Below are 60,948 nucleotides of genomic sequence, written 5' to 3'. Positions count from 1 at the left end.
AGATCACTGTAGCCTGATTGTCCTAAGTGTTTATTCAGGTAAACTGAAGACCAGTTTGTCTTAAGTGTTTTTTTCGAGATAATAGAATACCAGTTTTGTCCTAGGTATTCCTTTGAGTTCATCGAAAACCATAGATGTTTCTACGGGATCATTAGATTGTGTTTGTTCGGAAATGTGCCAGTTTAGAGGTACTTGTTTATAGGACTCTAATGAGAAGTTAACAGACACCTAGCGAGACTAGTAGTCCCTTATTGAGTATATGTTTATACTTACTCTTTCTATGTTTAATATTTGGTAAAGGTAGAGAAAAGCAGGCGAGCGATATAAAAGGATCCGTGACATGTCATATGAGGACTTAGTTTTGCTTCCGCATCTATGTATCAATGTTTTAATATTTTGTTTTTAATGAAAATTTAGTCTTTTTTTTTTTTTTTAAGAAAGTGTCTGTATTGTTTCTTTTTAATAACGACCTCAACTTAATATAAAGAGTTGAGTCGTTACATTATATCAAACCATATGAACTAAATTCTAAATTTTAAATCAATATAAACTAACGTTCAACTTTATACAACCTATATGGAATTTGGAATTTAATCTAACTCATAATAATTATATAATACATATTTGATTTTTTTAATAAATTGAGTTAGAGTTTATAATGTGACATTTTATCTTTCTAAATGTTTTTTATCTTTATTTAATATAATTATGCATCTAAAAATTTGAGATTCAAATATTTGATACAATCAAAAATATAAAAAAAAGCTGTTTAAAAAACATTTTTTATAAATGAAATTGAAATTGTTTATCAATCACATAATCTCTTAATTCAATGAATTTGAAAACATAAAACAAAATTTGGATTGAGAACCAAACCTGCGCTTAGTATTTAATTAGTTTATCTTACTACTTATGCACTAGATTTAAAGACTACTTCTTACCAACTTTAAAATATAAAGATAAGATCATAATAAAGCCGAGAGAAATTCTTACAAATGACAAAATTGTTGAATATTTTCAAAATATAACAAATAGAATTTGAAATTTTACATTATTTTATAAACATTTTTGATTCATTTATGCCCCTAAAATTTAAAAGACTAAATTACTTAGCAATAAAAATATATGTTATAAAGTAAAAATTAGACAAAACTATTACTCTAAAATCAAAGTAACAAAAAAGAGATATAAACTTTTTATTTATTAGTTAATTATTTTATTAAAACCTTTTATTTATTTATTAATTGTTTCTTTTTTAAAAAAGAACCTCCCCCGCCTTTTCGTTCTCTTTTCCTTTCTTCCTCGTTCGTCCCGTCTCTGCACAGTCTAACAATGGCAAAAAGCCCCTCGCAAGAGAAAGCAAAGTTCTAAATCAATCCCACAAAAAACCAACTCTCTCCTAAAGCAAAAGCAATAAAAGTTCATACCCATCTTTTTTTGAATCCTCACAGACAACCCAATAAAGCACCATCTTCAAAAAGCAATCCAACACCTTCCAAACTTCACCTCATTAAGCAACATGGTAAGCAAAAACAATCTTTTCTATATATACTCTGTACCCAATTCCTTTTTCACTCTTCCATTGCTGACCCCTCTCGCTTCACAACCATGCCAGGAGAAATTGTGCTCTCCGACCCCATTGTTGAAGCTGATTCAGAACATGCAGCACCCAGCACCAGTTCAGCTGCTAGTGGAAGCCGTACTCATGGGGTTGATTATAATCCAGAACCATTTGAGAGTGAGAGATTACCTGTCTCTTTGTCTTCTGAAATCCAGAGGTTTCTTCGAGTGGCGAATTCGATTGAAAGAGAGGAGCCTCGTATTGCTTATCTCTGTAAGTCATTGGTTTCTCTTCTTTTTTTGGTCTGTCAGCTGATTTTCCTTCGAAGTAACATAATGGATATTTTCTAGCTATGAAAGTTATATCTCGTTTGTTCTTTCATGAACACTTGAGAATATTCCTCACCTTTCCGTTTTCAATTCTGTATTTCCTTTTCGAGATTCTGGGTTCTCGTTGGGATTCTTTGTCGCAATAGATTTGGAATAAAGGAATATACTGACACTTTTTTTTCCTCTCAACATTTGAATTACTGGAATTAGAAACGTTTATTGAACCTGAATCATATATTACATTTCACGTGTGAGTGTGAATGATAAGTTTCAATTAGGAAGTTGAAGTTATTTTGAAGGCAGGCATCGTGAAGTGTAGAGTATAGTATGGTATCTTCTCTCATTACTTTTAAAATATTGTTCCACGAGCAATCTTCACACCTGGGTTGTATTACTGCTGAGTTGTACTTAACTTGTTTAAGTGCTCCATTTCTTGCTTAGGTCGTTTTCATGCATTTGTGATTGCTCATAACCTCGATCGAAATTCAAATGGGCGGGGAGTCCGGCAACTTAAAACTGCTCTTCTACAGCGACTTGAACAGGTAGTCAATGAAACCGAATTCACATGTTCATACATTCGAGCTCTGCAGGTTGCAACTTGTATAATGTTTGCTTATAAACCCATTACCTTTTCATCTCCCAAGATGTCTTACTTTTGTTACACTCCCAGTCTCCCAACGTGTGATTTCTTTTTTGTATTTAGCTATTTCCAATTTTACCTTGAAATGATTGAACACGAAGTAATTTTGCTCCTTTTTATGGAGGTTACACTTAATATTTTAGTATGAACGTCCATTCAATGTGAATTACCGACAATATCAAACTAGGTGGACAGGATTTTCTATGGAGCTGGAGTTGGGGTCATATATTGGGGTTGTTAGTTATAGATTGTAAAAAAAGAGCTGTCGAGGAACAGAGCTGTTGCTCGCTGGACTCCCTGTACTCAACATTGTTGAGTTTTCTCATGACAGAAACTGGCTTAGATTAGTGAAGAGAAGTTCATTTCTTTTTATCTGTTTCTTGCATTCTGTGTTTCAGTAGATGTATTGTACATGGTTAATTATCAGTCAATTTATTTTAAATGGCAGTAACATGGTATGGGGATTGGTGACAGAAGTCCATTTCTTGTTTCTGTTCAAATACCTCTAAATCTGAACCTACTTATCTTGTTTATGATTTGCGCTTGTAGGATGAAGAAGTTACAATTCAGAAACGAAAGGAAAAAAGTGATGCTCGTGAACTTAGGCGAGTTTATCGTATATACAAGGATTCTATAGTAAAATATGGTGGGGCATTTGATTTGGATAACAGGTAAAGAAGATTTTATCTTGGGATATATATGTCTACCAGGTCAAGCTAAAATGGCTAATTTTTGAACAAATCTGTCTGGACCAGTCATAGAGAGAAGTTGATAAATGCACGCAGAACTGCCTCCGTATTGTATGAAGTCTTGAAGACCCTCAACAGTGCAACTGCTCCTCAGGTGCTTCATCTTTTTCGTACTTGTAATCTGTACCATGTACTTTCCTCCTTTTTTCTTGATCCATTCTTAGTCTTCTGGTAAAAGCTAAGGCCCTCCTTGGTAATCATTTCGTTTTTTGTTTTTGGTTTTTTAAAATTAAGCCCATTTCCTCTCTCTCTCTCTTTTTTTCACAATAAGTCGCATCTTTCTTTAAGTACAATGGATGAATTCTTAATCAAATTCTCAAAACAAAAACAATGTTTTAAAAGGCTACTTTTTTAATTTTCTAAATTTGGCTTCGTTTTTTAAATCATTGGTAGATTGTAGGACGAAAGTTGGAGATGGAAGTAGTGTCTATAAGCTTTAACTTGAAAAACAAAAACAAAAACAAAAAAAAAAAAAAACAAAAAACAAAATGGTTATCAAACAAGGCTTAAGTGATTCAAATATTAATTTTTGATCATTACAATTCTATTGTGTTTTTCACACTGTAGGCACTTTCTGAAAGAGATGATAACCATTTGAAGACATTCTATGTACCATATAACATTCTACCACTTGATCATAGAAGCGTTCAGCAACCCATCATGCAATTACCCGAGGTGAGGTAGTTTTCATTAGTTCAGTTAGCAACAGAAGATCTTGCTATTGCATGCATTGATGCTGCTGACACTCTTTCTGAATAATAAAGTATGGAAAGTCAGACAACTAATGAATAATTTTTATAGATTAAAGCGGCTGTTGCAGTAATTTCCAATGTCCGTGGTTTACCTTCAGCCACAGATTTTCAGAAAAATGGGCCCTTTACAGATTTGTTTGATTTTCTTCAATGGAGCTTTGGTTTTCAGGTTCAACTCCTATTCCTTTCTCTTTGCATCTATTTGTTCTCATCCGGGCTTTGTAGTTTTCTTCCCTGTCTTGCATTGTGATAAAATCTTTAACTTAACTTTTGACTAACGGAGAAGCAGAAAATTGAAAGATCAAGTTGCATTACATGCTTTGTTTCATCTGTTCATAAATTTCTCGACAATTTATCTATGCTTGTTTTTCCATCAGAGAGATAATGTGGCCAATCAGAGGGAGCATTTGGTTCTACTCCTTGCTAACATGCAAGCTCGACTAACAAATAAGCAGAAGTCTGGCTCAAAGGTACTTTCCTCTTTAGTTTAAAAATATTAGGAAGTACTTTGTTCAATCTAATTTTATCTTTTTACTTTTCACGATAAAGTTAGGAGATAACCCAATGGATGAGTTAATGAGGAAGTTTTTCAAGAACTATACACATTGGTGCAAGTTTTTGGGGAGGAAAAGCAATATAAGGTAATAAAGCATGCTTCTTCCTCTATCCAGAGAAGCCGTAACTCTAGAATTTTTCTTGTTTGAAAGTAAAATTATCATTAAGTAACAAAAATAGATCTTGACATGTCACCAAGTTTAACCCTTTTCATGGTGTATATCTTCATCTTATTTATTTATTATTTTTTATTGAAGTGAGGTGATATTAATCCGTAAACCACTTCTATTTTAACGTTGTTTTGTTGCTTAGATTGCTTGAAATCATCCATGCACTAAAAGTTCTTATTTGTCCTTGAAGGTTGCCTTACGTGAAACAAGAAGGTCAGCAGTATAAACTTTTGTACATTGGGCTTTACTTGCTTATATGGGGAGAGGCAGCAAACTTGAGATTCATGCCGGAATGTCTCTGTTATATTTTTCACCATGTGAGATCAATAACTGCTTCCTTCCCATTAGTAGCACTTACTAACCCCTACCTACTTCAACAGTATGAATGCAGTAACAGAAAGACTGAAAGAGTAAATAGTAAAAAATCGATAGGCTCTTGGAGCTTGGATGAGTCAATAAGTCACAGCTTTTGAAATATATATTAGCTTTTAAAATATCAACTCGTGAGACAACTTTTCTAATTTTCGTTTGAGAATTTCCTCTGGGTCATTCTGAAAATCCTTTTAGGCTTCTTGATTATAGGCCACATGCAGATTTCACATTCACAAAAGTACGGAAAGATTACGCGATTTCTAGACTGTTTTTAGCATTGGACGTTTGTTTGTTGCCTAAACCATGAAATTCCCAATCATGGGATCAAATAAATTAAAACTGGAAAACAAAATTATTTTTATTGCTGCTCAAAGCTCAATTCTCTTGATGAGCGTAGCAGTTTCCAATTTTTGTAACTAATGTTTGCCTAACTACTGCTAATGTCTCAATTGTCATTGCCATTCCATTGAGTTTAGATATTGTTTACTCATTTTTTCATTACATCCTAGTCAACTAATCTTATTGAGAGTACTCTGGTTGATAATTTCTTGTGCATGTTTTGGTCTTGTAATGTGGGTGAGCATAGTGATTTCTAGTCCTGAAATTAGAACATTCTTTTTCAAAATTTAAAAATACCATATTTTTATCAAGCAATAATGCCAATAAGTTTTCTAATTTTCTACCCTGTTTTCCATAAGATGGCATATGAGTTGCACGGTATGTTGACCAGCGCTGTTAGCTTGACAACCTGGGAGAAGGTCATGCCAGCATATGGTGGGGGAGCCGAGTCTTTTCTTGAGAATGTAGTTACCCCTATTTACATAGTCATAGAAAAGGTACTTTTTTTTTGTTGTTGCGCTCTACATATGGAGTGGTTATAACTCATAGTAAGAGTCATAAATTAATACTGTTGAAAAATTTGAAGGAAACCAAGAAAAGCAAGAACGGGTCAGCCAACTACTCTACGTGGAGAAACTACGATGATTTGAATGAGTATTTCTGGTTAGTAATAAGTACAATTTTTCTTCTGTTTACTAGCGTCTCTTGCTTTCAAACCTATCCTCCAAGGAGCTGCAAACTTGAAACAAGTTTTACTGTTGTATTTTTCAGGTCACCTGATTGCTTTGAGTTAGGCTGGCCCCTGCGTTTGGACCACGATTTTTTTCATGTAGATGATCCAAATGAAAAAAATGAAGATGATTTAAATAAAAAAAATACTAGGTTTCGCTTCCGAAATGGTAAAAAGGCAGAAGAAAGACAGACAGAAGGAAATGAAGATACTGAACCAGTGGTGTGAATATTTTCTTGGACTTTCTCATAAGCCATTGCAAATATTTTTTTCTTTCAGAATTTATGGGATTCAATTGCTAGCGTAACCTTTAATGAGAGGATTAAACTTGCTTTCGAATTATCTGTATATGTAAAGGATACTATTATGGTTTTGCTATCAACTGTTTCTCTTGACATTTTGAGATCTAGCATCTGAATTAGTTGTCAATAACAAACTTTCCCAGTTTCCCTGCCAATAGCTTTTGACTCGGAAGATGGCTAACTAGTTACAAGCATATAGATTAGCTACGGGTTCCTAGAATCAGGGCTGAAGAGTTTTACCAGGTGTTTAGTGTTTGTTTGAAGATTTGACATTTCTATTCATGTCTATATCGTTTCTTTTGCAGCTATCTACGGATGAAGTTCGTGAGCAGAACTTGCGGAAGAAGGGGTTAGGAAAAACTAATTTTGTAGAGGTTCGTTCATTCTTGCAGATCTTTAGAAGTTTCAAGAGAATGTGGAGCTTCTATATTCTGTCCTTGCAGGTTGGTCGAAAACATTGTACGAGTAATTGGCTAACTTTCTATATTTTATTGTGGTTTTTCTATGTTTATGTTTACCTTTTTTGCATTGCAGGCGATGATAATTATGGCATTTAATGAATTGGATACTCCACTTCAATTGTTTGATGCTGTCATATTTGAGGATGTGTCTAGTGTTTTTGTTACATCTTCAGTACTTAAATTGTTGCAAGGTATTTATCGTTTCTCGTTTTTGCTTCTGGTTTTGATTCAAAGTCACTACGTTCTTCATTATTTCAGTTTCCACTGGCAAAGAAATAAAGAAGTTGAGAAATGAATTGGTTTCTAAAGGTGGAAGGGTAACTATAAATGAGGAAATGAATCGGTTTCTAAAGGTGGAAGTGTAACTATAAATGAAAAGAAGATTGTTAATCATGTGACTTCTTTCTTTTACTCACTATGTAATAATGATAAGAGGAAGAATTTCTAAATTTTAATTAGATGAGAATCCATTTTAGTGAACCATTTTCTCAAATCTCGAGAAGGAAGACCTTTAAAGACAACGAGAGATATTTTTAATTGTGTTGGTAAATAACTTGGTCTAGATGTGTACTCCATCTCTGCTTTTCAAGAATTTTGTTGGTTTTAATTTTTTAAAGAAATTATTTAAGGACCTCTTGTGCCTCAAATTCCTTCAACACTTTCTTCCATATCAATGTAAATTTCTCTATATTTATATGAAAATAAGTAAGAGGTCTAAGGAAAACGAAGCACTTGATTGTTTTTGTAAATTTTCACGTCTAGAAACTTGGTAAATTCATTTGTTTGGTAATAAATCTAAATGAGATCTGCTTTGCAGCAATTCTTGAGATTACATTTACATGGAAGGCGAGGCGAACTATGGGGTCTTCTCAGAAAAAGAAATATCTGATAAAGCTTGGTGTAGCAGTAATATGGACCATTGTTCTTCCAGTTTGTTATGCATATTACAGGAGCAAATACACATGTTACACAACAAAGAAAGGGAGTTGGATTGGAGAATGGTGTTTCTCTTCCTACATGATTGCTGTTGCAATTTACCTAATCAGCAATGCAGTTGATCTGGTTTTATTTCTTGTTCCGGCAGTAGGCAAGTACATTGAGACTTCAAATGGCCGTATGTGCACTCTTTTGTCCTATTGGACAGAGGTAGGCTCTAAATGCTTGAAATAGCTCACCTAATGAGTTGCTTGCTATAAAATATCCTTTCTACAGTTATATATAATATCATCCTGTTTGTGCGCTTTGTGTTGTTTTGCGGAGATGAATTGGACCATACATACATATATACATACATACATACATACATACATACATAGATACATACATACATACGTACATACATACATACATACATACATATAGACATACATACATACATACATATATATATACACATACATACATACATACATACATATATATACATATATATATATATATATATATATATATATATATATATATATATATATATATGTACGTATACGTATGTATACATACATACATACATACATACGTATGTATATAAATATATCATAATGCAATTACAAAAAGTGATGAACGATCTTAAAAGATCTTATACTACTTCATCCAAACATGGAAGCTTTTAATTGTGTGGTAAATTGAAAATGCGAGCAGTTCAGTGGCTACACAATCAAAATAGTGATATCATGTTATCCCATGGTTAATATCAACTTGACATCCTTTGAAATTGATCTCTTTTCTCCAGATCTGAAAAATATTTATTTCCCTTCTTATAGTGCATCTAGAAAAGTCTGGACACCTGTAATTGGTCTTTTCCTTGCTGGACATTTCTGGTGAAGAAAGATGAATTTTTTTCTTTTTCCATATATATTTAAATTAAAAAATTAACTGTACTTTTTATTGAAGAAATAAAAAGAAACAAATGTTCAAAGATACAAGAAAACACTAAAATTAATCAATCACTCAAAACAAATTACTAAGGAAGTGAAGGAAGATAGAATTTATAAATCCTGTCCAGGTGTTACACATTTCATGGGAAGAAAGAATTTCATGACCTTGTTCAAAACCATTTCAAAGAATTTCATGACCTTGTCCCAAACCATTTCCTTTCAAATCTAGTTTACTATTCTGTTTCCGTTTCTTTTTTCCTTTTTTCTTTTAATTTACTAGAGGAAAGGTTCTTGATTTGGCATCTTATGCCAGACTTGTTATCAATCATGTTTAGAAATATTTTGTTCTAACATCTTCAGTCATGGTTTCTTGTAATGTTCATGTTATGCTGTTTATTATTTGTGTTTGTTTAATGGAAAATCTGTGTAGGTCTTGTTTTTCTCTTTCTCCTTCAAATGTTTGTTTTTAATTTTCAGCCTAGATTATATGTTGGGCGTGGAATGCAGGAAAGCCAAGTTTCAATGCTTAAGTATATTCTAAATCTTTTACTTTCTTTTTTTAAATTGCAGCAGTTTTCCTTGTTGAGCTTTTCTAAGGTGTTTCTGTTTCTTTCATGTAGGTATACACTATTTTGGGTGCTTGTACTATTAAGCAAATTTTCCTTCAGTTACTATTTTGAGGTAAAAACTGAGACGTGCCATGCTTGTAGTGTGCTTTACAGCTCAGCGAAACATTTATTTTCATTTGATAACTAAACATTGAATAGATAATTCTTATTTCTACTCCTGGGAAGTCTCTCTCTACATTAAGCAGGCTCTTAAGTAAGCTCATGCAACGAATGAGAATAATGTGAAATTATGACATAAGTTTGATGGAGCCATTAGAAGATGACAGTAATATTCTGAAAAATGGTTATAACATACATTCCTATTCAGACAAATATATCTTTTGTGTCAAATAAACAATACTTTTTAGTAGTGCTCAAGGTATTGACAGTAGTTTTGATTTATGTTCAAGTAAACATTTTTATTAAACTGCCGATTCACCTAAAAGCTTAAGCTGGTGGTTGAAGGCAAATTTAATTATATATCACCAACACTTCCCCTTACTTGTGGGCGAAATATTTGAAAGGTCCAACAAATGGAAATCAATTTTACCTCACTTGTGGGCAGAAATGTTTGAAAGGCCCAACAAGTGGAAATTAATTTTTAATTGGGGAGGAAACAACAATGCAGGGGCTTGAACACATGACCTTCCTGGACCACCTGCTCTGATACCATATTAAATTGCCAATTCACCCAAAAGCTTAAGTTGGTGGTTGAAGGCAAATTTAATTATATATCACCAACAATTTTAACTGCTGTGTTACATGCTTGAAGTAAATAATGGTTTTTATTTGTTCACTGTGGGTACGCAGATTAAACCACTCGTAGACCCAACCAAGAGGATAATGAAAATTGGGGTGAAGAAGTATGACTGGCATGAGCTTTTCCCAAAAGGTATTTACTATTTTTTTTTTTGGTGTAAGAGTTGAATTGAAGTGCTGTTCTTTTCTTGATGTCCACAGGGAAACATGTTCCATTTGAGGTAGACTTTGGACGTCTAGCAAAAGTTTCCCCCATCCAATAATGGACTATCTTCTGCGTTTATTGTATTTGATTATAGGCTAACTATTTCACAAGTACTATTTTCTAGTTTTAACTTCAAGAAATTCAAAACTTGCTTCTTGAGAAGATATGTCTACTTTAATACTCAAATTTTTATTGACTTGGCAAACTAAGTACTAGATTAATTAATCAACTACATTCTGCCAATGCTGATTTCTTCTAGAATACTGTTTTTTTATAAGAAAAGAATACTGTCAATTTTTATTAAATATCATTAATTTTGAAATTTGCAACATTAATATGGTCTCTTAGAGATGCTCATATCCATGTCTGGACAAGCAAAAAAATTGGAATGACTATTATGACTTATCATCGTTTTCTCTTTAGGGTAACATGTTCATTGTTTGACTATCTGCTAAATTATTGTCTTGCAGTTAGGAGTAATGCTGGTGCAATTGTGGCTATCTGGGCTCCTATAGTAGTTGTGAGTTTTTCTTAAATATATAAGCGCCTATCCTTTGCTTTTCTTTAATGAAAATACTGAACCTCCGTTGAGAAATAATGTAAGAAAATACAGTCATACTAGATAGGAGAAACCCCCAAAAAGCTCCCAACTACTGGAAGGGGTCCAATCAAGTAAAATGAGACCTAGCGAATAATTACAAAAAGGCCTGGACACCAGTGCCCAAGATATCTCACTTGTCTATGCAAATCTATTATCCTTTAGTAGTTATTTTAATTTTCTTATAGAAGAAAATACTTTCTAATGATAATCATTCATTTATCCTAACGCCCTACTTTAAGCTGGATTTACTAGTGATTTAACACATTGAGCCTAGGAGTTCTGACAACATAATATGTATTTACTGTAATGGTAATTCAAGAAAATGAAAGAGGAAGTAGCGTTCCCTATTTTAGCTCTGCCCTCTGCTGACCAAAAAGCATCACAGAAATATTTGTGATATCTTTTTAAATAAGTTAACCTTGCCAATGCCCTCATGCTATTTTGTTACAAGCTTGCAGTGAGAATGATTTAATTTGTTGATAGTTATATTGATTACTAATATCCTTACTCTTTCATTCTCTGCTTAGGTATATTTTATGGATTCTCAAATATGGTATTCTGTGTTCTGTACGATCTTTGGTGGTCTATATGGCATTTTGCATCACCTTGGTGAGGTAAGCTGTTTCTTGATCCATTATGAAGAAAAATTACGGTGGTCTCATACGATGATTTGCAGATTCGAACATTAGGAATGCTGAGAAGTAGATTTCATACCTTGCCTTATGCATTTAATGCTTGCCTGTGCCCACCTTTGTTGAGAGGTGATAAAAAGAAGGGGAAAGGTTTCTTTTTGAAGAGGTTTCAGGTCTGGATTCTGGAGCTATGCTATTCCCTTATTAGGCACAATGTTTTATGACCCATTTGACCCGAAATTTACCTTCCAATTGTTTATCTCAGGCTTCTGAAAGCAAAGATAATGGTCTTTCCAAGTTCGTTGTTGTATGGAACGAAATCATCAAGAGTTTTCGACATGAAGACCTAATAAACAATAGGTGATTCTACTTTATATATTTTTTAATCTTTTAGAACCGGTGATTCCATCTTGTGAGATACTCGTTCTCTCTCTTGAATTAAAATCAGTTGGAGGAATTCTTTGTAACCCATTGCCTTTGCTTCAGATTTTTTTAATACCTTTTGATCTTGCATGATCCAATTAAAGCTTCCTTTCTTCCCTACCTATAAAAAGAGAGGATTGTTAGGAAAGGCATTTCAAAAGAGCTTCCTGATTTCGTTCCTTGGTCTGTTGTATGGTGGGGGATGGGAGAAAGGTATTTTTGGGAGGATCGTTGGGTGGGGGAGCGCCCTTTGGGCTTTTCTTTGGTTGTATAATTTGTTCTCACTTAAAATTCACTTTGTTTTTTTACTTTCTTGTGTGGATTGGGAGTTCTTGTTTGTTTTCCATTGTGCTCTTACCGATAGGGAAACAATGGACGTGATGTCTATTCTTTCGCTTCTCGGCACCCCTTTCAAGGAAGAAGTTGTTGGTTAGACCTTTTTGCTGGATTCTGTGTTGGAAGGTTGAGGAAGACTTGGACCATATTCTTTGCATCGTGACTTGGCTAGCCGTGTTTGGGACTCTTTTCTCTAGACCTTTGGCTTGAGTTCTGTTCGTCACAGAGTTGATAGAGATATGACCAAGGAGTTTCTCCTCAATTCACCGTATGGGGATGGGGATGGGGAGAGAGTCTGTTTCCTCTAGTGTGCTAGCGTTTGTGCTATTCTGTGGGTGCTTTGGGATGAGAGGAATAGTAGGGTGTTTAGGCTCTTGAGAAGGAGAGTGAAGACATGGTTTTTTGTTCTCCTTCGTGTTTTTCATTGGGCTTCGATTTCTAAGACCTTTTGTAATTATCCTATGAACATGATTTTGTATAGTTGGAGTCCCTTCTCGTAGGGGATTCCTCTTTTTTGTGGGCCTGGTTGTTTTGTTTGCCCTTGTATTCTTTTATTCTTCCTCAATGAAAGTCATGATTTCTCATGAAAAAAAGAGGAGAGGTATATCGACTTTGGCCCAAAAATTCCGCAGAGAAACTTCAAGAAGCTCAATACTAACGATTGAGACCATGGTTATCTCTGAAACCTCATGTGATGCACCAGCTTATAGGATGAAAAACACCATCCACAACACCGAACTAAAAAAATCATCATTAACGATAACTGCTATATCTTTTTCAGAGAAATGAAATGGAAGTAAAAATCTTCTTATCGTTCACAAACCAATACAAGGAAATTGGTGCATAGGATAGCCCTCCTCATGAATCTAACACTATTTAGTTCGAATTAGCTCCCCCATTATTTGTGATAACAAAAAGGTATATTCAGAAAAGCCATGAGAAACAAGTATAAAAGAAGCTTGGTGACCTTTGTGGTTTCTGAATATTCACTGAGTTTTCATCTTCAGGGAATTGGATTTGATGATGATGCCAGTGTCTTCGGAATTGTTTTCTGGTATAGTTCGCTGGCCTGTTTTTCTCCTAGCAAATAAGGTAATTGATTGATGTTCAATATAATGTCTTTATTTATCTGTTGCTTTCTCCATTCCAACCATGTTATTTTGTTCATGTAGTTCACAACAGCTTTGAACATTGCAAAAGAATTCATTGGCAAGGATGCAAATCTGATTAAAAAGATTAGAAAAGATGAGTACATGAATTCTGCTGTAAAAGAATGCTACGAGTCCTTGAAGTACATCCTTGAAATCCTTCTTGTGGGAGATTTGGAGAAGAGGTGGTGGAGAAAGTTTTCTTGTTTCCTTTTTTATTCTTTGTATTAGAAAAAAGGGTTTCATTTTTATATTTCTGTCATTTTTATAGCTCTGTCATTAGTATGTCTTATGGTGTCGACTCATTGATATTCTAGGGTCATATCTGCTCTGATAAATGAAATTGAAGAAAGCATCAACAGATCTAGTCTTCTTGAAGACTTCAAGATGAGCTACCTTCCGGTTCTACATGATAAATGTATCGAGTTGCTAGAACTTTTGGTAATTCTACAATGAAAGATGAATTAAAGTTATATAAAACCTTTTGAATTAAAAATCCCAATTGATTTGCATTTAATTGTTTTCAAGATTCAAGGGAATGAGTCAGATCGGAAAAGAGTTATAAAAGTTCTGCAAGATATATTTGAGCTTGTAACCAGTGATATGATGACTGATGGCTCACGGTTTGTTTCCTCGTCAACATTTCTTTTCAGATGCTTTCAAATGCTCAATTGTCTGATCTTTCATTTTTGTGGAATGCAGAGTACTAGATTTGGTCTATGCTTCTGAACAAATAGAACAGGACTTCATTGATTTTTCTAGACATATTGAACCACAATTATTTGAATCCTTATCTAGCAAAGAATCTATTCATTTCCCTTTGCCAGTTGATGACTCTCTCAAAGAACAGGTGAAGTTTATAAGTTTTCTTCTGCCAGTTAAACATTCTACTATCGATTGGTCTGTAACATTAAAGAGTGGTTTTTCTATGCTTCAATGGGTCAACTTTCATGCAAATGCTAATTGATATGAAATTACCTTGTTCCAGATCAAGCGTTTCCATTTGCTGCTTACTGTCAAAGATAGTGCAATGGACATACCTGTAAACTTGGAGGCTCGAAGGCGCATTTCATTCTTTGCAACATCAATGTTTATGAATGTGCCCAAAGCCCCTAAAGTAAGCAATATGATGTCGTTCAGGTTAGTTACTTTTCCTATTTCTCAAGGGTTGGTAGTTTCCACGAAGCACAAACAATATTGTTTGAAAAATTTAGGTTGTTTTTTTTCAATAAAAAAATCTATTTACTCCGCCAATATATTAGTTAATAGTTTTTAGACATGTGTGTTGCACATCAATACCTGCTGTGATATTATTCATTTGAGCTTATATTAAAATGAAATTTAATTTAATTAATTTTGAAGAAATACTCTATTCAAGATATTTATCTTAATTGGAACGCTTTCGTTTTTTCTCAGTAATCATGTATTCTCTAGTTATATCAAGTGGATCTTGTTTGTATAGGGATGTGATGAGAGTGCTATGGATGTGTCAACGTAGTTGAGATGTCCGGGTGTACTTCCTGATCCTCAAACTATATATTTCGCTATTTATTTGCCATTTTGTTTTCTATGTACTTTGAGCATTAGCCTCTCTTCATTCATCAATGAAAAGTAAGTTATGTTTCTATTTTAAAAAAGGGAGTAGAGTACTATTTGAGGTCAAGTAGAGGATTGATGGCAAATTCTTAAAATGATTTTTTTTCACTTTAACTGGAGTTTTGTTCCTAGACAATAGATCTGATGTAAAAACGAGACCTACGTAGCAGAGGAATGGATCGAAAAATTACTCTAGATGCATATAAACTAATTTAGAAGTTAACACGCTTAATAACTACCCTAATTATATTAGTTAGGGTTAAGAAAAATACTTACCTCGTAGTTTCCCAATCCTCGAAATCTCCTCACGGTCATGAACTCGGGACCACCACTAGTGTTGATCTGCTCTTCTCTGGATTTAGAACCGGGTGGTGGGACCCGTTAAGCGAAGGAAAATATGAGAGAGGGATGGAAAATAGGAGGAAGGAAGCAAAAACTTGGTTAAGTGAGAGAGATGAGAAAATTTGAATAATTTCTAAAAATATTATAAAAAAGTCTCAAAAGAATTTTTAAAACATATTTTTATATAAAATTTAGATGCAAAATGCATGAAAATCTTTCACAAAAAATCAATACCTCATTTTCCGTTTCATTTTAATGGGTTATATGTTTACATTTTATGTAAACACTTGTCCCATTAAGTGTTAGTGGAATTATCTAACAAAATATTGGATTTTCCCACTAACTTTAGTCCAAGGGCAATATAGTTATTTGACTAACTAAGTCAAAGTCTAGTCAACATTTTGACTTTTTGCCATTTTGTTGGTCTTGACTAATTTCGACCTCCCGAGCATGAATCCGTATTCATTTTTTCGAAATTCAAAATCATATTTGAATATAAAGTCCAAGGTTTAACTTTTCAAAGTCAAAAGTCAATACTTTGACTTTTTACAACTTTTGACTATTTCCATCAATTCCGAGCTTCTGAATATGAATCTATATTCATATTTTTAATATTTGAATCACATTTAAAAATAAAACTCTATAACCGACAACTATATCACATATATTCGTCGGTTTTTTTCTACCTAATTTGAACAATTTGAATTATTTCAACATATTGTTTTAAGTTAATTCCATATGAGCTAGCAGGGGAACCTAATGGACTTATAGATCATGGGCTTCAACGATCCGAGATTAACTAGCTAAACCCTTTTAGACCGAGCTAATCAACATTCGTAAACTAACGGGTTATTTCACTAAAGTCTCGTAGTTGCACTCTCCTCACTATAGATATATTTGTGTCCATTTTATACAACCATGATCAGTAAGTTCGTAACCTCGGCTAGGTCAAAATATCGTTTTACTCTCGAGACTACATCTTGTTCCTTAAGTTCTAGTTATCTACTATTGAACAATTGGTTTAAGGTTCAACCTATAAACCGAAATCCTCTCGGGCCAATAAGAGGGTGTGATCCCTTGTTCAAGACTTGGTTTTAGTCCTTAAGGGAATCTATCTACTAACCCTAGAAGCGAATTTCATCTTGCACCCTGTGTCTCTAGCCGTCCACCCGGTCTTACCCTTGAAATGGGAGGCCTTATTTTGCTAGCGCCGTTGAGCTGCCCTCATCTATGCTGATCTAAGGATAATAACATTTGAATATAAGTTCATAGTTAGTTCAAGATTAAGATTAAGTTATCTAGGTCATCATAATCAGTTTATATAGTCAACAGTGTTTATAACCTAAAAGTGACTATTTCATGTTTCCAGTCTTATGTAAACTCTTTACCTAGGATGCTCCCACTCCCATGTCTCCACATGAACGACTTAGGATCACATCGTTTGTACTAACTACTGAGCAGGTCGCATCCATAGTGTTCCTAGAATAAGGCGCCCAACCTTATTCATACACTATAGACCGTGGGCTATAAACTCAAACTTGATCCACGTTTATGTTTTTACATAAAATTCAAGTCTACACTAGATAGCCTCGGGATCTTAGTTTATTGGATTTAAGATTATGTTATTCTATTTTCATAATAACCACTTTATTGAATAAAATATAATTTTAACTACAAACTACGAGTTTTAGGACATAAATTCCAACATGATCCTCACTTGTGACATAATTTCTAAGAATATAAATGCTGTGAAATTATAAATTGTTACATTGGCCTCATTGCCGGTTAAGTCATTTTGACATCGTTGCTAATGTTTCTACTACTAAGAGTGATGGATTGTTAACGATTCAAAAGACAGAATAATTTTTATAAGAGTATTCTTGATTCAGTTTTGAAAGGTAAATTAGGTAGTTTATAGAAAGAGTTCTTTTCTGCGAGGTAGACTTACTCTGAAAGATCTAGTTTTATGAAGTTTATCACTGTATTGTCTTCTGCTTTTCAAATACCTTCTAGTATTGCTTATAGCATTATATGATGACTGACTTTCTTGAGGGGTGGGGGATAAGGATGGTGAGATCCCTATTCAATTGAGAAAAAGTTTCCAAACCTAAACTAGAAGGTGAGGAATATTTGATCCTGCACACTGAAGCATGTTTGGGCAAAAAGTTGGGAAATTCACATTTTGGGTGTGCATTATTGGTGAATTGTCTTTTAAGATGTGTCCAGTTTATCAAAAGCCATCTTTTATATGAGAGAGTTGATATCTTATTTGTTTCTCAGAAAATAAACTTTGGTACAGTATTTTAACTCCATACTACACGGAGGATATAAATTTTTCATTGGAAGAGCTTCACTCAAGCCATCAAGAAGTTTCCATCATATTTTACATGCAAAAGATGTTTCCAGGTCACTATCCGACATATGCTTTATCTCTTTCTAATTTTTTATGTTGTCAGCTTCTAATCATTAAATTATTTGCAAACGTCTTTCCATTCTTTTAGATGAGTGGAAAAACTTTTTGGAGCGACTTGGCTATGAAGATATGGAAAAACTAAAAGATGAAGGGAAAGAGGAAGAACTTAGAAACTGGGCTTCGTTTCGGGGACAAACCTTGAGTAGAACAGGTAATCAGATACTTACAACTGGATATTGGTGAAGAACGTTTAGTTCACATTTTTATGCTATATCTTATTTGGTTACAGTAAGAGGAATGATGTACTATAGGGAGGCATTAAAACTTCAAGCTTTTCTTGATATGGCTGAAGATGAAGGTGAAGAACATTTATTTTAATTATAGTGTAAACCGTTATTATTTGTAGCACTAGCTTTTGAATAGAAGATGTTGTGAATTCTGACATCTCATGTTTCCATGTGCTTTAAAGTCCTTATCGTGTGACTTATTCCTGCATCCAGATATTCTAGAAGGTTATGATACAATTGAGAGAGGAAATCGTGCATTATCTGCTCAAATAGACGCTTTAACTGATATGAAATTTACGTATGTGTTGTCCTGCCAATCTTTTGGAGCACAAAAAGCTTGTGGTGATCCCCGTGCAAAGGACATTCTTGATTTGATGATAAGGTAACTGTCTTCTTGGAAGCGAAAGCTATTACAAACTTTGAAGTACTAGGAATTAACATGACACTCATTCTGCCTAAATCTTCCTTGAAGGTATCCATCTCTTCGTGTTGCATATGTTGAGGAGAAAGAAATGCCGGACAACCAGAAAGTTTATTCATCTAAGTTAATTAAAGCTGTAAATGGTTATGATCAGGTAAATATCATTCAAATATTGTAAAATTGACATGTTATTGAATAATCTATATGTTATTCGATGTGACAATGTTTTCTGTTCCCTCTTCTGTTGGAGATAATAAAAAGATATTTGAACCCAGCTATGGTGATGCTTAAGGCGTAATTATGTTAAAAAAGATCCTAAAAACAAGATTAATGTAGGTTCCAGAAGTCACTTTTCGCTAGCATTTTGAGAATTCAACACTTGTACTGGATATTGAAACTTTTGAGGTCAAATATACTTTATGTGGTCTCGTTTAAAGATATGACCACTTATTTTTGTATTATGTAATTTTACAAATCTAGCTCTAATAAGTATTGGGTTCTTGCAAAACAATATTTTACACTGTTTTTATATTCTTTTGCCCTCTCCATGTTGTTGGGCCACGACTCCTAATATGGTAAGCAATCCAAATTCACACTACGAATAGAAAGAACTATTGGTAACACAAATGCACACGGTTCTGCTTTCTTTCTTGTAAGAGGACATTATGCTTGGAAGAATTCAGATGAAAAGAAGGCTGACAAATCTTGAGTGATTGCAATCTTGTGAAAATAACATGTGTCGAAAAAAACTATAACTGAACTATAATCATATAAATCATAAGCATTCATCAAGAACAAATATCAGAACATCCTTATTACTAAATGATTGGGACCATGGATTTTGGCCTACTTTATGGCAGTAGATTCACAATCCATTATTGAACACCTCCATAATATGTTTTCTAGCAAATTAGTGGTAGCTTACTTACTTACCTACATATGTTGAAAGCCACTGAATATTTGCAAATGAGTTTCATTTCACTTGTACAGTTGTACTTCATGTGTTAACTTTTCTTTTATAGGTAGTATACAGCATAAAGCTTCCTGGTCAGCCGCACCTTGGAGAAGGGAAGCCTGAAAACCAAAATCATGCAATTATTTTCACACGTGGCGAAGCTCTTCAAACAGTTGATATGAACCAGGTAGGTCTTCCTCTTCTAACCTGACTAATGGTTCCGTGCTTATTCTTATGGTGTGTGCTTGGCCAGGATAATTATTTGGAAGAGGCCCTGAAGATGAGAAATCTTCTTCAAGAATTTTTTAAACACAAAGTACGGAAACCACCTGCTATTCTGGGTTTGAGGGAGCATATATTCACTGGAAGGTTAGATTAACTGCTATGATCACTTAATTGTGAATTAATCATGTCATATCAACACTCAGTCAAACTGCATTGAATTAATAACGTTGGGCCACTATGACGGCATTACTAATACTTATGTTCAGTTTGTCATAATTTCAGTGCTGGTCTCATCCAACTTAAAAATTTTCAATTAATTGACCGTTTGCACATTGTTATTTATTTTATTATCAGTATATGAGTATTAGGAAAAGCTTAAAGATTTTCTCTTCTTACTATCTGTTTATCTGATATATAATTATTAGAGTGATGGGTTTCATCAAAAAATATGAGTTATGGTTTACCAGGCAGATATAATTTTGCACCATAACTTGATTCAACATATAAGAGATGAAAAATTTTTCTATGAAGGAAATGTGTACCATGTTTGCTACAATTATAGATCATTTATTAAGCTGGATTTTTTTATACTTGAACTGCAGTGTTTCTTCCTTAGCATGGTTCATGTCATATCAGGAGACGAGCTTTGTCACAATTGGTCAAAGGATTCTTGCCAATCCTCTCAGGTAATGTATTTGCTGGTTCTACGCTCCCAATATCCAAGTTAGGGCAATAATTAGGGGTAAAACTTCTAGTAGCGGCCTTTCCCTCCTCCCTCCTGGCCAGGAAAATCCAGTTTTGGAATTTCTTTATATGCTTCACATAGAAGCAAATACAATAGTGACACCAGTTAGTCAGATTGATGGTTTGACAATTAAGGCAAAAACAGCCAATTGGAATGGAGTAATCATGTTTATATCTTTCCATGCAGTAACCAAGTATGGCTCTTTTTTTGATTACCTCGTTTTTCTGTCGTGTCCTTCGACACTATTGCATGACTAGTCATGCCTTTTCCTCTTCCTGATCAAAACTACTTTGGAATGCTTCCCACAGGGTACGATTTCACTATGGACACCCGGATGTCTTTGACAGGGTGTTTCACATCACGAGAGGTGGCATCAGCAAGGCATCAAAAACTATTAACTTGAGCGAAGATGTTTATGCAGGTATGATCTAGTGGCTTTGATTCTGCCCCATAGTGTTGAACATGACTGACATGCGGATGGTTCTTGTGGATAGGATTTAACTCTACTCTACGTCGGGGCTACATTACATACCATGAGTACATGCAAATAGGCAAAGGCCGTGATGTAGGACTGAATCAGATTTCCAAGTTTGAAGCTAAGACAGCAAATGGGAACAGTGAACAAACTCTAAGCCGGGATATATATCGTCTTGGGCAACGATTTGATTTCTTCAGGATGCTATCTTGTTACTATACTACAATTGGATACTATTTCAGTAGCCTGGTAATGTCTCTTTATTTATTTGTCGCTCTTTATAAGTTTCATCTCACTGATTGGTTTTGCAAACTATCTGCCAATTCACTGCACAGATATCAGTACTTGGAATTTATGTTTTCCTTTACGGACAATTATATCTTGTTCTAAGTGGGTTGGAAAAAGCCCTTCTCCTTGGAGCTAGACTGCAGAATGTCAGATCTTTGGAAACAGCTCTTGCTTCGCAGTCATTTATACAGCTGGGTCTCCTTACAGGCTTACCAATGGTCATGGAAATTGCACTTGAAAGAGGATTCCTTACTGCCCTCCAAGATTTCATACTCATGCAGTTGCAATTGTCAGTTGTTTTTTTCACATTTTCACTAGGAACAAAAACTCATTACTTTGGGCGCACAATACTTCATGGGGGTGCAAAGTACAGACCTACGGGGCGTAAGGTAGTGGTATTTTATGCCACTTTTACTGAAAACTACAGATTGTATTCAAGAAGTCACTTCGTCAAAGGGTTCGAGCTACTGCTTCTGTTGGTAGTCTATGATTTGTTCAGACGTTCGTATCAGAGCAGCATGGCTTATCTCTTGATCACTTACTCCATCTGGTTTATGTCAATCACTTGGTTATTTGCACCATTTTTGTTCAATCCCTCTGGGTTCAGTTGGGCCAAGATAGTAGATGACTGGAAAGAGTGGAATAAGTGGATTAAACAGCAAGGTGGTATAGGAGTTCAGCAGGACAAAAGCTGGCAGTCTTGGTGGGACGACGAACAAGCCCACCTTCGTCATTCAGGACTTGTTTCCAGGTTGATTGAAGCATTCCTTTCATTAAGATTTTTCATGTATCAGTATGGACTCGTGTATCACCTTGACATCTCCCAGCATAGCAGAAATTTTCTAGTTTATGTGCTTTCTTGGGCTGTGATTGCTGCAATTTTCTTACTTGTCAAGGTTAGTTCTCCAAAACTCCAACTTTCTTATATTTTAAAGTGGAAAGTACAGCTGATACTTCATTTTGTGGCCTTCAGGACTAGGTAGGTATTTTAGTTTTACTTATAACTTCACAATCTTTATCTCTAAGTGACTTCTCGTCTAACACTGCTGATTTATGCAAAAATATGGACAAGGGTTGTGTGATTCCTATGAGATATGGCATTATTCAAAATTAGTTCTTTTTTTAATTAAAAAAACCTTAATTCCTATGAGATATGACACTAGTCAAAATTAGTTCTTTTTTTTAATAAAAAAAACCTTAATTCGTATGAGATATGACTTGATACACTTGGTGCAAACATAGGCAGTAAACCTGGGGAAGCAGCAATTCAGTGCCAACTATCACTTCGCATTCAGACTATTCAAAGCATTTCTCTTCCTCGGCGTTCTAGCCGTAATTATTTCTCTATCCGTTGTCTGTCAATTATCTCTTAAGGACATGGTCATCTGCTCTCTCGCCTTCCTTCCAACTGGATGGGGATTGATTTTGGTAAGGTTGAATATTCTTGTTCCCCTACCCTCTCATTCTCTCCCTGATTTCTTACTGAGTTTTGATTGTAATCTTGGTTTAGTTTGCTCAAACTGTGAGGCCAAAAATAGAGCACACTTGGCTGTGGGACTTCACCAGGGTTCTAGCCAAATCATACGATTACGGTATGGGCGTTGTTATTTTTGCTCCCGTAGCTATTCTAGCATGGCTTCCAAATATATCAGACTTCCAAACCCGTTTCCTCTTCAACGAGGCGTTCAACAGGCACTTGCATATCCAAACAATTATTGCTGGGACACAGAAGCACAAGTAGATAATTTGAGTAAATGTTTGTGTTCAGTCCATTTTGTAGTCATACAGTGGTGACAAATCCTCTTACACAGAAATTTAAACACTTAGAAATTCATGTAGTTATTTATGAATCAGGATGGGATATAGGAATACAAAGTTTAGATGTGAATGTTTTGAATTGAGGATTAGTATATTTTTTTGTATCATAGCCATATTTTCTGATGTACCATCTTTCATATAATTCAATAATAATGTTCTTTAATTGACTTCAACCAATTTTTTGTTGTGCTGAGTCATATCAAGGATTTGATCTCAAATTTTTAGGTTCCCTTTGGGTGATCTTTCATTATTGGTCCTCCTAAAATGTTCATGATGTTATGAACAAAAGGAATAAGCTTCTCATAATATTCAAGGGAAGCAAACTTTTAATTTGTATGAAAACAATTCGATCAATTTTAACCATCCATGTAACTCGTATATAACGCAAAGAAAGTAATATTTCACTCAAAATTCAATCAACAAAATATTAAAACCCTGACTATCAAAAGTACAAATTGTATGAAAAATAAAAGGGAATTTTGAAATGTACAATAATAGACTAATATTTACAAAATACAATAAAAACTTAGATTTGATCAATGATAACAATGATGGTAAATATTAATAAATTTCTATCCGTGTATTGATAAACATTGATATAAATTTATTGTCTATTAGTAATTATTTTCGATAGTCCTGTAATTTACATCAATTTTTCAAAAATACACGAGATTTTTTTTCTTAAAAAGATTATACAAAAATTTGAAGCACTATCATTGGGAATCTCTGATTGAAAAAAAAAAAGAAAAGAAGAAAACTCACACTTCTTATAACATGGATAAATTACCCATCCAATTGTTAATTAATTTTGAGATGGAAAATAAACAGACAGGTAAACTATCAAATATATCTATCAAATATGATATTAGAGCCCATAAAGTCCAAATAGATGTTCATAAAGCCCAAACGGGTGTTTGATTTAATAAAATGAAATTGAAATCTAATCAAGAATGGGAAACATGACACCATCATGATATGACAAATAGAAACCTAACAATTATGATAAGATTAGTAGATTGTGTATCATGTATATACGTTTTCAAATTCATAACTATTTAATAAAAAAGAATGTTGATTAGATCAAAATTGAAAGTCACCAATAATTTTCGTTTATCATGGGTAAGGACACTATTGCTAACATAATAACCTCTATTCGTAATGCTGACATGAATAGAAAAGGAATGGTTCAAATACCATCTACTAACATCACCGAAAACATTGTGAAAAACTTTTACGAGAAGGTTTTATTGAAAACTTAAGGAAACATTGGGAAAACAACAAGGATTTTTAGGTTTGAACCCTACAACATAGAAGAAATAAGAAAGGATCATATCAAACGATTTTCAATTGAAAACGGATCAGTCGACCTGGTCTTCGAATATATTCTAACTATAAAAAAAAATCCTAGAATTTGAGGCAACATGGGCATTGTAATTCTTTCTACTTCTCGGGGTATAATGACAGATCGAGAAGCTCGACTACAGGGAATCGACGGCGAAATTTTTTGTTATATATGGTAATCTTTATGATATTCGAATTATACACCGAACTTCCCTATTTGTAAAAAAAAGAAAAGAAAAGAGGTGGTTTTATAGTTTATAATACCACTCCCCCTTCATTAATTGAGACTTTGAAAGATGTTTCGTCTGGAATGAAAAAGCAAAAAAGGATTTCTGAAGGTTTCATTACTGAATCACCTACCAATGATATGTTTTGGATTTGTTTATATAATGAGGATCCAATTCTAGGTTACGTTTCAGGAAGGATTCAACATAGTTTGATCCATATACTAGGTTATAGGGAGTCAAAATTTCAGTAAGTTGTTATGATTCAACCAAGACTAGAAGACGTATAATTTATAGACTACGCAACAAAGATTCGAATGATTAGGTGAAGTATTATTTTCACTTGCAATATTCTTTTTTTGTAGGGAGATAAAATTTTAAATAGAAAATTTCAAGAAACTGATTTTCTTTCAATAAGTAGATTTAGAACTTAGTTAAGGAATAAAAAAAAAAAAAGAAAATAAGGGACTCCATTCGGAAAATTTGTGAAAATGTCATGTGATTCGTAGGCGGAGACGAATTATGGTAATTTGTTCCAATTCGAGACATATACAAAGACAAGGATAATTTTTTTTTTAAAAAAATGACCCCTAAGGCCACCCACAATACACACACACCTACAATATACACATAAAAAAAAAAAATGAAAGGATCCGTTTTGACATGAAATGGATATATCCATATATCTCCGACTTAGATTTATGAGATGAGAAAATATCAAAACCCATACCAAGAATCAGTTCACGTAGAAATGGACGTATTAGCTCACGTAAAAGTACGCGTAGAATACCTAAGGGCGTTATTCATGTTAAAGCAAGTTTCAACAATACTATTGTGACTGTTACAGATGTATGGGTCGGGTAATTTCTTGGTCCTTTGCCGGTACGTGTGGAATCAAAAGTACAAGAAAAGGGACACCATTTGCGGCTCAAATCGCAACAGGATATGCTATTCGAGCAGTAGTGGATCAAGGGATGCAACGAGCTGAAGTTATGATAAAGGGCCTTGGTCTCAGAAGAGATGCAACATTAAGAGCTATTCCAAGAAGTTGAATTATAGGGTGGTTAGGGTCTTTATAGACTGTATCGCAAATTCTTTGTTCCATCTTTCCTTAAAATTGAATCTACTTTTCCAGAGCGTAGTGACTGAATCTGCTTTAAAATAGATAGCTACCTCGAAGCGAGGGGAGCCGTAACGTAACGGACAATAGTTTCATAATGAATGCAGACCGAATTAACAAGCCAATGTACCGAATCGCTGGATCCGTTGATTTTCTTTCTTTATGCAAGATCGGATGATTTGTCACTTTCTAAATCTTATTCTTTCTCAACAATATCTCTGTCTTATGGAGCTTTATAATGAAACCAAAGATACTGATATCTTGGTAGCATTCCAAGTAACTCCTCAATCAGAAGTTCCACCGCTTCGTGGGGAAGCAGGGATCGCTGTAGCTGCTGAATCTTCTACTGGTACATGGACAACTGTGTGGACCGATGAGATTACCAGTCTTGATCGTTGATGCTATGGAATCGAGCTTGTTGCTGGAGAAGAAAATCAATATATTGCTTATGTAGCTTATCCCCTAGACCTTTTTGAAGAAGGTTATGTTACTAACATGTTTACTTCCATTGTGGGTAATGTATTTGGATTCAAGGCTCTATGTGCTCTAGATCTGGAGGATTTGTGAATCCCTACTGCTTATATTCAGACTTTCTAAGGCCCGCCTTATGGTATCCAAGTTGAAAGAGATAAATTGAACAAGTATGGTCGCCCTTTAATGGGTTGTACTATTAAACCAAAATTAGGATTATTCGCTAAGAATTATGGTAGAGCAGTTTATGAATGTCTACTCGGTGGACTTGATTTTACCAAAGATGATAAAAACGTGAATTCCCAACCATTTATGCGTTGGAGAGACCATTTCCTATTTTGTGCAGAAGCTATTTTGAAATCACAAGCTAAAACAGGTGAAGTCAAAGGACATTACTTTAATGCTACTGTAGGTACATGCGAAGAAATGATGAAAAGGGATATATTTTCCTGAGAATTGGGAGTTCCTATTGTCATGCATGATTACTTAACAGGTGGATTCACTGCAAATACTAGCTTGGCTCATTATTGCCGAGATAATGGTCTACTTCTGAACATTCACTCCAATGCATGCTGTTATTGATAGACAGAAGAATCATGGTATGCACTTTCGTGTATTAGTTAAAGCGTTACGTATGTCCGGTGGAGACCATATTCACGCTGGTATCGTAGTAGGTAAACTTGAAGGGAAAAGAGAAATCACTTTAGGATTTGTAGATTTACTACGTGATGATTTTCTTGAAAAAGACCGAAGTCGTGATATTTATTTCACTCAAGGTTGGGTCTCTTTACCCGGTGTTTTGCCAATGGCTTTTAGTGGTATTCACGTTTGGCATATGACTGCTCTAACCAAGATTTTTGGAGATGATTCTGTACTACAATTCGGTGAAGGAACTTTGGGGCACCCTTGGGGTCATGCACCTGGTGCCATAGCTAATCGGGTAGCTCTAGAAGCATGTGTACAAGCTCGTAATGAGGGACGTGATCTTGCTCGTGAGGGTAATGAAATTATCCATGAGGCTTGTAAATAAAGTCCTGAACTAGCTGCTGCTTGTGAAGTATGGAAGGAGATCAAATTTAAATTTGAGGCAATGGATACTTTGTAATCTAGTAATTAATATTCGTTCTTTTAATTGACTTTCAATTAAACTAAACTCGACCCAATCTTTTACTAAAAGGATTGAGCCGAATACAATACAAAGATATTATTGTATATATTTTTACTATATATACAAAATAGAAAATTGAAATCAAAATATAAGACGAAACAATTTAAACATTTTGATTGTTGTGCTGGATCCGCAATTAAGCCTATGGATCCTTAAGATTGGTGTAGTCATTTAATATATTATATCCCATAGTGTCGTTTCAGATCCGGGATCGAGCTAAGTATCACAACTTCTTCTACCAATCCTGTATATTGTCCTTTTTGTTCTGTCTTGGAATACAAATTTTTTAGTAGACGAGATTTGACGAAAAAATTTCTTCATATTCATAAGGATAACAACATTTTTTTTAATGAGAATTTGAAAATTTGACATAACTGGTGAGATCATTTCATTGAAAAAAAAAAGAATTCTTTTTTGGGAGAACGTTAAGTATCACTTCACTATATATAACAGAACCTTCTTTTTAAGATCAATTCGTTAATACTTCATAATCCTAATGATTGAATTTAGATCTTATCCTGATAGGAAATGAGATATGAAAATGATTTCTTTTTTTATCGAATGACTATTCAGCTAGCTATTGTATCTTCATGTAAATAGGGGCAAGAAAGCTCTATGGAAAAAAGATGGTGAAATTCGACGTTGTCTAAAGGGGAGTTAGAATACAGGTGTAGGCTAAGTAAATCAATCAATAGTCTTAGTCTTATTTCAAGTGAAGGATCAATTATCAATATATGAATCAAAACAATCATAGTCATAGTGATAATGACAATTCTAGTTACAGTACTGTCGATGATTTAGTAGGCATTCATAATTGAATATCTGATGGCACTTTTTTAGTTAGGGATAGTAATAGCAGCAGTTATTCCATCTATTTGGATATTTCAAATCCAATCTTGGAGATTGAAAATGATCCTTCTTTAGTAAGTGAGCTTGTAAGTCTTTTTATAGCTTTCGGAACTTTACTTATCAAAATAATGTATCTAAAAGTGATGATTCCCACTATGACCATTACATGTATGATACTCAATATATAGTTGGAATAATCACATTAATAGTTGCATTGATAGTTATCTTCGGACTCAAATTTGTATTGATAGTGAGATTTTCATTGGTAGAGATAGTTACAGTGTTAGTGACATTAATAGTGAGATTTGTGGCCTATATAAAAGGGAAAGACTAGTTCAAGTGAGAGTTTCAGTATAAGAACTAGCAAGCATAAAAAGAATTGACTACAACAAAATGTTCTAATGATCTAGATCTAACTAAAAAATATAGGTATTTGTGATTCAATGCGAAAATTGTTATGGATGAAATTCACAGAAATTTTGGAAATAAAAAATGAATATTTGTCAACAATGTGGATACCATTTTCAAATGAGTAGTTCAGATAGAATCAAGCTTTTGATTGATTTAGGTACTTGGGACCCTATGGATAAAGACATGGTCTCTTTGGATCGGGGAAACGAATGTTGCACAAATTAGCAGATCAAATGGATCCAGCAAACGCTACAATCCGTTTCATTTGTCTATATTCTTTTGTTTTTTGTTTAGGAGTGTAATGGTTTTCCCTAGAACCTTTGTTCATTGAGGCTAGACTTTCTCTTTCTGACTTGGTTGATAGGCTTTCCCCAGTTCACGAGTGGAAGGATTTATCACAGAGCATGATCACTTTATCTACGATCGACGGGAGGCAAGCTGAGCTCATAAGCCATAAAGAAAGAGACCCGACCCGAACTCATCCCTTTTAGGAGGGGAGGAGGAAGAAGAATGATCCGGATCCTTTCACTCTACTTTTTTTCTCTTTCTGAATCTTTTCATCGCTTTCCTTTTCTTATTTCTCTAAAAGTTGGAGGGTAGGCTTTCAATTATTTTCAGTTCTGTCCTTGCTGTAGGTTCATCTTAGCCTTCAGTCTAGTTTTTTAGAAGGAGCCAAAACTACTATTCTTATAATCTACTCTAAGTGGTGTTAGGGCTATTTTAGACCTAACATTATTAGACTAATTTTTCCCAACCTTTATCCATTTACTCACTAAAATGTCATTTTTATGCAGAATATGAAACTTCACCCTGATACGAGTCCAACGGCACTGAAATCACTTAAATCGAAGTTATAACGAAGAAGAATGGTAAAAAACAAGTTCAAAGGCAAAACCGAGAAATTGGACAAACCAGATCGCACCACGTGGCATCACCAGATCACGCCACGCCTCCACCTCGAAGTCGCGTGCTCGAACCCCAGGTACGCCCCTATTTTTCCTTTCATTTTTCGCGCGACTTGAAATCCGACTTGGCAACCCGATCCGCAAACCGGGTCGCGACCCACGCGTTCGCCACGTGTCGAGCCCTCGTCCGCGCGCGCCTCTCCTCCGTCGTGAGTTCGAATCTCAGCAGCTGCATTTCTCTCTTTTTTTTTTTCTCTTCAATTGGGCCAATCCAAAACCCGACCCAAGCCCATTTGTGACCTAGTTCATCATTTTCTCCAAAATTAACTGCAAAATGACAGTTTTTAAAACTAATTCCACTTTTTTCTCCCATTTTCCTTTCTATAAAATCCCTCATATTTTTTTGGGAGAAAGATAAGAAATTCCAATATAAAAAAAATCCTCTTTCTCATTCTTGTAGCAAATTCTTGAAATTTTATCAATAAAAGATTTTTTTGTCAAACAAATGGATTCTTTCCTCAACATGTCTTCAAGAATTTCATCAATCTTCATGGGCTAAGGTAATCTTTTGAGAATTTTTCTTGGGTTAAATTACCATGTTTTCTTTGAGAATTAAATTCCTTTTTTATATTTTTCAATTTTTTATTTGATTGCTTGTTTCACTTTGCAATTTCTTTTGAAATTTCAATAAAACAAATAAGTTTTCCCCATCAATTTTTCATTGAAATTTCTTTACAAACTCTTAAAGTGCTGAACTTAAATTTTGATTTGCAATGGTTTGTGATGATGAATTAATTGTTGAGATTGTCTTTAATTTTCTACTAATTGATTCTTGCATAACAAGATTGAAATGGGTATTAATTTTGCTAAGGGTAGTGGCTATCCCTTCCTTAGCAAATCTTGAATAGGATAAATTTTGCCTCGATTTGAACATGCTTTGGTCGTTGAGATTGATATGTTTTAATAGAGATTTGGTTATTTTCTTTTTGTAAAAATTCCATTCTTGCATATTCAAGAAAAGATTAATTGATCTTCTTTCTTTTTCAATGATAAGAAACATAGTAATTGCCCAAGAAAAAGTCCCTCTACTAAACTTGAAAGAAAAACTTTACTTGAATTACTTGTTGTCACTAATCATCCCTTAATGCTTGTTCTTTACTATAGTTCAAAAATTACTTCCACAAACTTCCCCTTTTTGTGTTTCTAATTTTCTTTAAGATCCTGAAGCTACTAATCGACCTTGTTTGTGAATCTTGAAGTTTTGAATCCTAAGTGCTCTCTAGGGTTCGACACCCTTCTTCTCCATACTAATCTCATTTTCCACAAAGGTAAGAAGGATTAAAAAGATAACTTTGAAAGGTAATTGAGGTAATCCCTAACCCTCGTATTTCATCTAGTCTTTCTCTATTCTTGTATTCTTTTATTTTAGACTAGGAATAAATTCTTGTTTTGCATACTTACATCCATAACAACCTATCATTTTGATAACGACTTACCTCAAATAACATCCTTTCAAGTAGCTTATTTAGTTCAAATTGTAATTTAATGGTTTCTGTGAATCAATATTTCATTCTATCTTTTCTTGTGGTTTGCATTTGCAAGACACATGAAATTAAGAGAAATACCATAACTAAAACAACCCAACAAAGGAGCGAGCACAAAGGCCATTACGTACTTTGAGGAAGCATAAGGCGGGAGGATAATAGAATATGATCTTTGAAGTTTCTCCGTGGGACCAAACCAAAGGCTTGACTAAAAAAAAAGGCTGTTTGCCCAGAGGTAATTCGACCTGTGGATGTGGTGTGAAGTAAGGAGACAGAGTTGGAGAAGTTGAGATCAAAAGCTCAACTGAGTGATAGAGGGAGAGGCTTCAATCTTAGAGGTGGCTTGTCTTCTTCCCTTTAGTAGGTTCTTGTCTTTCTTTATTCTTGCTGTAGTAGAAAGAGTGTAGGAAAGAGTTTTGATTAATTGAAAAGGAGAATATAAAGATTTTTCATGAACAAGAAGAATGGAAGGGACTGGATTCCATAGTTGGATTCGGGATTCACTCCTCAAGAAAGAGGGAGAAGCTCTCCAAACGACCAGGGATCAGATCTCGCACACCTTTGGTGATGTAGAAGAGAGGGCATGGTCAGGCCAGACAGAGGTTCAAATCCTTCCATCCAGTAAGTCAGACTGTTGCAGCGAGTTCGTATCTCTATCACTATTTTCTAAACTATTTAAAGAAGAGGAAGCAATCCAGCTAGGGATCCTTTAAGTTTTTATAAGGCAGGCTGAAGATTGCGAGGTTAGCATGCGAGTTGGGGATGGGTCAGTAAATGACTGATTACTTCTTTCCAAGAAGACGAAAAAACTCCTCCAATCGGGATCTCCAGCAAGCTGCTCTCCCCTTTGATGACCAATGTAGAATATGTAGGGAAGGGAAAAAGGGAATAAATCCCAGGCACATGAACAAAAAAAGGAATTAGTCCTAGGGTGAGCTGCTTTATTGTTGTTGCTATAGATGCTTGAATTCTGAGATCTTTTCTTAGGATTAGGCAAAGTTCTTCCAGAAAGATTTTGCTTAATAGTCCATTTCTATACTTGCGCTTCCTTCAAATTCTTTGAACCTCGCAAATTCTTTTCATCTCTTCTTCTTAGTTGAGCTACTTTGCACCTTTCAGTCGAGCTATTTGAGTGGAATTTCATGACTCCTTCAAAGTGCTCCATAAGAGTTGAGAAGAACGATCAAAGTGATCAAATTTTTTAGTTGACTTTACTGAATGAACTTTGAGCCTTTGTTTCCTAAGTCAATGAATTTAAGAAAAAATTCTTTTTAGCAATTTATAACCTTTCACCAAAAGGATGTGAGAAGGGAAATGTTTTTTATGACTTAAAGGCTACAATAAATAGAATGAATAAGTCCTCCAGACAGGTCCAACTTATAATTGAATTGAAGAAGAGGCCTCGTCAAATTGAGAGAGAGACCATGAAGCATTTCCAATTCTTGGGATATCGAAAAGGTTATCTATCAAGCAAATGTATAGGAGATCTTGATTATGTCCTGGTTCATATGGATGAGGCCTCGTACTTGGGATTTCTTCTTGGAAGATTAATCCCCATGCCATTAGCTCAGCCTCTGGTAGTAAGGAGGAGTAATCTGAATGTGGTTCAAGCTAAGATCAAGAAATGGGGTGAGAATGAGAATAGCCCTGTAAGGCTAAGCCCACTGGTTGTCCCCTTCTTGGATGAGCAAATTGAAGCTGGGTCTGTTCAAGTAGAGATCCAAAAAGTTCTGAATGAGTATGTTGATATAATGCAGCGAAGATCTTGCCCATGTGGGATTGATCATGAGATTGAACTTGTCCCAGGAGCCAAACCCCCAGCTCAAAATGCCTACCAAATGGCTTAGCTTCAGAATGAGTTGGTATAGTTCTTGATTACTGGATGAATTCGACCAACGAAAGGGGCCAAAAAGAAAGAGGGATGACAAAGATTGTGTATTGCTATAGGGTAGTTCAAAAATGCAAATCAATTTCTTTGACCACTCGAGACTTTATGAAGCTCGAGTCTACTACTTCGAATAGCACAGGGGGACGAAGCGAAGATTACTTGCAATTGCAAGATATAGGGCAATTTCTCATAATCTTGCTTGAGCCCACACATCATCTTTCACGAGTATAAAGATTTGTGGTGGTTTATCTTGATGAGATTCTAGTTTTCAGTTATAGTGAAGTAGTGGTATGGTCTCATCTCCGTTAGGGAAAACCTATGAAAGAAAAAGAGAAGAAAGAGAATCAAGAGAGGAAGCAAAAAGTTTCAGTCAACCTAGGAATTAGAGGATAGAGAAGTCCAAAGTCTGCAATAATCGGCCTCTCGTAGGGACACAACTGTCTTGGAGGTGCGATAGCGAATGCCAGGAAGTCAAAAGCCCAGGAAACTGGTGAACCTGTGAGGAATCCTTTGCTTATTTGTCGAAAAAGTTAAAAAAAGATGAAAAGAGGATTCTTTGATGAAAGAAAGCCAAAACCATGGGCACCGAAGCACCCGTTGAAGAAAGTAGATTTTCTTATGGAAGAAAGTCCTTTCAGTTGCAAATCTCGATTTTCTAAAAAGCTTTTATTCCATATTCAGAAGGAGAAGAAATGGAAGAAAGCTAGAAGGAAGGAAATGATAGAAGAGAGGAGATCAAGAGGAAGAAAGGGAAGTTCAGATTTCATTCTCTTTGATATGCGGCTAGTTTGTGGTCTTGTTTAAGATCATCCATGGTATGCTCAATCACTGCTCCATCGGCTCGCTTGAACTTCTTCTTAGGATTGAGATAAATAGTCTTATCTCGACATAAGAAGAACTGGAATGAGTATGATCAAGGAGGGGGAACCTCTCTCCTGCCTTAGTCTAGCGTAATCGAACAAAAGCCTTACTCTTTCTTTGAACATTTTTTGTCAACTCCTTCTCTCTTTTCAGTCGAGACCTCTTTCTCTTAATTATTTTGTAGTCTCCTTTTGACTTATATCTCATTAAAGAAAATTCAATTATAAGGCGCAAAGAATTTGCATAGAAGGAGTCAAAAATCCATATGAACTTGTCCGTAGTCCTTTCAACGAATTTGGAGCTTTATTTTTGTTGAGGACCTTTATTTTTGCTTTAGAGTATTCAGACCATAGGACCTCTCCGAAGGAGCAAAGAATTTGTGAAAAAAGAATTTGCCATCAATAAGGAAGGAGTGAATGTGTTAAGCAAATGACAAAGGATCCTTTTTGCCTTTCAAACTTCTTCACTTGCGCTCCTTTGAATTTGAGGATAAGGACTTCGCTTTCATTCAAATTCTTTGAACCTCTCCTTATCATTTTGAGTTGAGTTATTTCTAATCTTAAGAGCTCTTAATCAAGGGATAAGGACTTCGCTTTCAACTTCTAACAGAGTCTCTCCTTCCTAACCTCAGTCGAGTTCAATGAGCCTTGAACCTCTCCTTTTAGTCAAGTTATTTCATAACCTACGGACCTTCCATCCAAAGATTTCATTCCAACATCAGTCCTCTAGACGGGCGAAGCATGAAAAGAAGATCAATGGAATCAAGACAACGAACAAAGGATTCGTAGGAGTTGAGAGGAGTGCATGCCAATTTAGCTTGTTTTCATGTGCAAAATACAGTTAAAATAAAGATTTGAGTCCAAGCATTCGGGTGGGGTAGTAGGGAAGGACCAAGGAAGATTGAACCTGTAGTTGGGTCGGCTGAAGCTCAAGTATAGACTACACGTCTTAGGGCTTGGGGCGTGGCACTAGTCATTATGCCTCTTCGCGCTTCATCTTCCTCTTTTAACGACACAACTTATCATACTGATCCTAATCTCTGATTTATGGGATTATGGATCTCGCTTTGGTCTAGCCTATTCTCTTCCTATTCTCGTCTATCAACCTTATTCCACTCCTTTTTGGGGGGTAAACACTTCAAGCTCTTCCACTCTAACCAAAGCGCTGGGAGAGCATATCTATGCCGATCTCCTTGCTTTTTTTGTTGAGTTCTATTGGTTGACCCTTTCACGATCCGATTGAGGAGTTTTTCCCTCGTCTAAAAATTCTACCTTGTATAGCTATTTCATCCTCCTCTCCTCATTCATAGTATATATACATTATGAGAAATCAGAGCCATTTCATGACTGGTTCAGAAACTACAACGATTGGCACAAGAAGGTGAACTACTTCCCTTAAAAGAGGGATAACTGCTACTGTCTTTGAATGCGCTCTGACCCTTCCTTTCTACCTATCTGGCTGGTTAGTCTGGGTTCCTCCTTATCACCTTCAGTCCCTTTTCGATATGGTCTTGCGCTTTCTTGTTGGAATTATTGTCCTAAAACTCGTAGTTTGTAATCATATTTTTCAATAAAGTCGTTATTGAGAAATTGAATACTATATTCTTAAAAACCAATAAACATAGATCGCAAGGCTATTTTTTAAGTAAACTGAACTTTATGTAGAGACATAAACATGAATTAAGTTCGACGTAAATAGTCTAAATAGTTTATAATTAAAGGTTGGGCACTTTATTCAGAGATACTATGGATGCGACACACTTTGTAGATAATACAAATGATGTAATCCTGAATCGTTCATGTAGAGACATGAAAGATGGGGCATCCGATGTAAAAGGTTTACATAAGACAGAACCATGAAATAGTCATTTTTACATAATAACGCTGTTTACTGTTTAAAACTTACTATCCCGATTATTGATGACCTAGGTAACTTAATCTTAATTCTGAGCTAACTGTGAACTCCTGTTCACACGAGATTATCCTTAGATCTGCATAGGTGAATGCAACTCATTAGCGTTGGCCCATAAGCCTCCCATTTTAGGGATAAGATCGGGTGAATAGTTGGGAACATAGGGTGCAAGATGGAATTCACTCCTACCCACTTTAGGGTTAGTAGATAGGCTGTTCCATTAAGAACTGAATCCAAGTCTTGAAGATAGGGGCCCCAACCTCTCAATGACCTGAGAGGGATTCGATTTATAGGTTGGACATTAAACCAAATGTTCAATAGTGGATCAGTGGGACTTAAGGAACAAGATGTAGTCTAAGGGGTAAAAACGGTATTTTGACCCAGTCGAGGTTACGAATAACCTGTGAAGGATTAACTTACTGATCATGGTTATATCAAATGGATGGAAATATATCTATGGTGAGGGGAGTGAAGCTACGAACTTTAGTAGAATGACTCGTTAGTTAACGAATGTTGATTAGCTTGATCTAAAAGGGTTTAGCTAGTTAATCTCAAATCGTTGGAGCCCATGATCTATAGGTCTATTAGTTTCCCCTGCTAACTCATATGGAATTAACTTAGAACAACATGTTGGATAATTCAAATTGTTTGAATTATGTAAAGAGAGAGAGACCGACAACTACATGAAATGTAATAGTTGAAATGTTTAAACGTGATTTAAATATTAAAAATATGAATAGAGATTCATATACGAAAACTCAAAATAATGGAGATGGTTAGTGTTGTAAAAAGTCAAAATGTTGTTTTTTTTTGGTTTTTGGTTTTTAAAATCAAATCAAACTTTGACCGGCTTTAATATTCAAATGTGATTTGAATTTAGAAAAAATGAATGCAGATTCATGCTCAGAAGATTAGAATTAGTCAAGACGGACAAAATGGTAAAAAGTCAAAAGGTTGACTTTTAACTTGAAAAGTCAAAGTTTGATTTTGACTAAAATGGTCAAATGACCATTTTGCCCCTTGACCAAAATTAATGGGAATATCCAAAGAGAAAATAGAATGGTGAGTAATTCCACTAAATGTTAATGGAATACAAAGTGTTGAGATCTTGGCTAACTAATTACATGCAATTATGCATGTAATTAGGTTATAAATAGTTCTCTTTTTCAAGCTAAAAGAAGACTTTTTTGGCTAATTTCATTATCAAAACTTAATTCCATATCTCTCTCTAATTCCTTCATTTTAACGGGTACCACAACCCGATTCTTAGTCTGGAGTATAGCGGGTCTTCTCTAGTGGTGGTTCTGAGTTTGTGTTCGTGAGAAGATTTGGAGCATCAGGGAGCTTCAAAAGTAAATGTTTCTTTAGACCCTAAATTAGAGTTGTGGTTAATGCATGTTAATCACTAAATTTAAGTTTAGTTGCAATTAGAGTAAAATTATCAATTTTGTTTTTCGCTGCATATGTATGCTATCCATCATTTCTAACCTGTATGCGTCTGTTCCTCTTGTCAACTTCTTCGGAGCCTCTTGAGAGATTCCTTTCTTATGGACTTGAGAGGAAGAAAGGTCAAACTCCTTCGTTGCGGTTGAATGGAGAGATGAGACAGTAGAACGATTTACATAAAGAAATTGAAAACCACGCAATAGGCCACTCCGTGGGGATCCCTAGCTTATCGAGTGATCGAGTGAAGAACTGAACCTACCGAAAGAAGATTAGTGATGTAGAAAGAAGATTTTGTTCATAACTGCTTCTTTAGCACTTTGAAGCCCTTGTTTATTAAGTCGGTCTCCCTTCATTCCCTTTCTTCCGAAAGAGTTATCAAAAGAATTCCCTCAACACACCTACTTTATGAATAGTTGAGGCTTCGAATTCAGTTCTACTTTCATGCTTCTTTTCTTTGAACCTATTTCAAGTTAGAAAGCCTATCTCCAACTTATTCAACAACCTTTGAAAGAAGTTAGACTCGATCTACTAAAAGAAAAAGAAGAAGACCATGGAGCGGTCAATTTGGTCTGGTCTTGCTTCCTCTTTCTACCTATGAAACTGAGACTGAAGACTCAACTTTGATTTCTTTTCCTATGGGGACTACTTCTGCTTTATGTTCCAAGTCTGCCTCTATCCTCGCCTATTTATTAAAGTCGGTAGCGTAACTCTTCTCTAGGTCATATGAGCATCGAGAAAATCCTCTCTTATTCTTTGAGTTACTTTTTACAAATTCTTTGCTCCTAGCGGAGGCGGAGTAGACACAAAGCGAAGCGATTGTTAAGAAGTGCAAGTTAAGGGTAATTCATGTTAATATGGATTTCTCAAATTCTTTGAGGATTTTTTTTAAGAATAAGGATTTTCGCTTTCAAATTCTTCAATAGTTCTTTGATCCTTTATGTTTTGAGTCGAGTTATTTCAAAAAACAAAGAGCTCCTAATTTGAGGATAATGACTTTCACTCTCAAATTCTTTGATACTTTTGTTTTGAGTCAAGTTATTTCATAATGCACTCATTCACAGAATAAGGGATAAGGACTTTGCTTTCAAATTCGTTGAACCTCTCCTTAATAGTCGAGTTATTCCATAACCTATGGACGGACCCTTATTTAAGGACTATCGATATTCAAAACCCTTATTTTTGGTTCTACGTGATGGGAAAAACAACAGAAAGCATATAACAGCGAAAGAAAAAGATCATGCTTTACTCTATATGCATCTAAGCGATTTAGAAATTAACATGTAACTACTAAATGATAGACCTAAACGAAGAATATAAAAAGTAAACGATGAGCTTACCTTTGTAGTTCTCAACTTCTTCTTCGTTCCAAAAAACTTATTTTCCTATAGATCACGAGCATAGGACAACTACTATATTGACCTACTAATCTCAGGACCAAGAACCGAGTTGTGGGACTCGTTTTTGTAAAGTAAATCTTTTAAAGAGAAGGATGGAGGTAGGTGTATCGTTTAGATAATTTTATGAGAATGATCATCCTCTTCTCATTCTGAAATGAGAAGTTTATATAGAAAAAGTACATGCAAAATGCATGCAATTTATTTCATTTAATCTCAACACCTAATAAATCCATTAACTTTTAATGGATTTAGTGGCTTCTAATTCATTATAATCTGCCACATTTCCCACTAACATTTAGTTAATAAGGAAATTAGTCAAAGGGCAATTTGGTCATTTGACCAATTAAGTAAAAGTCAAACTTTGACTTTTCGTAGTCAAAAGTCAACTTTTTGACTTTTTGTTATTTTACTCATCTTGATTAATTCTAACCTCCCGAGTATGAATCCGCATTCATTTTTCTAAAATTCAAATCATATTTGAATATAAATTTCAGTCAAAGTTTTGTTTTTCAAAGTCAAAAGTCAACATGTTGACTTTTACAACTTTGACCGTTTCAAAACTTTCCAAGCTTCTAAATATGAATCTCTATTCATATTTATTTAAATCATATTTAAACACAAAGCTTAAAGTTTATATCTACCGACTTATATCTTATATACTTGTCGGTTTCTCTCTCTTTTCCTAATTCGAACAATTCGAGTTACTTCAACATATTGTTCTTAGTTGAATCCATATGAGCTAGTAAGGGAACCTAGTAGACCTATAAATCATGGGTCCAACGATTCGAGATTAACTGGCTAAACTCTTTTGGACCAAGCTTAATCGACATTCGTTAACTAAAGAGTCATTCCACTAAAGACTCTTAGTTGCACTCCCTTCACTATAGATATATTTCTGTCCACCTGATATAACCATGATGAGTAAGTTGATCATTCACAGGTTGTTTGTAATCTTGGCTTGGTCAAAATACCGTTTTACCACCGAGATTACATCTTGCTCCTTAAGACCCACTGATCCACTATTGAACAATTGGTTTAAGGTCCAACTTATAAACCTGAGTCCTTCTCGGGCCAATGAGAAGGTGGGGCCCCTTGTTCAAGACTTGGATTTAGTCCTTAAGGGAACAACCTATCTACTATCCCAGAAGTGGGTAGGAGTGAATTCCATCTTGCACCCTATGTTCCTAGCTATCCACTCGGTCTTATCTCTGAAATGGGAGGCTTATTGGGCCAGCGATGATGAGCTGCCCTCACCTATGTAGATCTAAGGATACTACAGAATGAACAGAAGTTCATAGTTAGCTCAGGATTAAGATCATGTTACCTAGGTCATCATAATTGAAATAGTCAGTTTATAATTTACGGTGTTATAACTAAAAGGGACTATTTCGTGGTTCTAGTCTTATGCAAACCATTTACATAGGATGCTCCCACTCCCATGTCTTCACATGAACGATTCAGGATTACATCGTTTCTACTAACATCGGAGCGGGTCGCATCCATTGTGTTTTTCCAGAATAAGGCGCCCAACCTTATTCATACACTATAGACTATTTGGGCTATTAACTCAAACTTAATCCATGTTTATGTCTCTACATAAAGTTCAAGTGTATTGACAAGCTGAGTCAAATAGTCTCGGGACCTTAATTTATTGGTTTTAAGATTATAACATTCAATAATAAATTTTATTGAATCAAATAACAAAGTGCGAGTTTTAGGACATAAATTCCAACACTATATAGCTTAATTAGTCCTCTCCTTTTATTCAAGACCTCTGCTAGGAGCAAAGAAGTTGTGAAAAGTAGGTCATCTTGATAAAGAGAAAAAAGGGAGTCTCACCTGTCTCGTGGATGTTATAGATGGGTCAAAGTACACACTATTATCATTTGGAAAGGCATGTTCACTCTATCGGGAAAAGATAAGACCCAGTAGCTCCCCAGACCCACTCCAAAATTATGAATGAGATTGAGTGAAGGATTTTAAGGCTTGATGAAATTGAGCTCACTACGCAGGGAGTTCTTTTCTCGGAGAGAGACAAAAAAAGGAAGGAGGGAAGACCAAGACTACTTGAAAGCTATCACTTTCAGTCTCTTGCCCAACAAAGGAAGAGGACCACTCTCGGGATCTAGATCAATCTCTATTGCTGCATTCTAAGAGGCGGGCCTCTCGATTGACCTATTTCAGTGGGTTAAGGAGAAGACTTTCCCGATTCCTTAGGCTTTAGTAATTGAGGAATCGTGAGTAGTCGTCTTCTAGTTCCAATTCCTTCTTTCAAGTTCTCTTTATTAACAAGGAATTTTCTTGGTCATTGATCAATTGGCAATCGTATAGGCTAGCCCTGAAACTCAAATTTCAGAGTAAAAGAACTCCTTAAATTCTTCAAACTGCTCCGCTACATTCTAATGGATCAAAACAAATCTAGAGGACTTGTTTGAAGTCTTAGTCTTTGAGTTCTCCTTATCTAATGAGACATTTAAAGGCAAACTTTTAGTCGCTTTGGACATTCTTTGAATTTCTCATTAATTAGGAGAACTGACTTTGAGAACTTTTCTTTATTCAACGACCTTTGATCCTTGACAAAAAAGTAATTCTAGCAAGAAATCCAGCTCTTTTCGGTGTGTCAACCACTTAGAAACTGGGTAGGTAAGGAGTGAGTCGGAAGTTCATATGATCGATCAATTGAGGTGGATAGGTGTATGAGCTAACCCCTGATGCTTTCCTATATAGGATAGAAGGAGTGTACTACTTTATACTTTCAGGAGCATTCTCGTCCCCTTAATAGGCTCGACCAGTTGAGGAATTTAGGAGAAAGAACGAGTTTACTGAGGCCTGGTAGCAAGACAAAGTAAGTTAACCTACGAGAATCCAAGATTTAATTAAAAGAGAGAGAGAGTTGTACAGGGAGAGGGAAATGATCGACCTACTTACCTTAGAGGTAGTACCCCTTTCAAGGGTTGTAATGAAAAGATAACGAAGATGAAAAGCCTCATGAATAGATTGAATGAATGAGGATACAAAATTTAAGGAAGGGATTCAGAGACTGAGAATACCAACCATAGGCTTTCGTATTTATTTGATGTTTGGAAGTTCAGAGGACCTTTGATTCTTGAAACTCAATTGAACCAAAAAAGGATGATTTCATAGGAGAAGTGAGTCAGAACAAGCTTTTGGACCGGAAGTTCGTATGATCAGTTGTGGAAAGCAAGAACTAAGATAGATATGGCGTAGAGGAAGAGCTGATGATCTCAACTTTGTGAATTAGGTCTCCTCAATTAGATCTCGCCCCGGCCTTAGATTTCAGATCTGACCTCCTATCCCGTCGATGAGGTCAATCTCTCTCTTGAAATAGTACAGATGAATACCTGAGTCAGCGTAACCTTGAGAGTAAAGCAGCTTCACACCTCTTCCGATCCTCTTCTTTCTTGCTTTTGAGGTTAAGCATAGCGTAGTCTCAAACAAAGTTAAAATAGTAGTTTCTAGGTCATATTATAGTCTTCTTTGTAAGAAAAGAATGCTAAAGAGAATTCCAGCTGAGAATGAGAATTCCTTCTTCATAAACTCAATATTTCTCCTTTCTTACTTGGGAATTCATACTTTGACTTTATCGAAAGCAGGTTCCGCCCAACCATCTTAATGAACAAGGGCTCATTTGAGCGGCTGATAACCTATCTTCTGCTTCAGTCTCATTCAGATGAAGGAGACAAACTAAGTCAAACTAAGAATGGAAAGAGTTTCATGACAGCCCTTCTTAGTGCAAAGACGTGAATTCATTCCATTTCTCATGCGCCTTTGAGTATCATAGACGGATAGGGGATCATGCCAATATGAAATTTTATCATTTCTTTCGATTGTAAACCATAATCTCATTTCAAGAAAATCTCTACGTGGGATGCCAAACTCCAGTATTAGTATTTCCGGATCCTCATATCACCATGGGATAACTAGCCCTTTTCAAAGAAGTTTCCATACCAGTTCATGCTAGAAACATCTTCCAAGAAGAGTGATTTAGGCCTTATGAAACGTCTTAAGATAGTCAGACCTCTTAATGGAACTCAAACTCTCATGTTCTTGCTTTCTTTTAGGAACTGAAACTTCTGATACTTTAAGTGGATAGGTCAGACTCATTCATGGAACTCTAATTTGTCTCATTCAACTTTCTCCTTTTAGTCGAGACCTTGTTCATTGATGGAACTTCAAACCTTTTTCTTCTTCTTTCGATATCTTTTTCTTCCATCCTCTGGGCTCCCCTAATTTATGGATGTTCATTGATTGCGCTCCATCTGAAGGACTCGTTTTCTCTGATTTTCTTAGAGAAATGCACTTTGCTTCTCCCGCTACGTGGGTAAGTTTTAGATAGAGTCAAATTCCTTTTATTGCCAAAGGCTAATTAATTCAATGAAAAAAATAGAAGAAAGAGTATGAGGAAGAAGTCTCTATCTCTTTCGGCAGTGACAGACAGGGAAGTAGTCCAAGTTTCTTCAGTAGCAATTTCAGTTCTTCTTGAAAAGCTATTATTCTAATAAAAGATCATATATTCACTCATATTCCCATTAGTAGGAGAAATGTTGAGATTGAACTCAAGGTCAAGTTCGTAGCGAGACAGTAAATAGTTAGAAGAATCGACAGATAGGGTAGAAATTAATGGTCGTCTTCTCAGTTGAAGTAGAACTACAGCGAGGGTAAGGTATCCCAATTTAGGGGGCAAGAAAAAAGGAAGCATCTGGTATTTCGGGGACATGGTAGCCATAGGCTAGTCGATAGGCATGAAACATAGGATATCAGTCTGTTCAGAGAGGTGCAAATAGAGAGAACTCAAGGCTCGAATCTCGTTAGTTGGAAGATAGGAGAGACCACTTATATTTGCCGAGATAGAACTATTTGATTGAGGATTCTGAGTTCTTCTTTCTAGCTCCATGAAAGGCTGTCTTCAAGCTTAAGTGCAAGCTGAGTCAACTTTTACAAAGAAGAAGTCTAAGATCTCCTTTTTCGTTAAGAAGCGTAGTCACGAGACCAGAGAGAATGAGAAAAGCAACTCATTGGGTAAGAGGAATTCATGTGAAGTATAGGTTTCCACTCTTGCATTAGATTAATAGGTTTCTTTTTCTATCTAATAGGAGTAACTATGAATGGGAACATGTAAAGAAAGGGGGGAATCTGTCTCTGTCTAAGTGGAATAGGAAGAAGTACTAATAGAAAGGTCACCTTTCATTCATAAGTACGAGAACTTGATAAGGAGGAAGAAGCCTCTCTCTCTCTCTTAAATACGAAAGGGAATGATCTATCAAAAAAGAGTGGAAGGTTAGACCTTTCCCTTGAGATTGAAAAGTGAAGGTAGCATCTTTTCTGAAAGGGCTAGGTTTTTTCGCATACCGGTCGAGGATATGGGCATTATAAGTAATAATAATTGAGAAAGGCTTGAAAGAGCTTGCCAAGAAAGGATTGGATCAGATAAGTCTGGAGTTTGGCCTGAGCATCTTCACAAATCTTTCACCTTTCACAAAATGCCTGCACTTAATAGATAGAATGACCGTAGATGTGTCCGCTAAAGATGATCCTGGAGCTTGGGGTGGTAGAATGAGCCTTCAGGACCCAATGTGCTTATCCACTTGCCTTAGAACAACGGGCTTAGGTTCCAACACGGGGTGGTAGCATTTCGAGTGAAAGGCAGCAATCATCATGGCCACTGAGCTAAACCCATGATAATGATGCTAGTCAGTTATGCCTTACATTATCCATAGCACTTGGAACTGTGATACCTCATTCGATTCGTACTTACCCCACCAGTGGCCTCTTATAGAACACATAGAAAGCCTTCTGACATCAGTCGAAGTATAGACAAGGGAGGCAGAGAATAGATTAGTAGTTAAAGCGGAGTTGACACAAATGAGCTTCTAAAGTCTCCATTAGCCTAGCATACCAGGGAACCCTTGCTACGAGACTGCCAAAGCATCTAATTTCGAATCTCCTTTTCATGTGAAAATGGTTCATAGTCGGACGTAGAAGGAGTGAAGCCCTAGGAGAAGGCGTAGTAGGTTTTCTTTAGTGGGCTTCCTTCGCCATAATGAAAGATAAGGAGTAGTTCTCTTTTCTTCTGATTCTTCTATCTGGATTTCTCGAAGTGCTTTCCCATTATTTTCTCTTCTTATGACTTTATTTCTTCATTTCATCTCTAAGCTTTCTCTTGTTGAATAGGCTTTCTTCCCTTTAGTAGATTTGCTTCGTCAATATTCTTCTAGTTGTTCCAAGTCCTTCGATAATTCTTCGAGCCCGTAGTTAGGATCAAAGAGGTCATTCTGACCTCTTCCTATGGAGCCTTTGTTCTGAAATATTCTTTGAACCTTTTATGAACTTTGTTGCACTCCTAATAAGGGATAAGGAATTTGCTTTCAAATTCTTCTCATTTGATCCTCTCCTTCTTAGTCAAGCTACTTCGTACCACTTCATGGGTATTTTAAGTCGAGTTGTTTCTAATCTTAAGGGCTCCTTCTAATTTGAAGAATAAGGAAGAAATTCGTTTTCAAATTCTTTAAGTGTTCTCCAGATCTCTTTCATCCACTAATTTTAGTAGGCGGAGGACTTGTTCATTCCTTTCCTTTGAGAGGAGGGAAGAAATCCTCATTTGAGCGAGAAGGCGCCACAAGGCGACAAATAGAAAGCGTTATTTGCATATTCAAGTCTCTCAATTGCAGAAAATAGAAATGAATGTGCTTCAGTTTGACCTAATTCCCCTTCAAAAGGAAAAGGCAAAAAGAGAAGAAAAGAAGAAGAGCCATGGGATGGCCCTATATAACAGGCTTCTAAAGGAGGAGCCATTGTGCTATTCCCAGAAAGGAATAAGTCAATGAACAAGGGTTGATTATTGGGCTATCGGAGGAGAACGACTACTAATGAAATGCCTACCTAAATAGGCCCATAAAAAAGAGAGTAGGCTTCTTCTCAGTAAGACGAATCTTTTGACTTCTTTCTCGTTCTTCTTCCTAATCATATTTCCAACTTTGGCACTCACTCTCTTTCCTTTTTCTATGTAATGTCAGTCAAGCTTCTTGGTCCTTTAATCTCGAAGAGGCATCTACACTAGCTTAGTGAGTTCACTATTTCTTTAGTTGCCCTCTCGATGGTAAACCTCTCTTTGAACATTCTTTGAGCCTTGCTTTGCAAACCTTGTTTATTGACTCCTTCTTAGTCAAGCTACTTCAAACTTCTCTGTGGGAGTCTCAAATTTTTTGAACCTCTATGCTCCGCTAGGAGTCATGAAATTCCATATTCACCTGAACCTATTTTCTTTCACTTTCTATGAATCTCACTAGAATAAATCAGCCTAAGGAAAGATGTCGTGGATGGAAGAATGGAAGTTGGAAAGTCAAATCAGCCATTTGGCTAGTTAAATATGAGGTTAAATCATACTTTTGGAACCCACACCGCCTGTTACTTGGAAGAAAGCCTATCCTTCGATGGGGTGAAAGCCTTCTTATCTAGGTGGCTACTTATTAACCTCGTCGAGTTCTAGCCTCTTCCTTTCTTAAAAGTTGCTTTGTGCGTTGCTGTGGTCAACAAGTGTATGCCTTTGCTCCCTTCCCTTTTCTGAATCTCAAATGTGTTAGTGAGGCCTTTGTACGTAATGCTCTTGATGGGCTTCTGCCGATTCCTTATTTGTTGGTTGGGTCGCCTCATGGTCGAGTTGACTTTCTCAATCTCCTTTCTAGTAAGTCAGTAGTTTTCATGCTTCCTTCTCGTTCATCCCTTTCAATCAGAGGTAAATAAGAGCCCTTTCCACTAAGAAAGGTGTTGGGACACATAAAAGTCAAAGAAATGCAAAAAAAGGCCTTGATTTTAGTAGCTTCAAGAGCGAACAAGAAATCCACTCCACGCACCAGACTAATAACTGGCCATGGCCCATTATGAAATGGAATTAGCTTTGAGTTTAGGATAGCATACAGAGATTTAACTAAAGACCTGAAGTAAAGGTGCAAAGGATAACGGATCCCTATGCCATTTTGGTTCAAAGAATTTGACAGCACGCCCCTTTAAAAAAAGTGCACCTATGATGCAAAATCCAACTAGACGATGCAGGGTCCTCTGTGAATTTTCAATCTAGGTTTCAGAAAAAGGAACCGAGGTTATGAGAGTAAGTGGAATTGGGCGGGCTATTCTTCCGGGCCTCAATCATATCTTCTAGCAGTGGTGCCTTTTCTTTTGATTGGAGGGACAAGTCAGTGTACTTTAGTAAGCTTTCGATCAATTACCACTAGAGTGAATAAAAAGAAAACAACTAAACTCTCTCCTTGTTAACTCCTACGGAGCCTTGACTTGAACTGTAGTTTGAAATCATGAGGTTCTCGCGTAGACTTCTATTATTTGTGCCCCTGCTCGGTAATTTCATAGCTGGTTTTCTAAAATCAGAAGGAACCAACAGAATAGAGACGTGGAAATCTATAACTTTTGGGTGGAATCCTTTTTTATCGATGAATGAATAGTGAATGAAAGAGCATATCGAGCGAACAAGGGATCGAGCTAACTTCTTCTGTAGCAATGTTAGCTTCAACTGGTAAAAGGGCAGCAACTGCTTTATGGCTCCAACCCAAAAGAAGATTCATTCAATGACCCTCTCTCTCTCTCCTTCTCCAACTCAAAAGAGCCAAATTCTCTCTTGATATAACTACGTATCCTAAATGTAATCGAGCTTGTTCAAAGTATGGAATAAAATAAGAGAAAAAAAGCGACTTCCATTCGTACCTCAATCGGAAAGGGCTCTAAAAGTGAGATAGTCAACACGACGACTAGCTACTGCAATAAGACCTCAATGGCAGAATGGGGGTGAAAACTAAATATTGCTATGTAGGCCTCGATCGAAAGCCTATTGATTCTCTCTACCTCGTCGATTTGGCTAGTTCTTTTTTATGTAAGAAAGAATATTAAAAAATCAAAGATCAAACGATCAACATCCACTTCGTCAGAAGGAGATCTTTCACAATCAAAGATTCTTTCGTAATGGCATTTATCATGAATAATAGAATGATAAAATTCAGGTTGTTTAATAGCTTGATCTCTTCAGCTTAAGACGAACTCCTAATTCTCTCTTTCCAATCTCGAATTCACTCACCCACTTATTGAAATACAAGTAGGAAGGGACTACCCCTATATGTCTTTACTCAAAAGTCAGGAGCACCTACTATCTGACATGGAGAGTGGAAAGCCATTCTGCGGGCCTACTACAATCAGTGGATCAAAGAGGTCCAGAGTTTCAAAGAATTTGAGAGGTCACAAGACTTTGATTTCAAAAAAAGAAAGCTTCAGATGAGTTGAGAGGTCTCCTTATCAAGAGAGAAGAGGAGCAAAGAATTTGCGAATAATGCTAAAAGAGTTTGAGAGGCGAGGCGGGGCAGAGTAGGGGCAAATAATTTGTGAAGGCACAAATAATTTACGAAAGAGAGATGAAAAATTTGGAGTGCCTACTACGTAGGACGAGTAAGAAATCCATATTCATCTTCAAGGTGTGAAGCAGCTCGACTAAGAAGGAGAGAAGAGGCTCGATTAAAAAGCGAGGCGAAGTAGGAGTTGAGTCGTTATCCTTATTCTTAAAAGGAGTGCAAGTGAAGACTGTGTTAGAGAGAAGAGGAAGTTAGATCAAAAGTACCTTATCCTCTAAAAGGGAAAGGCATGTGATGAACTATTATCTGCACATAAAAAACATTAGACTTGGATAGAATAGGATCCACTATTATTTATCATATCTGAGTTCATGAGAAAAGTGAGCCTTGGACCAAGAGGAGTTTTGATCGTGCAGGTCTGAGGATGCGAAACCTTCATCTCTCCCTCTTTCATTCTATGCTTACGTAGTAGGGAAGGGGGAATTGGGCCCCGTTGTAGTAGACTAGCTCTTAGGGTTTAGGGTCTTGACTGAAAGGAGAAGAAGGTCATGCTCCTTTTCTCAACTTCATGAACTTTATATAAGGCGAGCTCTTACGCTTCCTCTTTTAGTTATGAAATTAAGAATTGAAGGTGGAAGTCAGGTCTTACTCAAGATCTCATATGAGCTATGAACTTCCAATTTCAGTCCCATATGACTGAGGCTGGACCTTATAAAGAGAGTTTGCATCAAGGTCCTTCATGTCAAAGTCTCAAAGTTATTACACGGGTTTTGATTATTTCATGCTTTATTCTCGTGGAAGGAAATCGATATCCCATTCAATATGAATTCAGGCTAGTCCCATGAAGAGTCAGAGCACCTATTAGACTTTAACTCTTCAACCTCGACCACTAGGGAACCCACTCCCAGCTTAGCTCTTCCGATCCATATCTAAGACTTGAAACTAAGTAAAGAAGATCTCTTATCTCTCGCTTAGATGACAGGGTTAGCTGGCTTTTTCGAGTGCCTTCTCTCGCCTTCCTTTCTTTAAAATCAAAAGAATAAGGTAGTCTGTCACACCCCCTCCCGGACTACCTGCTACCTTAGACCGAAAGATGGCGTGAAGCCGACGAACAACGCTTTTCTGTACCTGTATCTGTCGACTTTGCTTAAAACTTTCATGTGATGAACTTGCCAATCTAGTATATAAACTATTGTACATGCCACAAAACACAGCGGATCCTAGGCTAGTCAAACACAACTAGTCAAACACATACATGAAGTGTACCTCAAAATTTACCAATTTCACGAGTAAACCTAAAGACACCTTAATCAAAATATAACCAACAAAATTTGCACAACTACAGCTTCTAAAGCTTATACAAACTGTGGAGTATCTATAACATACAAGGGGTGTATATACACCACAACACAACAGACTCTATGCCCAACTCAAAACACGTACTGGCAATCGATAATGAAGCTTCCGCAGACTAAGGCAGTCTATCAGGCACCGGGAAGTCGATCTCTACCTGGAAACTGGGTAAAACATTTTGGAAAGGGTGAGCTATGAAGCTCAGTGAGTGACTCAGTTTAAAACTATGAATTTAAAGATAAGAGCACGTGAAAACTTTACACATATAAATCTGTTTATACAAGTCGCAAATGTAAATGTGTAGTAGTAAGAATAGCTTCCTTAAATACTCAGCATGTTCATCATTGAAATCTAGCAAGGCATATCAAGTATATCGAAGCATTTTAACTAACATGACGAATCTACGTTGTGTAGGGTACACCTAGTACAACAACGTTTACAAGCACTAGCCCGCCCAACACTCCCATCATCTTTGTCGTAGTGGGGCCCGTCCAGCACTCACGACAGCATCGTTGTTACGGAGTACACTCAATGTCAACAACGGAATCTAACTAGTGTGCACACGGTAATCTCTAGCCTCAGGCTCAAGATCTCAGTCATGTAGTTAATGAAAATTTCATAAATCATCTTTAAATATTAAAACATGCCTGCTTATAAATTTTACACAAAGCTCGAACTTTACTCAGCTCTTTCGTGGAAAATTGTAGTTCTTAAAACAAAACTTCATACTAATTCATGCTTTGCTTAAAATATTGTGGTTTAAATACTTTCCAAACATTTAATATCTACGTGCTAGCATAAATTTCTTTAAGAAATCTAGTCTCCAAATGTATACTTGAAAATAGTCATGAAATTCAAATACTTTTCATGGCTTCGTAAATAAACATTTATCGCATTCAATCATAATAACAATTATGGAAAATATTTCAAAGTTGGTTTTGTCACTCACAGTCTTGGGCTAGATCCTTGGTCTATAAGCTCGGTTTAATTCTTCTCAGCCTGCCAACAACCCAATCGAGTATTAAAACTCTAAACATTCTGGTTTCCTAAAGATATACATAACATGTCGCACCAAAGATGACGCTCACGAAAACAAAGCTTAAGAAATAAAATCCTATTTCAACAATTCTCTAAAATTTCCAGATTTCTAACATAAACTTCAAAGGACTATAACTTTCTCAATACTTAACCAAAATGAGTGATATTTATATCAAAATCTTCATTTTGAGATCCTCTAAAACTTACTTGAAGACATATAAATCTGATTCCCCGTGCATAAACACATATAACCCTCAAAACAGAACCACTTTCAGAATCGCGCGCACATGACCTCTTTAACTTGTCCCTACAATTTAACTGATTTTTAGTCGTTTTTGGTTTACAATTTCTTCATGAAAGTTGTAGTAAATTGAATAATCTTTCCAACCATACCAAATAGAGATTCTAACTCCACCGATACACTCTGAAATACAAGAAAAACCAGAGACCTCCTGATTTCGAGTGAAAACCAACTGCCCTGTTTTCTTCATCAAAAAGCACCAAATGAATATCCGAATTTGCTCCAACGTTCTTCATAAAGTTTGTTTAAAAATGAGTTAACTTTCAGTAAATGTAAATCTCACCTCTTAATTCCTTTTGAAGAGTTCAAACCGAATTAAAAATCAGTGATGTGCAGAATGAACTAAAATTCAGCCATTGATACACTTTGCTTGAGTTCTCCTCCTCTTCTTCAACCTAAAAATTCTAGTAAAATTTATCTTCTTCTTCCAAACTCTCTCTTAGAAGTTCTCTGCAAATTGAAGAAGGAAAAAAAAAAAATGGAACTTGGATGTCTTCAAAATCTTGGCGGTGAAGGGAAGAGAAGAAGAAGAAGAAAAGAAAAAAATGAAATTTTCTTCTCCTTTTCTTCTTTTTATCCTTTCTTTTCTTTACTTTATTTAATAAAACTATTTAATATATATATATATATATATATATATATATATATATTTACACTTAATTTCCATTTTCTTTTTCTTTTTTTTTCTTTCCACATTTAAAGAAATTAAACCAAGAAAATATCGGGTTTACACAGTCTGATTCTACTTTCATATTCTTTCTCTATAAAAGGTCTCACACTACTCTTTGTCCAAACTATTTCCAATGATCATGCCCTTTCTACCGTGACAGACTGATTCCCTTTAGTTATTGATATGAGAAAGAATAAAGGTTAAATAAGTCAGAATCATATCTATATCTATAGTTTTAGAAAAAATCCAACTTCCAATGACTCTAGAAGGTTGATTCTACCCTACGGAGCGGTTGAGCAGAACCGGATCGGGTCTCGCAGACTTTTTCTTCATCTTGCCTAGTCAACTAAACTTCTCTAAGAAGATGCACAAGGAAAAATGAAAGATGTCCTACATCGCTTAACAACACTTCTTATAAAAGACCCCTATCATGAATAACCTATTAGGAATAACCATAATTTATAGTCTAATACGACGTGAACTTTCAGCCTCACTCATCATGCCTATGCTTGCTTGCTTGACTCCTCCTCTCTTAAGCAGTGCAGGTAGGAAGGAATAGAGTTAAGGGCTAACCAACCAATCCTCATCTCTTTAGCATAAGACAAGCTAAGTCGCTTCCATCCCTTGCTTCCTACCTCTCTTCCTTAGAAAATGATATCCAATCAAGCACTGGTTATCGAATTCTGCCTAAGAAAAGATCAATGAACACCCATAAAAAAATAGGAAGGAGAGGTCTCAAGAAGAGACCGTGGAGATCAGATTAGGCACATCGTCATTTCATGATATCCTAATGATCTCTTTCATTATCTTGAGTAGACAGTAAATTCTCCATTTCAAGTATAAGGCAGATGAGCTAGGAAATCCTTGTCAATATCATTACAAGTTCTAACTCACTGCTCTTCTTGAATAGTTGTAACTAATAAAATCAACCTATCTGAAATTTCTTCAAGAGCCTCCAAGAAGACGGAGCGGGAAGACAGAAAAGAGCACCTAATCTCTGATTTATGAGGGTTTGACACGTTCTTTTTCTTGCACTCTTTTCCCATGTTTGAATCCAAGAAAGGCTGGTCATTAAATCTCTCTCCCTTTTTTGATAGTCGAACTTCTGATAACTGTGTAGTGGGCAGTCTACTCAATTACACCTAGCCTTTCAGCGAAAGAATGAATAGTTCGTCCGCAACTGAGAAGTCTTCCGCTTATTATGAGAAACTGAGACTGATGGGAATTCTGCCCTTGCTTTCCATTGATGGGGTTCTTACCCTAGCTGCTCATGGAACCACTTCTTCTGACTCTTCCACTTCGAATTCCCTGGTCTTTACCTCGTCAAAAAAATTTTCTTTTTTCTTTATCTAAACTTCAAATTTCAAACCTCAACATTCTACTGCTCATGGAACTCCTAAGTCTGAACCCTTATATCCGTGGGCTTGGCCTAGGCTCGAGTAAAAAAAAAAAAAAGATATTCAAACCAAAAAAGTATATATTCATACCTTCTGGCCCCTCATTTGTTAGTGGTTTTTCGTAAATTCTTTGATTCTAGCGAAGGGTCTAGTTGACTGGTCTAATTATTCCATATACTTCCTACCTTTTGGGCCTTAGAAACTACAATGGAATCTCGTGGCTCGAGTGTAAGGCAAATCTGCTACCACGTCCTAGCTAAATCTTAGCCGATTCTTGCCAATCTCAGCCTTGATAATAATAGCTTTCTTTCTTACCAAACTGGTGTCGTACGAGGAGCTTAAATACCGTGCCCCCATATTAGTGTGGAATACTTCTCTTATTCGAGCAAAGATATTACTTATTGATGCTTGGGGTGAGTATAATAAGAAATACTCGTGATGAGTACACTATGCCTTTAGTTCCCTTTTCTTTAGTCTCATTGTTTGCTCTCTCACGCTAATACTCATATTATTTTCCCACTCTTACCCACTCTTAGAAAATACTAAACAAGTCAAACTTAACACTTCGATCAGGTAAAGCAATTAGGCAGTAGATTCGATCGGGACTAGATAGGACTAGGGAAAGAATTGCTTATCAAAAGAATGAAAGAGAGAAATTAATGATTGAGAATGAAAGAATGAGACATCAGAGGTATGATAAGATAAGAAAGCTGCCAGCTGGAAAGGGAAGAGAAGGCAAGTTGATAAAGGCCTTAAATAGAATGATATCTTATTATTTCATTCGTAGGGGCTGAATTCATTCCAATTCTCCAGTCAATAACAGTTGTTAAAGATAGTGGAAAAGTGGGGATTTTTAGTTTCCAACTTCCCCGTTCGAGGAGGACTTGGTCCGTCCCTATGACCTTTTTTATTCTTTCTCTGTCTTTTTAGTAGTACTTTGACTTCTTCCCCATGTAGAGGAAGAGCGAGCTCTCTCCCTTTCCTCGGATTCAACCCCACCACCTCATAAATAAAGATCAGTTCCATAGGCAAAGGTCCCAAAAGGAGATAGGCTTTTGGTCTTGAATATAAGGATATAAGTTCTAAGGAAAATAGAAAGAAAGGGTACTAGGATGAGGAAGCATTGACACGTAAAGAAAAAGAAATATAAGGAAGATCTGAACCCTCTGATAAAGGCAGACTTCACTCTTTATATGGTCAAGTGAGGTCAGCCAACTCCAATCGACAGGGATTCTTAGTTTTTTCTTTCTATTAAGTGTCCTTTTCACGCGTAAGGCTCAGAGGTTGAAAGATCTCCACTCTCACTCTGTGGTGTGACCTAGTGTTGTGCTTTACGAAAGGATACCCTATTTCATTCCCATTCAATCCTCCATTTTCTTGTAAACTTAACTTTCATAGGGGTTCGGTCTAAGAATGGCGAAGAACCCATTTCGTAGTTATGGAGCAAAGTGGCTTTGTAATCAGTCTATTCCACCTCTAAAACCATTTAGTGTGGAAAATCAACTTTTTAGTGAAATAAGACTTTCGCAAATTCTTTGCTCCTAACAGAGGGGACTGGATGCCCCCGCAAATTCTTTGTGCTCTTGTTTTTTTTAGCCGAGTCCTCAGATCATTCTTTTTAACCTGCTCTCCTTAATAGTCGTTTCGCTTCATGCATCCTTTATCGTCTTCTGGCATCTTATTGACATTAAGAGCAAAGAATTTACGAAAGCCTAGGACTTCAGACCATTCAAACTGATGGTCCGACTATCCTCTGAATGACATATGAAGAAGATAATAAAGAAGAAAGCTCGTTCTACTCTACGAGTGGAAAGAAAGCCTAGTAGTAGGAGGTGCGAAGCGAAGCGACTGTTAAAGAGTGCTAAAGAAGAATAGTAAGGTTCTCAAACTATAGACTGTATATATAGAGTAGAATATAGACTTCCAAGGGATTAATAAATATTAAGATAAAATAAAGCTCCAGATGAGTTGACAAAGAATTTGGGACGTTATGTTCTTCTTCTTCCATGTCGGAAGATCAATTAAAACTAAGATAGAGATGCAGTTGAAGAACTATGATCATAGGTATTCAGCTACTTTGCCTAATTGAGTAGATTATATAGTATGAGACTGAAATGAATAACTAATGAGTCACTCATTTAATAAGAAGAAAGGGTTAGGATAATAAGAGTATGAGTCGGACTAGTAAGAGTACGAAGTCTCAGTTAGCCCGATAGAGGAAGAATGGGATCTTTAGTTAAGTGCTTTTCTCACTTCATGGAGTAGGGACCATAAAGGATGGAGAAGAAGAGATTTAGCTCGACTTGAAAGCCGCTCAACTTCTTTCCTTCAGGATAGGGGCACGTTAGAAGTAAGAGCAATTTGACAATTTCCCTAGAAAGACCCGCTCCCCTGGAAAGGTCCTAAACTGCTCAGTAGAAGAGGAATGAATTGGTTAAGTGAGACCTTTTTGAAGCAAGAGAAGAGGAATAAGTACTTCCACTCTGCGATCACATCCAAAGATGAATAAGTGGAGATCGAGAGTGAGTCTATTCAAGAAAGAATGAGATTTACAAGCTTGAACTATTTGAAAGGCTAATTAAGCCCCATATAGAGTAGACCTACGACTTTCAGAGTACACATATGTATTAAAGGAGAGGTCATGACATGAATAGAATACCACCTACTTGTTATCTCAGGAAGGGGAATTCTAAGTCAGTATTACTTGAATAAGAAAAAAGAGGAAGAAGACTCTTCAGCTCGAGGAGGAACTCTTAAGTCACTCAAGAAGACAGAGAGGAAGCTCTCCCGAGTCAACCAGGAACCCCTAAAGAGGCTTTTCATATTTGAGTTGAGTCCTTTCATAGGTGCAGTTGAGGAAGCGAAATTAGACCAAGCCCTTGCTGTCTTACTGAAATCGAAAAATGATCAATGAACAAGGGGTCAGAACCCTCGCTGCTTAGTTAGGAGAGGGAGGAGTTGCTTGGGATTGAGTTAACTCTTTAGTCGGAAGAAAGATGATAAGGATCAGAAGAATGACTCATGATCGGCCAGCAGACAAAGGCACTGAGGTAAGAAACTCGAACTAATAGCACAAACTCGACCTAATAGCACAAACTCGAATGCCCCATGGGAGTACTAAAAAAAGGGAGTTGTAGAAAGGAGAGACAGAGTTGAAGCCCTTGATTCTGAGTTGGAGAGGGAATTCTATCTTTCTGTTGAAGAAGCCTCACTCAGTTTAGGAGGTAGGTTTCTGACTCATCAGAAGAAAGGGATGTTTTCGAGAAAAGGAGTTCTTCGATCTTTCTTTAGTCTCTCAGTTACTATAAGTCGGATAGACTAAAAAACTAGAAAGAAAAAGGATAACAAGCAAGAGTTGGTTAGAAGAAGATGGAAAGAAGAGATTGAGCTTTCATTCAAGACTAGAAAGGTTATGCAATACGACCGATACAAAAATCAGAGGATCAAAGCTCAACCAATAGCCTCAATTCTTGATGCTGAGGCTTAAGTCAGCACGAACTTCAACCTATGACAAGGCTCGAAGAATTTGAGGCTTTCAGATAAATTCCTGAGGCTATAAAAGAAGTCAATGAACAAGGGCTCGACTGAAAGGTGAGAGGCTCGCAAATTCTTTGGTCCTTAACAAGAGTACAACTAAAGACGAAAGGACTTTCCATAAAAGCCTAGGCTTTCTTTTCATTCTACGAGTTCCAGAGGTCTTGACTGAATCGATGAATAAAGTCAAAGAATTCTCAAAGAATTTTAGCTTTGAATTCCACAGATTAATATGGAATTGAATGACTCCTTCGGAGGGAGGGAGGATCACTAAAACAAAGAATTCATGGTTGTTCTCATTTGCTTGGGAAAGAGAATGGGGTCAAATCCCACTCTCAAATCCCATGACTCAAATCCCACTCTCAAATCTTCAATTTTCTCACCCCTAGGGTAGATGATGAATGTCCAATGGGTGGTGAAAAAAAGAAATTTTCTACCCTTAGTCGCTGATTTAGCTAAAGCTTTAGGAAGTCTTTACTACTTTTTTCTTAGTGGAGAAGTATCGGTTGACATATGCTTACCTCGATCGGTGATCTATGTAACGAAACCCATATGGGGGGAAAGCTAAATTCCTTCTCACAAAGGCAAAGGGGTACTGGAACTATCTCAAAGATGCGGATTGAAGTACAAGATGTAAAGCTAAGCTTTTTCACTCAAACTACACTCCAGGTCTTCGCCCCTGGCTCTTGCTGATGTTCTTTATTTTCTTTCTTAATTCACAGATTATGTAAGTATGAATGAGAACAAGTCAGAAGTCAAAGGTGCGAAGCAAGGAGAAGAAGGTGTACAAGTTAAGAAGAGCTAAGCTTGAACAACTTCTTGCCTATTGGTCTAAAGATGTCCCATTTTCTCGTAACCGCTAGATGAAAGGTCAGACTTGAAGGAGTTCATTCCCTCATGAGAGAAGCTGGATTCAAACTAGAAAGAGGAGGGGGCGAAATTCAAGTTTATGCTTTTTCAGTCACAAGAATAGGTTGATCGTCAGGCCTATTGCCTTTAACCTACGATAACTCATCTTGCATTGAGCCTTCTTAAATTCAAATCAATGAACAAGTCAAAGAACCTACATAAAGGCACTGGAGGCATGAAATCTTCTTCTGATATGCCATAGGGTTAGAAGAAGATCGACTTCAATCAATGAACAAGGGAAGCAACAACCTACGACACGGAATAAGACTCCGCTACGTTTTCTTGAATTGGGACTCTTTATTTAGATATTATGATCCTTAAGATTCCATGTTTAGTTTTTGGGAGTGGCGATTAGCACATAACTTGAATCAATATAGAAAGGATGTTTCCCTTTGTTAGAAATCCACATATAAGATATTGGAACTGGAAAACAAAAGAAATGCAAGATGTGAAAGAGCTTTTTTACATTAGGCTTCTATTGAATAAGAAATTTTGGAACCAATTATAAATTGCCACATCATTTATTAAAATAATTGTATTTGGGATTAACTAAAAATTGGCATGTGTCCCAAATTAAATTTAAAGACAACATAGACAATTATAATGATGTCACGTGTCTTTATTATGACAATTGGATGAAATTAATTATGTTGGTTCAATTAAATATTATTTACTTGGGCAAATTCAATTGAGCCAAAAAATAAGCTTAATTTAGTCCAAAATTAAATATGACTCAAATCCATGTGATTGAGTCCGTGGGTATGGTCCATGGACCAGACCATGCCCAAGTCCATAAAAGCCCACCAGGGAACTCAATTAATAGAGGAGTTCTCTTCATTTGTGGAGAGGAAAATGTTTTACTCCAGAAGGTCTAGAGAGAATTCTCCCAAGAGCTAGAAGACTCCCTAACTCCTGAAGTCGACCACCCTAGAAGATTAAAGCTCATTTGAAGATACAAGCTTTCTTCCAAGAACTTCAAGAACATCATGTTCTCCACTACCTCAAATCAAGCGTAAGCATCTAGGGGGAAAAGTTTTTACTCCAGAAGGTCTAGAGAGAATTCTCCCAAGAGCTAGAAGGCACCCTATCTCCTAAAGTCGACAACCCTCCAAGATTGAAGCTCTTTTGAAGATACAAGCTTTCTTCTTAGACCATAATTTAAGAACATCATATGCTCTGGTTCCTCAATTCAAGCGTAAGCATCTAGGTTAAGAATTTTGACTCCAGAAGGTCTAGAGAGAATTCTTCTATGAGCTAGAAAATTCCCTAACTCCTGAAGTCGACCACCCTCAAAGATTTAAGCTCCTTTGAAGATACAAGCTTTCTTCCAAGACTAAAACTTCAAGAACATCATGTGCTCCGCTTTCTCAAATCAAGCGTAAGCATCCAGGTTGAAAATTTTTAACTCCAGAAGGTTTAGAGAGAATTCTCCCAAGAGCTAGAAGACTTCCTAACTTCTGATGTCAACCACCCTCGAAGATTGAAGCTCCTTTAAAGATACAAGCTTTCTTCCAAGACTCCAACTTCAAGAACATCGCGTGTTTCACTTCCTCAAGTCAAGAATAAGCATTCAGTCGAGAGAGAATCAGAGGATCAAATTCTAGATGTTGAACCACATCGCATCAAATCAACATAAATACAATATCAACACAAGTTTAACTCCACGAACCAAATTTCTTCAGAAATCTCGTGTGAAAAAATTGGCGCGTCTAGTAGGACATCTCTACCTCTCATCTCTCTCTCGTCATCTAAATCTATAAGAAAATTAATGGCTTCAAATAAGGTTGCATCCAAATCTTCTACTGCAAGTGACTCTTGCACTAGAGTTGTCTTCCAAAGTCACTTAAAGAGAAGCATGCAAGAACAAGAACAAGAACACGGTTCTGTCCTCAAGAAGAATCTCCTAAAGGCAGGATCATCATCAGAGAGAATCCTTTGTTTAACAACCCTATGCCTACTTCTAATATATCAGACAAAGAATCACACCTTGAAGTGGTCTCTGTCATGATGGCAGATGTGACAGCTAAGGCAACCATGGCAAAGATGGAGAAAAAAATAAATTTCGTAATGAAAGTTGATGAGGAGCGAGATCATGAAATCGCCACCTTGAAAGATCAAATGAAGGCTTGTGAAACTACTAAGTCGAGTAAAACTCTTGCCCTCAAAGCTAATGATAAAGGAAAAGCTATGTTGCAGGAAAATCAGATGCAACGGTCCATCTTTGTCGCCTTCCTGTCAGTCCAACAATTGCAAGATATGATCACAAGTTTCATAAGAGCTCAGTATGGAGGACCACAATAAACTTCTTTCATGTACTCCAAGCCATACACCAAAAGAATTAATGACTTAAGAATGCCTGTTGGGTACCAAAGTCCAAAGTTCCAACAATTTGACGGAAAGGGCAATCAAAAGCAATACATTGCTCCCTTTGTTGAAACATGCAAAAACGCAAGATCAAGAGGAGACCAAGTAGTCAGGAAATTCGTTTGAGGCTTAAACAGAAATTCTTTCGAGTGATATACTGATCTAGAGCTAGAAGTAATTGACAGCTGGGAACAACTGGAAATAGAGTTTCTCAACCGCTTCCATAGCACTAGGCATGTCGTCAGCATGATGGAGTTGACGAACATCAAACAGCGGGAGGGAGAGCCAGTCATCGACTACTTAAATCGATGGACTGCGCTAGGTTGAGATTGCAAAAACAAGCTCATTAAACTATCTACAGTGGAGATGTGCACCCAAGGTATGCACTGGGAACTTCTCTATATTTTACAAGGAATAAAACCTCGCACGTTTAAAGAATTGACAACTTGCGCCCATGATATGGAGCTGAGTATCGCCAACAGAGGAGCAAAAGATTTCTTGGTTCAAAGAACGAGGAGTGATAAGAATGAAATCAATGATACTAAAAAGATTACAAATAGTGTCTTAAACGAGTCAATGGTTGTTCAAGAGACTCCATTGAAATCTTTCTCTAAAAGAAAAGAAACAAAACATGAAAGAAATCATGATGGTGAGGAAAAGCGATGCCCAACTCTTAGAGAAAGACAAAAAAAAGTTTATCCCTTTCTTGACTTTGATGTTGTAGACATGTTGGAGCAATTGATAGAGAGATAACTTATTCAATTGCCAGAATGTAAACGACCAGAGCAAGTAGGAAAAGTAGATGATCCTAACTACTGTAAGTATCATCGGGTCATTAGTCTCCCTGTTGAAAAGTGCTTTGTGTTGAAGGAGCTAATTCTAAAGTTGGCTCATGGAAATAAGATTGAGCTGGATATTGATAAAGTTGCTCAAATGAATCATGTTGCAGTTAATATGACTTCAAGTGTTCTGCCATCAATGTTGCTTTATGATCAAATGGAAAGTTTGATTCAATTTGGGACTTTCGAACCTATACTTGTCCAATTCCAATAAAAGATCATGACGACAAACTCTTAAAACAAAGAAGAGCCTATTAAAGATGATGGCGAAGGATGGATAGTCGTGGCTCATCGAAAAGGGAGACAAAAAAATTTCATTCAAACGAAGTCACACTCCCATCAAAAGCATGCAAAAGGAAGCATCTCCCATAAAAAGAAGACAAAAGGAAATAAGATGTGGAAGCCTAAACTTATCAAAAGAAAAGACGAGGACTTCCTCCGATTTCAACGGTTGATAAATTTCACAGAATTCCTCCCAAGAAGCTTCCTTGATGATCATATAGAGGAAGTATTAGAAGTTATTACATG

The 60,948-nt window shown here is 36.2% G+C and overlaps 2 protein-coding genes across 2 annotated transcripts; both read left to right on the top strand.

Annotated features, from left to right (window-relative positions):
- The first annotated feature begins 1,299 nt into the window (after window positions 1–1,299).
- On the top strand, window positions 1,300–23,284 carry LOC103502463 (putative callose synthase 8). Its single transcript, XM_051087987.1, has 41 exons — window positions 1,300–1,834; window positions 2,332–2,432; window positions 3,080–3,201; window positions 3,286–3,373; window positions 3,847–3,954; window positions 4,081–4,200; window positions 4,409–4,501; window positions 4,581–4,672; window positions 4,947–5,073; window positions 5,827–5,964; window positions 6,054–6,130; window positions 6,239–6,419; window positions 6,805–6,942; window positions 7,034–7,151; window positions 7,778–8,106; window positions 9,312–9,364; window positions 9,455–9,515; window positions 10,253–10,334; window positions 10,877–10,926; window positions 11,535–11,621; window positions 11,684–11,812; window positions 11,905–11,999; window positions 13,406–13,490; window positions 13,571–13,731; window positions 13,864–13,987; window positions 14,075–14,169; window positions 14,249–14,396; window positions 14,535–14,686; window positions 17,784–17,890; window positions 17,986–18,108; window positions 18,187–18,255; window positions 18,398–18,566; window positions 18,657–18,759; window positions 19,628–19,747; window positions 19,814–19,929; window positions 20,388–20,471; window positions 20,839–20,951; window positions 21,025–21,254; window positions 21,341–22,189; window positions 22,536–22,721; window positions 22,804–23,284. The coding sequence occupies exons 1-41, from the start codon at window positions 1,609–1,611 to the stop codon at window positions 23,032–23,034; spliced, it is 5,880 nt and encodes a 1,959-aa protein (XP_050943944.1). The 5' UTR covers window positions 1,300–1,608; the 3' UTR covers window positions 23,035–23,284.
- Window positions 23,285–26,021: 2,737 nt separating this feature from the next.
- On the top strand, window positions 26,022–26,950 carry LOC127150305 (ribulose bisphosphate carboxylase large chain). The gene is given in 1 exon segment (XM_051087717.1): window positions 26,022–26,950. A coding segment is annotated over 1 exon segment (828 nt). The 3' UTR covers window positions 26,850–26,950.
- The last annotated feature ends 33,998 nt before the right edge of the window (window positions 26,951–60,948 follow it).

The sequence above is a fragment of the Cucumis melo genome, chromosome 7, assembly GCF_025177605.1.
Source record: "Cucumis melo cultivar AY chromosome 7, USDA_Cmelo_AY_1.0, whole genome shotgun sequence".
Classification (NCBI taxonomy): domain Eukaryota; kingdom Viridiplantae; phylum Streptophyta; class Magnoliopsida; order Cucurbitales; family Cucurbitaceae; genus Cucumis; species Cucumis melo.
Note: the sequence above shows the minus strand (reverse complement) of the source record. Positions and strands in the feature narration are given on the sequence as shown.

Bases quoted from the DNA above. Each gene is read 5' to 3' on its own strand.
- LOC103502463 (XM_051087987.1), top strand. From the start codon at position 1,609: ATGCCAGGAGAAATTGTGCTCTCCGACCCCATTGTTGAAGCTGATTCA. The intron at 3,374-3,846 runs GTGCTTCATCTT...TTCACACTGTAG, and splicing joins ACAGTGCAACTGCTCCTCAG to GCACTTTCTGAAAGAGATGA. The intron at 20,472-20,838 runs GTAATGTATTTG...TGCTTCCCACAG, and splicing joins ATTCTTGCCAATCCTCTCAG to GGTACGATTTCACTATGGAC.